Source organism: Nerophis ophidion, linkage group LG07, assembly GCF_033978795.1.
Source record: "Nerophis ophidion isolate RoL-2023_Sa linkage group LG07, RoL_Noph_v1.0, whole genome shotgun sequence".
Taxonomy (NCBI): Eukaryota; Metazoa; Chordata; class Actinopteri; order Syngnathiformes; family Syngnathidae; genus Nerophis; species Nerophis ophidion.
The window spans coordinates 20,427,933-20,500,021 of NC_084617.1; the positions used below are offsets into that span (position 1 = coordinate 20,427,933).

The 72,089-nt window shown below is 39.3% G+C and overlaps 1 protein-coding gene, 1 long non-coding RNA gene and 1 other non-coding gene across 3 annotated transcripts in view; 1 reads left to right on the forward strand and 2 right to left on the reverse strand.

Annotated features, from left to right (window-relative positions):
• LOC133556022 (uncharacterized) overlaps positions 1 to 532 on the reverse strand; it is a 2,419-nt gene extending 1,887 nt beyond the window's left edge. The window contains exon 1 of the long non-coding RNA XR_009807434.1: positions 418 to 532. This is a non-coding gene — a long non-coding RNA (uncharacterized LOC133556022). The remainder of the gene's footprint in view (positions 1 to 417) is intronic.
• An 8,553-nt stretch (positions 533 to 9,085) lies between these two features.
• On the forward strand, positions 9,086 to 43,949 carry si:ch211-51c14.1 (protein kinase C and casein kinase substrate in neurons protein 3). The gene is made up of 10 exons (XM_061905602.1): positions 9,086 to 9,256; positions 24,376 to 24,459; positions 32,970 to 33,126; positions 33,191 to 33,426; positions 37,009 to 37,164; positions 38,320 to 38,495; positions 39,021 to 39,141; positions 43,056 to 43,126; positions 43,194 to 43,279; positions 43,340 to 43,949. The coding sequence occupies exons 2-10, from the start codon at positions 24,397 to 24,399 to the stop codon at positions 43,447 to 43,449; spliced, it is 1,176 nt and encodes a 391-aa protein (XP_061761586.1). The 5' UTR covers positions 9,086 to 9,256; positions 24,376 to 24,396; the 3' UTR covers positions 43,450 to 43,949.
• On the reverse strand, positions 27,240 to 27,312 carry trnaf-gaa (transfer RNA phenylalanine (anticodon GAA)). The gene has a single exon. It is a non-coding gene; the product is annotated as a tRNA-Phe (tRNA).
• Positions 43,950 to 72,089: the final 28,140 nt, after the last annotated feature.

The window sequence follows — 72,089 nt, forward strand, 5'->3', positions numbered from 1 at the left end:
TGTTGAAGTTTGTAAGTTAGTAGTCAAACTGTGCTTTCCAGTTGGCAGGGAGAGGAAGCATGCCCATATAAGGCAAATGTGTGGCATGCAGGTGGAGCAAGCTAGCAAGCTAACCACGTGCGCAAAAGGACCTGCTAAACTTCACCAGACCGCCTGTGGAAAGAGGGCAATTTAGCGTTGCCTTGTAGTAAGAATACCAACAAGAACATATTAGAATAGTCTACATTGAATCAGCATCAACGGAAATGTGCGTTTATTACGGCTGGTCGATTAAGTAAAAATAAATAAAAACAATTGTTTTTTGTTTTTTTTAAGATTTACATATTAAATATAAACTGATTCTGATATTTTAAATGACAAGTCTTTATTCTTAATCTGAAACACAACAACGCTGATTCATTTAAACATAGTTCTTACCTCTCCTTGCTGATCCCCATGAGCGAAATGAACGAGGGGCTGCCTGCTGCTTCTTTTTAAAGACGTAGCCAACTTCCTGTTGGTGTTTCTACGCTATACTGCCACCGTGTGGTGCGGAGGCCGTATCACCCTATATTGTTTTTGTTGTTCGACTTGGACTTCCTATTATTGCCATTCAAATTTGAACATTACAGTACAGGTAAGAGCCGACATTTCGTTGCATTAGCTCGTTGTAGTGCAGGATAAAAGAGCAATAAGGTGCAGAAATAAATACATAGATTGGTGTACAGATAAACATATTACTATGAATTGATCAATCAATCAATCAATGTTTATTTATATAGCCCCAAATCACAAATGTCTCAAAGGACTGCACAAATCATTACGACTACAACATCCTCCGAAGAACCCACAAAAGGGCAAGGAAAACTCACACCCAGTGGGCAGGGAGAATTCACATCCAGTGGGACGCCAGTGACAATGCTGACTATGAGAAACCTTGGAGAGGACCTCAGATGTGGGCAACCCACCCCCCCCCCCTCTAGGGGACCGAAAGCAATGGATATCGAGCGGGTCAAACATGATACTGTGAAAGTTCAATCCATAGTGGCTCCAACACAGCCGCCAGAGTTCAGTTCAAAGCGGATCCAAGACAGCAGCGAGAGTCCCGTCCACAGGAGACCATCTCAAGCGGAGGCGGATCAGCAGCGTGGAGATGTCCCCAATCGATACAGGCGAGCGGTCCATCCTGTGTCCCGACGAGCGGTCCATCCTGGGTCTCGACTCTGGACATCCATGGTCATCGGACCGGACCCCCTCCAAAAGGGAGGGGGGGACATAGGAGAAAGAAAAGAAGCGGCAGATCAACTGGTCTAAAAAGGAGGTCTATTTAAAGGCTAGAGTATACAGATGAGTTTTAAGGTGAGACTTAAATGCTTCTACTGAGGTAGCATCTCGAACTGTTACCGGGAGGGCATTCCAGAGTACTGGAGCCCGAACGGAAAACGCTCTATAGCCCGCAGACTTTTTTTGGGCTCTAGGAATCACTAATAAGCCGGATTCCGACTTAAACAAGTTGAAAAACTTATTGGGATGTTACCATTTAGTGGTCAATTGTACGGAATATGTACTGCACTGTGAAATCTACTAATAAAAGTTTCAATCAATCAATCAATTGGATATTAAACATTAAATATGTATGTTGTACAGTTACCGGTATTTCAATTTGACAAATTATACGTCCCAGCCTAAGTTCTCGTTATACCCTCTTGGGCAGTGGTCCCCAACCACCGGGCTGCGGCTCGATTGGTTCCGGGCTGCAGAATAATTTTTTATTAATTTAGATTTAAAAAAAATGTATACAGCATGTATATTTTTTATATAATCAATATAAAAAACACAAGATACACTTACAATTAGTGCACCAACCCAGAAAAACTCCCTTTTTCATGACAAATGATCAAGCGTTGACCGGTCCGCAGCTACAAAAAGGTTGAGGACCACTGCTCTTGGGAACCCCTGCAGTGGAGATGTGTTTTTCTTCTAATAATATAATATAAGACATAATAATAATCAGAGGTGGGTAATCATGTGCTAAATGTACTGTTACATTTATTTAAGACCTATTCAGTGGCCTAGTGGTTAGAGTGTCCGCCCTGAGATCGGTAGGTAGTTCAAAACCTGGCCGAGTCATGCCAAAGACTATAAAAAAAATGGGACCCATTACCTCCCTGCTTGGCACTCAGCATCAAGGGTTATAATTGGGGGTTAAATCACCATAAATGATTCCCGGGCGCGGCACCGCTGCTGCTGACTGCTCCCCTCACTTCCCAGGGGGTGATCAAGGGTGATGGGTCGAATGCAGAGGACAAATTTCACCACACCTAGTGTGTGTGTGTGTGACAATCATTGGTACTTTTTTATTTTTTAACTTGAACTTTTTGTATACATTTAACTTGACAAAATTGTTTTAATGCAACATATGTTTTACTTTTAGTTGTGTATTTAAAGAGACAGTGTACATGGATGAACACAATAACATAAAATGTGTAAATATGCCGGATTGTAGCAAGGATGCTAATTTGCATCTGCACTTGATTTGAGTATTTTTTTGAAGAAAGAGACTGTACTTTTACTTTGTTGTATTGAGCGTCATTGCGATCGCTACATTTATTGGTACCATCATTATGTTTCTTTTGCTTGCAAATATGTATTCATTGGCTGGTTAGACTTTTTCCAGTGGGCACTGTCACATGACTCCATTTCACCATTCAAACAGAGCCAGGCAGTCACATGACTACACTCTGTAAAAAGTGACATGACGTCATAACTCTTCGACGTTTACTTACAGCAGGGGTGTCCAAAGTGCGGCCCGCAGGTAATTTTTTAACGGCCCCACGGCACATTTTAAAAATACGATTGAAATATTTTTAAAACGTAAAAAGTGATATATTGGAGCAAACGGGTGAAATGTAACAAGAAAATTTTGCAATGTTTACTCTAATAACACAACGCTGCCATGCAGGCTGTTTCTTTCTTTAAAAAACAATAATGAATCAAAATCAATGTCATTATGAGTTATTGACCTATTCAATGCTCCAATTACATCACGTTAAATTTTCCACTTCGGAATATTTTTTGCATATTTTGTGTTTGCCATATAAAAAAACTGAGCTGTTTTTTTTTTAAAGAAGGGCCTAAAATGAACAAACAAAAAACATAAACAACAATAAAACTTATTAATTGACAGATAGATCTCAAGTTGATCATGAGATTATTGTGTTAAAAGTAAACAGTAAAAAAAAATGTATAATTCATTTTCTAACGCTTTAATGAGTAGGACCCTTTTGGATTCCAAATAATTTTAGTGTGATTTGTTTTTAAGTGTCATTGCTCAAAAAATAATAGTTAATTAAAATCAATGGTGTTATGAGTTATTTACCTTTTTAATGCTCCAATTATTATATAATCTCAAATATTCCACTTAAAAAAATTATTGGGTGAAAATATTGCATATTTTGTGATTTTTCCATTAAAAAAACCTTTTTTTTCGTGACAAAAAGAGCATACAACTTAAATATTTAAAATCATTATATTGACGGATAGACCTAATGTGGATCTAGAGATTTAAAACTTGAATAATAATAAAAAAATTATAATGAATAATGACACATATTTAATATTTTTTTGACCAAAACCCCTTGGGGTCCCTGAGATCAAGCCTGCGTGGAGGCCGAAATGTATATTTGTTATACATATATTGTATTGTTTTTTAAAATAAAAAATATCAAAATGGCCCCCACTTGCTTTAATTTTTCAGTGTGCGGCCCTCAGTGGATAAAGTTTGGACACCCCTGACTTACAGTGTGAAAAATAACATTTATATAATCATGTGTGTTAGTAGAAATCTTCACAATTCAGCCTTCAATAATTCAACTTACCATGCAAGAAAACATGTTGCGGGAAATTGTAGATTTTTAAAAAATGTTTTAGCTAGCATATGCTAACATTAGCCCTGTTATGATGTCATATGTGATTTTAAAATGTGCATTTTTGTAGTACATCCTGTAGTTGTGTCACACACACACACACACACACACACACACACACACACACACACACACACACACACACACACACACACACACACACACAAACACCTACTACAGTACAATTATAAAATATCTACTAAATAAATCACCGGTTACTCAGAACTTAAGTAGTTTTCACACTGAATACTAATTTTATGACTATTTTTTACCAAGTTCTATACTACTCTAATGCACAGGTGTCAAACTCAAGGCCCATACCAGGCCCGGCACATCGTTTGCTGTGGCCCGTAAAAGCCTTGAATTAAAGGCCTACTGAAACCCACTACTACCGACCACGCAGTCTGATAGTTTATATATCAATGATGAAATATTAACATTGCAACACATGCCAATACGGCCTTTTTAGTTTACTAAATTACAATTTTATATTTCCCGCGGAGTTTCTTGTTGAAAACGTTTCGGAATGATGACGCGTATGATGACGCGAGGGGACATATTGGCCCAGCACCACAAACGGCTAAAAGTAGTCTCTTTTCATCGCATAGTTACACAGTAATTTGGACATCTGTGTTGCTGAATCTTTTGCAATTTGTTCAATTAATAATGGAGACTATAAAGAAGAATGCTGTTGGTGGAAAGCGGTGGATTGCAGCTGTCTTTAGCACCGAAACACAGCCGGTGTTTCTTTGTTGGGAAGCTTTAACACAGAGCAGTCAAGCGAACATGTTCTCTACATCAACCAGCAAGTTTTCGGAAGGAAAATTGTGATATTAAGTCGGCTCTTACCGGAGACTTCAGTGGATTATGCGACCTCATCCTGCAGCTCAAAAAGGCAGCGGTGATCTTGGCTCCTCCATTGGCTTCTCTGAGAGACACTGGCGTTCACCGCAGCCCTCCGACTTTCAAGTATGACTTTACAATCTCTCTAAAACACTATTAAAACAAGAAGCAGATAAGGGATCTTCCAGAATTATCCTAGTAAATGTGTCTAATTACATCTGAAACGGTCCCACTACCGCCGCCTGGAGCCGTCGCCTTTTCTTTTTCTTTTTTTTGTGCTTCACTCTCACTTTCCTCATCCACGAATATTTCATCCTCGCTCAAATTAATTGGGAAATTGTCGCTTTCTCGACCCGAATAGCTCTTGCTGCTGGAGGCTATGATTATAAACAATGTGAGGATGTGAGGAGCCCAACAGCCCGTGACGTCACGCGCACATCGTCTGCTACTTCCGGTAAAGGCAAGGCTTTTTTATTAGCGACCAAAAGTTGCGAACTTTATCATCGATGTTCTCTACTAAATCCTTTCAGCAAAAATATGGCAATATCGCAAAATGATCAAGTATGACACGTAGAATGGACCTGCTGTCTCCGTTCGAATAAGAAAATGTCATTTCAGTAAGCCTTTAATATGCGTGTTTTCTTACTAAATATATTCAACGCTCCATTTTAACAACAACAAAAAAAGAAATAATAAATACATGAACTGCAAATGATTTTTATATATTTTAAACTATCTAAAATTGCAACAAATAATACATTATAATGCATTACAAACAATGTTTTTGTTAAATTAAGAATAAATACTTAAATGTTGGCTGGGCTCATGATTTTTAAGAAATGCATCCATTCAAAATGTGCACTGTAAAAAAACAACAACTTCTAGCTCAGTCGCAAAATTAAGAAATAAAGCAACAGTGGTACTGTTTTTACATCTACAGTAACACACCGTAAGAACAACAAATATAGATTTTACAATAAAAAAACAAACAGTGTTACTGTTTTTTTTTTTTTTTTCATTTTCATTAAATAAAATTTTGGTAATTGAGCTGTCAGTTTTTATAACTGTAAATACAGATTTTTTTATACAGTGCAAGCAAAATATATATATGATTAATACATTATTTTTCTAATATCATATATGTATATATATATATATATATATATATATATATGTATATATACATATGTTTGAATATTTAGTATTTACTTCTGATAACAATGACATTATAGCCTGCAAAATGACATCATAATACGCCTTTTGTGGCTGGGTGTGTTTGTGTGTAATACTCAGTATTGGCCAACAGATGACGCCATTGCTCACTAAGCATCAGTACCCGCTCCTCCCTCTGCAAGTTGCTCACATCACAGAAGTTTCCAGTTGCACAACCCTGCTAACCCTGAAAATGTGCAGCTCAGAGAGGGGGGGGTTCACAAACATCCACGAAGGTGTTCTGAAATGTTTTACACACATGTTACTATTAATGAAAAGGATGATTGACAGGAACTTTAAGTTTCTGTTTATGTTGAAATCTAACCCTATTCACAGTTCGCCTTGGTGCATCCAATTGTCATGCTTGTCCTCCATTTTCTATTCCCAGTATGACTAACGTGGGATTACCGTAATAGCAGCTTCCCGCCAGCATTGCAACACAACAAGACGGGACACAACAGGACGGGGCAGCTGTGTGCTTTCTTCATGGCAAGTTGTGGCAGGACCAGACTGCACATGTTCAACATAGCATGACTTAATGAGGTACATGCATGTCTACACACACACACACACACCCATTCTTGTATTTGTTCCGTCGTGAGACCTCTGAAAAATGTCTACCTCGTTAGGACCACCCTTTTTAGATACATAAAGGTGTGTATTTACAACATTAATACTATATACATACTATGCAAATATAAACAAGCCGTTGTGAAAAATTAGTTGGAATTTCACAAGAAAAGGGTCACAATTTCACTAGAAAAACTTTGAATTTTTGCAGTATCATAATAAAAGTTGTCATTTTACTCAACGCAAGTCAAAATGTTACATGAAAAACTGAACATCTGTGCAATGTTATGATAAAAGTGGGAATTTTACTCAATAACAGTCGCAATTTTACAAGAAAAACTTGACATTTTTGCAGTTTTATGAAAAGAGTCGTAATTTATTCGACAAAAGTCACAATTTTATAAGAAGACTTTAAAATGTTGGCAATATTATAATAATAATAATCGGAATTTTTATTTGGCAAAATGATGACAAAATTCATAATTTTACTCAAAAAACATCACTATTTCACATTGGCAATACTGTGATAAAAGTCTGAATTTTATGTGACAAATGTCCCCATTTTGCATTAAAAAGTATTTATTAAAAAAAAAAAGAAAATATTGCAATATGAGAAATTGTTCCCAATTGTATAAGAAAGAAGTCGACGCATTGTGAGAAAAACCCTGCTTTTAGTAAAAAAATAAAAATTAAAAATAAAATTTTTGTTTGTAATTGGTTTTTAATCTTCATTATTTACTTTGTTATCACAATATGTATACTCCAGCCTTTAAATAGACTCCCTTTTTAGACCAGTTGATCTGCCGTTTCTTTTCTTCTTTTCCTCTGTCCCACTAGAGGGGGTCCGGTCCGATGGCCATGGATGGAGTACTGGCTGTCCTGAGTCGGGACCCAGGATGGACCGCTCGTCCAGAGCCGGGACCCAGGATGGACCGCTCGCCTGTGTATCCGTTGGGGACATCCCTGCGCTGCTGATCCGCCTCCGCTTGGGGTGGTTTCCTGCTGTCTCCACTGTGGACGGGACTCTCTCTGTTGTGTTGGATCCACTTTGGACTGGACTCTCACGGTTGTGTTGGATTCACTATGGATTGAACTTTCACAATATCATCGCTTTCGGTTCCCCTAGGGGGGCGGAGGGGTTGGCCCCATATGTGGTCCTCTCCAAGGCTTCTCATAGTTATCATTGTCACCGACGTCCCACTGGGTGTGAGTTTTCCTTGCCCTTATGTGGGCTCTACTGAGGATGTTGTTGTGGTTTGTGCAGCCCTTTGAGACATTAGTGATTTAGGGCTATATAAATAATATTTGATTGATTGATTGATTGAGAATGTCTATATATACATATGTATTTTATGAATTTTGGCCAAAGGGGGAGCATTTCAGTTTCTTACATGCACTTGTTATTTCATATGTTGACCTGAGGGGGAGCACTTTTAAAACCAACACACAGTCAATTTGACAAATCCCTCCTTTTTGGGACCATCCTAATTTACATAGATTTAACCACCAGGTGTGCAAATGAGACATTCTCTATTAGATGCAATGGTTTTCCGTATTGGGACCATGATTTATGTCCTAACTTGTTCACACCTCCTCATATGGAAGGTACTTTTCTTTGTTGATGTCTCAAGAAGGGTGGAAATACAAGAACACACACACACTCACACACAGACACACACACAGACACACACACTCACACACACACACACACACACACACACACACACACACACATGCCGGATGTGTCCTCCAGCTGTGCAGGTTGAGCAAGCAGGGGATAAAAGAGGGGTTTTGTGGGATTGTAAAGTTGTTAATGATTGACACAGACACATGCAGACCAGGGCTTCATGGTGTCAGAGGGGTTAGTGCGTCTGCCTCACAATACGAAGGTCCTGCAGTCCTGGGTTCAAATCCATGGCTCGGGATCTTTCTGTGTGGAGTTTGCATATTCTCCCCGTGAATGCGTGGGTTCCCTCCGGGTACTCCGGCTTCCTCCCACTTCCAAAAACATGCACCTGGGGATAGGTTGATTGGCAACACTAAATTGGCCCTAGTGTGTTGTTTGTCTGTCTGAGTTGGCCCTGCGATGAGGTGGCGACTTGTCCAGGGTGTACACCGCCTTCTGCCCGATTGTAGCTGAGATAGGCGCCAGCGCCCCCCGCGACGTCGAAGTGAAGTGAAGTGAATTATATTAATATAGCGCTTTTTCTCTAGTGACTCAAAGCGCTTTACATAGTAAAACCCAACATCTAAGTTACATTTAAACCAGTGTGGGTGGCACTGGGAGCAGGCGAGTAAAGTGTCTTGCCCAAGGACACAACGGCAGTGACAAGGATGGCGGAAATGGGTTTCGAACCTGCAACCCTCAAGTTGCTGGCACGGCCGCTCTACCAACCGAGCTATACCGTCGGAAGGGATAAGCGGTAGGAAATGGATGGATGGACATGCAGGCCAAGTGTGGACAGTAAAGACGAGGCACAAAAAAGTTTCAAAGATCAAGACACTCCTGCAGCTGTTTCAGGGAGGCGGGAAAGAGGGAGAAAAGGAGGAGCGCTGGAGGCCGGGAGGGAGGAGGAAGAGGAGGCCAACTCATCTGACACAGGCAGAGGACCACAAGAAGGCAGAAGACGAGCAGTGCTGGGGGAAAAAAGACAGACGAGGATTTAAAAGAAGACAAAAGTCGCATGGAACGTCTTTAAGGTGTTAAAGAAGAAGAAAGTTTGAAAGTAAGTTTTGTTACACGTTAATCCTTGGCCTTTTTTCTGCACAGTGTGTGTGTACGTGTGTGTGTGTGGTGAGTTATGCCTGACAGATGAAAATGGGGGCAGAGGGAGGAGCTAATGTGCGCCTGGTTGCAGGATTCGTGCTCGCTCCGTTGCCTGGAAGCTCGACATGAGCTCTTTTTTATTGGAGACTGGGAGCCGATGACTGTACACCAGTGTGTGTGAGTGTGTGTGTGTGTGTGTGTGTGTGTGTGTGTGTGTGTTGGGGGGGGGGGATCTGGCCTTTAGTTTAAGGCTGTTGCTGATGTTAACTTTTTTATTGACTGTAAGACTAGAAAGTAACTTTAATCCAGGGGCAACCAAACTTTTTCCACTGAGGCCGCACACTGAGAAATTGAAGATTTTAAATATTTTTCATTTTAAAAACCAAAACAATTTGTAGATTTTTTAAACTTTTAGAGCAGGGGTATCAAACGTACTTTTTTTGTTGTTATTTTTCAACGCTTATATCGCTAAATCAACTTCATGTCTATCTGTCGATGTAAAAAATTTTTTAAAAATTATGTTTTTTGTCCTTTTTTTTTAAATCAAAAGAAAACCCTTTTTTGACATAAGTATAATCATTTAGTTAATTAAGTATTTGGATCCTTAAATACAGTAGGTCAATAATTCATAACAATATTGTTTTTCAATTAATTATTATTTTTTTCAGCAGTGACAGTTTAAAAACAATCCCACTATAATTCTTGGGTATCCAAAACGATCGCACTCATAAAAGTGTTGAAAAAAAAAAAAAAAAAGCCAAAATATTTTACTTTCAACCCTTAACTCTCTGGATTGGCAATGTTTTTTGTTGTTTCTTTTTTGGGGGAGAAAACAATTGCTTATGAAAAACACACAATATATGCCATATTTTCCTTGAAAAAACTGTTTAAAGGCGGAATATTTAACGTAAAGTCATTAGAGTCTTGAATAGGTTAACAAGTCATAAAAATATTGCTTTTAATTCATTATTATTTTTTTAGCAATGGCAGTTTAAAAACAATCCCACTACAATTCTTGGGGATCCAAAACGGTCCCACTCATAAAAGTGTAAAAAAAAAAAGCCAAAATGTTTTACTTTCAACCTTAATTCTTTAGATCAACTTCAGATCTATTCATCTTTTTTTTATATAGTTTGTTTTACGCCATGTATCAAAAAGAAAACAATTGTTTATGGAAAAAACACACAAATTATGCAATATTTTCCTTGAAAAAATGGTAGAAAGCGGAATATTTCATGTAAAGTCATTAGAGCCTTGAATAGGTTAATAATTTATAAGAACATTGATTTTGATTCTTTTTTTTTTTTTTTTTGACAATGACAGCTTTAAAGGAAAAAAAACAGCCTGCATGGCAGATTTGTGTTATTACAGTCAACATTGCAGGTTTTTCTTGTTACATTTCAACTTTTTGCTCTTTTATTCCACTTTAATTTTTATCTTATTAAATTTTTTAATATTTTTGGAATGTCCTAATATTAAAAACAATGTTTAAAAAATTGTTGCGGACAGCAAATGGCCACATTCTGAACACCCCGACAATAAATACTACTAAATAACACTATACTATATTAAATACCATTACGTACCACTTTGATACTAAATAATACAAAACATTACCATACTTCTGTAAAAAAATACTTTTTTCCTAAGTTTTCCTGCAAACGTACTCGTCAAAGGAGTTTGATTTGATCTGACGATAATGATTAAGATGCAGATTGTGCCGTAGCAAGCACTTCCTGTCGCCAACGCCATCGCCATCACATGACACCCTCCCGTAAAGCGCACTCATATTTGAGATGCCACAAATTGTGTTTAACTTGACAAGATTTCATCCCAGAGTGCCTCCATCCCCCGTGTTCCTCAAACCAGGGGACAGGAAGTTTGGGGTCGGAGGTCAAACGGATGGCGCTCGTTATCCCCGCGACCTCCTCCAGGGTTGCTTCTCTCCCAGAGAGAGAGAGAGAGAGGACGGGGCGAGACAGGGAACATGTGATGCGCCGCCAGCTTGTCAGGGAAAATGGTTGCGTGTGATCGCGGGTCAGGGGTGCCGGGAAAAGAGGCGGAGTGTGGGCGGAGCTTAACTCAGTGTCCCTGAGGCCTGACCGCTTGTTGCTGAACGGCAAAAGTTTGGTTTAGGGGGGGAAATGGAAAGTAAAAGTATGAATGTGACGCTGCTCTGGTTATGTGTGACCTTTGACCTTGTTTATTCGAGTATAGCTCCCATTTCAAAGCTTGATGCGACAGTTGATATCTCATCCCAAAACGTTAACCTTTAACCCAGGGGTCACCAACGCGGTGCCCGCGGGCACCAGGTAGCCCGTAAGGACCAGATGAGTCGCCCACTGGCCTGTTCTAAAAATAGCTCTAATAGTAGCACTTACCGGTGAGCTGTCTCTATTTTTTTAATTGTATTTATTTACTAGCAAGCTGGTCTCGCTTTGCTCGACATTTTTAATTTCTAAGAGAGAAAAAAACTCAAAAGAATTTGAAAATCCCAGAAAATATTTTAAAGACTTGGTCTTCACTTGTTTAAATAAATTCATTTTTTTTTTTTACATTGCTTCTTATAACTTTCAGAAAGACAATTTCAGAGAAAAAAAATACAACCTTAAAAATGATTTTACGATTTTTCTACACATAAACCTTTTAACCTTTTAAATTCCTTCCTCTTCTTTCCAGACAATTTAAATCAATGTTCAAGTAATTTTTTTATTTTTTATTGCAAAGAACAATAAATACATTTTAATTTAATTCTTCATTTTAGCTTCTGTTTTTTTGACGAAGAATATTTGTGAAATATTTCTTCAAACTTATTATGATTAAAAATCTAAATAATTATTCTGGCAAATCTAGAAAACGTGTAGAATCAAATTTAAATCTTATTTCAAAGTCTTTTGAATTTCTTTTCAAAGTTTTGTTCTGGAAAATCTAGAAGAAATAATGATTTGTCTTTGTTAGAAATATAGCTTGGTTCAATTTGTTATATATTGTAACAAAGTACAGATTGGATTTTAACCTGAAGGACCGTGCCACACTCCTCCCCTCCAACTACCCTTTCCCCGACCCTACCACTAAACCAAACCCTAACCCTAACCCTAACCCTAACCCTAATGTCATCAAAATTCTAAAATTAATCTTAATCAGGAAAAATTACTAATGATATTCCATAAATATTTTTTTTAATTTTTAAAAAAAGATTCTAATTAGCTAGTTCTTCTTTTAATATTTTTCGGTTGAATTTTTAATTTTAAAGAGTCGTAATTCAAGATAAACAATGTTTCAAAATTTAATTTTCTTTTTTTGTGTGTTTTTTCCTCTTTTAAACCGTTCAATTAAGTGTTTTTTTCATCATTTATTCTCTACAAAAAAAACTTCCGTAAAAGGAAAAAAAAAGTACGACGCAATGACAGACAGAAATACCCATTTTTTTAAATATATATAGATTCATTTATTAAAGGTAAATTGAGAAAATTGGCTATTTCTGGCAATTTATTTAAGTGTGTATCAAACTGGTAGCTCTTCACATTAATCAGTACCCAAGAAGTAGCTCTTGGTTTCAAAAAGGTTGGTGACCCCTGCTTTAACCCCAGTCATGTGAGTAAGGATGTGCCAGTACAATGCTTTCATTTCCGATACGACGCCGATATCTATCCGATATCAGCTGCAATCATTCATGCTTATTATTTTGCAGTGTGGAATGTTAATAAATGAGTCAAACAGACAACAAAGGTGTAGGTATGGAAAACACCGACCTCTTTATTATTAACTGTCTGAAATGAACTTATGCTGTCTTCAAGTTGAAGTGGATTGGAATTTGTATTTTTTTTTTGATGAAAAATTAATGTAGTTAAGCTAATGACGCAATAAGTTGTATTATGCGCACACTTTTGTTACTTGATACTTTCTAATATGGAGACTTTATATGTGTAAGTATTATGCAACTAGTTATTTGATGCGTGTTTATATTGACTAATGTGTTGTTTTACACTGCAATATTCTTTATGATTATTATGCATGCTTACCTTGTATGCTATTGTGTGCTTAGCTGTTGTGTAGCTGCTAGTAGCCTCCAGCCTACAATGTTTACCTTTTAAAAATGACTTGACTAAGATAAAAGAAAATACCTTATCGGAGAATGTTCGCGTTAACATTTAAACTGCTTGTAATTGACAATTCAGATGCAAGCCAATATCATTCGGTACTGTTTTTTTGTGTGTGTGTGTGCTGATATCGGCTCTAAACACCCCTACATGTGATCGATGGACAGGAAATGATTGATATTATTTGCTGATGACAGGAAATCACGGTTCCACGAACGAGAACCTGCTTATGTCGACCAATAATCAAGTTTATGTTGTGGTTAGTACTAAAATATTTGCTTCTGTGTTTCCTGTTATGGGACAACATATGTAATGGAGCAACTATGCTATAATCTGGCGCATAATCTGTTTTATTTGGACTTTTAGTCACCAGAGGAAAAAATTGTACGAAAGCTTTATAGTCGTCAGCGTTGCCAGATACACAATAAAAATTGTATTTTTAGGTTCATTTCACCCTCTGTATGATCAATAATTCCAAAATTGCCATCATGTAGGACCCTTCAATGCATGGGTGTCAAACTCTGGCCCGCGGGCCAAATCTGGCCCGCCGTGTAATTTAATTTGGCCCTTGAGGCAATATCAATTTAGCATTAGAGCTGGCCCGCCGGTGTTATACAGCGTCGGTGCCGCTGTAACACCGCATTCACCGCTAATACTCATACTTGCCAACCCTCCTAATTTTCCCGGTGGACTCCCAAAGTTCAGTGCCCCTCCCGAAAATCTCCCAGGGCAACCATTCTCCCGAATTTCTACCGATTTCCACCTGGACAACTATATTGGGGACGTGCATTTAAGGTACTGCCTTTAGCGTTCTCTAAAACCTGTCGTCACGTCCGCTTTTCCTCCATACTAACAGCGTGTCACATAATATTTGTGGCTTCTACACACACACACACACACACACACACACACACACACACACACACACACACACACACACACGCACAAGTGAATGCAAAGCATACTTCGTCAACGGTCATACAGGTCACACTGAGGGTGGCCGTATAAACAACTTTAGCACTGTAACAAATATGCGCCACAGTGTGAATCCACACCAAACAAGAATGAAAAACACATTTCGGGTGAACATCCGCACCGCAACACAACAGAATAAATACCCAGAACCCCTTGCAGCACTAACTCTTCCGGGAAACTTCCAGCAAACTGACCAATAATTAACGTTTTATTCATGCATTTTCTCTTGCTACTTCAAGGCTTGAATGTTTGGTTCATTCATTACTGTTATTTTATTTTCAAATTTATTATTAGACTGTGGAAAAAATTTGATATTTACCTCAGAAGATTGCAAATAGAAAAAAAGGCATAACATTTTTATTTAAATTTTATTTGATATGCCATTGATATTTTTTAAATTATTATTATTATTATTTGAAACTGGATTTTGCATGTCACTAAAGTTATATAAGCCTTACTTGTTCAATATTTCATGCAAAACTTGTTTGGGTCCCTATTAAAAGGTTAATTTGTTCAACTTTGGCCCGCGGCTTTGTTCCGTTCAAAAATTTTGGCCCACTCTGTATTTGAGTTTGACACCCCTGCTTTAATACATCAATATTAGCAAACACAAAGAGGATACATGCTCTTGTGTATTGTAACCAGGTGGGGGCGCTGTTCTGTAAGCGTCAACTTTTCCCCAACAATGTTGTTAGTTTATGTAAAGGTAAACATCCATTATAAACTATATTGTACATGCTTTGTTGTAACGTTTTATTGTAGCATATCATACTGGGTAACATTAATTTTATCACTTTAAATAATTATAATTTTATAATAATAAATAAATAAATATGATAATTAAGATATAAATAATAATAATATTACATAAATATACATTCATAGAACATATTTAATAGTATTACATATTTATTATTTTATGCATATTATATATAATATGCGTATTATAATATATAATTATTATTATAAATATGACAAAAGTTCATTAAAAATAAACATTTTCCCCAAAAAACAGTAACGTATTTTTCGGATTATAAATCGCTCCGGAGTATACGTCGGACCGGCCGAAAATGCATAATAAAGAAGGAAAAAAACATATATACGTCGCACTGGAGTATAAGTCGCAGTTTGGGGGGAAATGAATTTGATAAAATCCAACACCAAGAATAGACATTTGAAAGGCAATTTAAAATAAATAAAGAATAGTGAACAACAGGCTGAATAAGTGTACGTTATATGACGCATAAATAACCAACTGAGAAGGTGCCTGGTATGTTAACGTAACATATTATGGTAAGAGTCATTCAAATAACTATAACATATAGAACATACATTTACCAAACAATCCGTCACTCCTAATCAATAAATCCCATCAAATCTTCTTCTTCGATGTCGCTTCTAAACAACTCTGCCAACTCCAAAGGTATGCGCCGCTTCCTCTTGTCGTTTTCTGCTGCATATTTCACTACGTCCAGCTTGTAATCTGCAGTACATGATTTCCTTTTCTGTCCCATTTTTTGTTCAGCCCTTCTCAGTTTTTATAAGTTACCGCCAACGATGAAATGATCCTTTTTAATAGCTACGGCAGTAGCATATAGCAGTGGTCCCCAACCTTTTTGTATCCGCAGACCGGTCAACGCTTAATAATTAGTCCCGCGGCCCGGCGGGGGTGGTGTCATGAAAAAGGGACGTTTTTGTCATGACAAAGGGAGGTTTTTGTGGTTGGTGCACTAATTGTTAGTGTATATTGTGTTTTTTATGTTGATTAAATAAAAAATAAAACAATTATAAAAAATTGTTTGTTTTTTTGTTTGTTTTTTTAAAATAAAAATTAATAAAAAATTATTCTGCGGCCCGGTACCAATCGGGCCACGGCCCGGTACCAGGCCGCGGCCCGGTGGTTGGTGACCACTGGCATATAGCATATAGTAGTTAGCATTCCATTACCCACAATGCACTTCTGCCATGACCCTCCCCCGCCAAATTCTTATTGGTTGACGTGTTTGTGACGATTGCTGACATTTTCTTCGTCTCTTCCGCGAATGAGATGAATAATATTATTTGATATTTTACAGTAATGTGTTAATAATTTCACACATAAGTCGCTCCGGAGTATATGTCGCACCCCCGGCCAAACTATGAAAAAAACTGTGACTTATAGTCCGAAAAATACGGTAATCATTTGTCAAATAGTGTCATAGTAGTGAAAATATACAAGGAAATGATCAGACCAGCTCTGTTCGATAAGAGTATACAATATTGTCATGTCAGCAGAATGACTGTTGGCATTTGAGTCTTTAATTGGTGTATACAAAGCAACACTGTTGTTGTGACCTTTCAGCAGGTCACACTGACTCGAGATGTGATGTTCACCAATGAATCAATTATTTTGAACATTTTTTTTTTGACTGAACGATGAGCACTGTTTCACGGTTGTGTGGAAGACGTTTTTATGTACATGCAGATACCATGTCACCCGACTGGCAACTAAACAAAAAAAAAATAAAAAAAGGATTTTCATTTTAAATAGATTTTTGTTTATTTATTAAAATTGTATTGGGTTACTTTTTTTGTTTTTGTTTGTTTAGATTAACTTGTATGGTTCATTGGTCGGATGTAGAGATGTCCGATAATATCAGACTGCCGATATTATCGGCCGTTAAATGCTTTAAAATGTATTATCGGAAATCATCGGTATCGGTTTCAAAAAGGAAAATTTACGACTTTTTAAAACTCCGCTGTACAGAGGGATACACGGTCGTAGGGAGAAGTACGGAGCAGTTGCGTCTCCCAATCCTGCTTGCCAACCCTCCCGGTTTTCTCGGAGACTCACGAATTTCAGTGCTCCTCTCGAAAATCTCCCGAGGCAACCTTTCTCCTGGATTTCTCCCGATTTCCACCCAGACAACAATATTGGGGGCGTGCCTTAAAGGCCCCGCCTTTGCGTGTCGGCCCAATTATATAATATCTACGGCTTTTCACACATACAAGTGAATGCCACGCATACTTGGTCATGAGCCATTCAGGTCACACTGAGGGTGGCCGTATAAACAACTTTAACACTGTTACAAATATGCGCCACACTGTGAACCCACACCAAACAAGAATGACAAACACATTTCGGGAGAACATCCGCACCGTAACACAACATAAACACAACAGAACAAACACCCAGAACCCCTTGCAGCACTAACCCTTCCGGGACGCTACAATATACACCCCCGCTAATACCGCCCCCAACTCAACCCACCCAACTCCGCCCCACCTCAACCTCCTCATGCTCTCTCAAGGAGATCATATCCCAAATTCCAAGCTGCTGTTTTGAGGCATGTTAAAAAAAATTGATCTTTGTGACTTCAATAATGAATATAGCTTGAGTGGATTTATTTTGAAAAACCTTGTTACATTGTTTAAGGCCTCCAGCCTTGCATTACAACAAAATTAGGCATAATAATGTGTTAATTCCACGACTGTATATATCGGCATCGGTTGATATCGGAGTCGGTAATTAAGAGTTGGATAATATCGGAATATCGGATATCGGCAAAAAAGCCATTATCGGACATCTCTACTCAGATGTACGTCAAACATACACACACTCAGTAGTACAGTTTTGATTTACATTTAATTATTTATACATATATCAGGGGTGCACAAAAAATAGTTCCACATCTGAAATGTAATTCTTATCTATCCTGATTGTAATCTGATTCAAAATGTTCAAAAACTGCTAAGAAAAAAAAAAAATACATTCTAATAAAAAATTGTTTAAAAAAAATACTTCAAATCCAACTACAATTTTTTTCATGCATATTTAGTTTTTAAAGTAATTGTTTTGTGCAAAATAATACTATTCAACATAAACATTGGCTACAATAATTACAAATATGCACATCTTTCTAACACACATCAGGCTCGGATTTTACTATTTATAAACCCAGCACTCATGTTGTGCGCTACGGAGGCCATTTGCCATTATATTCTTATCATTGGCAGAACAGGAAGGGGCTAGGAACATTTAATATGAAGCGCCCAGTCATTCATTGATTGTACTTTACATGAAAACTTGGATGACAGAGTCGTGCATGAGCTTCGTAAAAAGGAGGGTCTGCCCTATTTTGTCATCTAAAATTTCACACCACAAGCAATCAAATGTGTGATTTATCGGGTTATGGTTTTTTAATGGCTTGCATCATTTGATTCTTGACATCTTCACATAAATTAAAACCCCATAACTCATACATTAGATCGTTTGATCATTTGTAGTTGGAAACATGAAATATCTCTCACATATTTTAGTAAATGACAAAACACAAAAAAATAGCGTTTAGTGAAACGATTGGACCCACATGAAAGAGTCCCACAGTTAGCAACTGGAAAATTCCCGTTAAAATTTGGATGAGCCTGCTATCAGTGCCCTGGACCTCTGGCCGGGGGGTTGCTGGAAGCCGGCATACTTTTAAGATGGTGGCTCGTGATCAAATCTGTGAGTTTTAGTGTGTAACCGTACAAAATGAGCTACAGAGCTAGTTGAAAACATTAGCATCCTAACATTAAAATGCTAACATGTTGCATGTGTGCTAATGTTGGCATGCTAGCAGTTAGCATGTTTCATATCCCAAGTTATATAACTCAGAGGCAAGGGTGTCAAACTCATTTTAGATTTTAAAGGCCCACTGAAATGAGATTTTCTTATTCAAATGGGGATAGCAGGTCCATTCTATGTGTCATACTTGATCATTTCGCGATATTGCCATATTTTTCCTGAAAGGATTTAGTAGAGAACATCGACGATAAAGTTCGCAACTTTTGGTCGCTAATAAAAAAGCCTTGCCTTTACCGGAAGTAGCAGACGATGTGCGCGGGACGTCACGGGTTGTCGGGCTCCTCACATCTGAACATTGTTTATAATCATAGCCACCAGCAGCAACAGCGATTCGGACTGAGAAAGCGACGATTTCCCCATTAATTTGAGCAAGGATGTAAGATTCGTGGATGAGGAAAGTTAGAGTGAAGCAATTCAGATGTTATTAGACACATTTACTAGGATGATTCTGGAAAATCCCTTATCTGCTTATTGTGTTACTAGTGTTTTAGTGAGATTATAAAGTCATACCTGAAAGTCGGATGGCTGCGGTGAACGCCAGTGTCTCTGAGAGAAGCAGAGGAGCCAATATCACAGCTGCCTTTTTGAGCTGCAGGAGGAGGTCCTATATTCCACTCAAGTCTCCAGGAAGAGCTGACTTAATATCACAATTTTCCCATCCAAAAACTTGCTGGTTGACGTAGAGAAACATGTTCGCTTGACCGCTCTGTGTTAAAGCTTCACAACAAACGAAGAAACACCGGCTGTGTTTTGGTTGCTAAAGGCAGCTGCAATCCACCGCTTTCAACCAACAGCATTATTCTTTATAGTCTCCATTATTAATTGAACAAATTGCAAAAGATTCAGCAACACAGATGTCCAAAATACTGTGTAATTATGCGATTAAATCGGATGACTTTTAGCCGTGAGTGGTGCTGGGCTAAAATGTCCACTCCAACCAATAACGTCACAAGCACGTTCCGCGACGTTTTCAACAGGATACCTCGCGGGAAATTTAAAATTGCAATTAGGTAAACTAAAAATGCCGTATTGGCATGTGTTGCAATGTTAATATTTCATCATTGATATATAAACTATCAAACTGGATGGTTGGTAGTAGTGGGTTTCAGTAGGCCTTTAAGTCTACTCCCAAGTGGGCCATAGGGGTTGAATTATGGCACGATAACTTAAAAATAAAGACAACTTCCGATTGTTTTTCTTTATTTAAAAAAGGAACAAGTACATTCTGAAAATGTACAAACCATTATGTTTTTGTTGTTCTTTACCCTTTACCCTTACATGTTATGGTTACTATTCTATCTTTATTTGTCATTATTTATACTCTCTGAATAAATTATGTTCATTCGTCCACTCATTGGTGTTCATTTTCAATCTACCAAGATAAAAAAAAAAATAACATCAAAATCAAATTAAAGGATGTTATTAATGTAGTTTGCACATTTTCCTCGACTGGTGCACTACGTGAACTCAGACTCAGGCCTAGTGGTTAGAGTGTCCGCCCTGAGATCAGTAGGTTGTGAATTCAAACCCCCGGCCGAGTCAAAGACTATAAAAATGGGACCCATTACCTCCCTGCTTGGCCCTCAGTATCAAGGGTTGGAAATGGGGATTAAATCACCAGAAATGATTCTGGGCGTGGCCACCACTGCTGCTCACTGCTCCCCTCACCTCCCAGGGGGTGATCAAGGGTGATGGGTCAAATGCAGAGAATAATTTCGCGACACCTAGTGTGTGTGTGTGTGACAATCATTGGTACTTTACTTTAACATCATGTGGTTAATTTGATTTTTTTTTACATATGTAGCATCATCTACAAAGATACAAAGAATTGCTATTGCGACATCTAGTGGACACATTTAGAACAGCCGTTTCTTTCATTCAAATATTTCAGCTCATTTTTATACTTAGCAAACTCATCCCGCGGGCCATACATATGACACCCCTGCTCTAAGATGTATGGTTGCGGAAGTAGAGAAAAAAGTGTAAAATCAGCTGAAAATGTTAACAAATGTCACAAACCAAGCTATATGACTCTGGGGCAAACCGTTTAAAAAGTAGCTAAAAAAGTTAGCATGCTAGCAAGCTAATGTTAGCATGCATCATACTTTACTGAGCCAGGAACAAAGCCTTTTTTGGGCACCTTCTTTTTAAAAAGTTATGAAGTGTTCAATGGGATTTTACGATTTTGTTTACATTGCTTGAGTGTTTTCCAAGCTTTTGTTGGCATTTCCCTGATAGCTGAGGGGATTATGGTCAGAAGAATAAACATCTTTACATTTATATTTTTCTAATGCTCCTTACTTTAAATAGGTCACAAAAATATCAATAATTATCGATATGGATCGATGTAAAACACTGATACTGTGATACAGTTTTCAGCCTTAGATGGCATCATGCCTCCTGTCTACAGTAACTCTTTTACATGGTATGTTTACATGATAAATGGACGTGTAATACTTAATAATCCCTCAGGAGAATAAAGTTGACGGGACAGGAAGTTCCCACTAAATGTATTTTTATCACAGAGAGCACACATAAATCATGAAGTCATCAAGTAAAGAAATTAAAATTCTTCCGCAGAGCAAATGCTACAACTTGAAAAATGTGCCAATATTAGTTTTTATTACCGTATTTCCTTGAATTGCCGCCGGGACGCTAATTAATATAAAACCTCTTCTCACTCCTGCGCTTACCAAAGGCATGCGGTAAAAGTAAGCATACGCTAATTATTTTAAAACCTCTTGTCACTCCGGCACTTACCAAAGGCATGCAGTAAAAATTTGAGTGTGATGTAAGGATACCATCATGAAAAGCACATTTAATAAAAAAAAAAAGTTATTATGGTCTTACCTTTACTTATAAACTAAATCCATGCCAGCTCCTTCTGATCAAAAGCATCGATAACTTGTTTATAGAAGTCTTCCTTATCTTTCTTCAGTTTTAAAAGTCTCTTGGTCTCGATGGAGATCTTCCTTTATTACCTCCTGTTTCGATTGAAAGTCCAGTTCAGAAAACTGCTATCAGACCGCTGCTATCAGTTAGCTCGGCTCCTCAAGTGCGGTGGCGACGACAGAATTATCCTTGGACTACTCCCACCCCCCAGAATTATCCTTGGACCCACCCCCCCGCCCGTTCTGCTCCGTGGGTGATCTCTTTATCCCACCGCTGCCACCAGGAAGTGTTATTGTAGAAATAATATACTGGGTATTTAGGACTGGAACATGCTTTATTTCAGCCTGGTTGTTTACATAGCCAGCATAGGTGTTACATCCTAAAAGGTCCGTCGTGCACCTGCCGCGTCATATCCATCCCAGCACAATTTACGTCACCCATTGTCACTTCTTCTGCAGCCAAGTAGTCGCAAGAAGGATCACTAGCGCCCTCTACCACTAGGAGGCGGGAGTCATTTAATGACTCATATTTAACACACGCAGCTACGGTATTGTGACGGTCTCAAGTCTTCGTCTTGCGGGTTCCAAGGACCACCAAGTTAGGACATGGCTTGAGCAGTTTGACTTTGTTTATTTTTCAATAAAACCTCAGTCCAGTTCGCTCTTCCGCTCCTCCTCTACACTCGCTCGCCAACGCAGCCTCCTCGCTGCCATTTTGGGCCAGGCTCCAGCGTGCCCTGCCTGTCTGTCGGACTGTCGGTTGTATTTGTATAGCGCTTTTCTACCTTCAAGGTACTCAAAGCGCTTTGACACTACTTCCACATTTATCCATTCACACACACATTCACACACTGATGGAGGAAGCTGCCATGCAGGGCGCTAACCAGCACCCTTCAGGAGCAAGGGTGAAGTGTCTTGGTCAGGACACAACGGACGTGACGAGGTTGGTACTAGGTGGGGATTGAACCAGGGACCCTCGGGTTGCGCACGGTCACTCTCACACCGCACCACGCTGTGATAATAAAACGTAGATGCTTACTGTTCTGTTTAGCATACAGGTATTCAATAGCTTGGACCTTAAATTCTACTGAATAGCTCTTAATCTTCTTCACTTTATGCGATTTCAAATTACCGGTATTGAAATCAGCCTCCTCAATTTTGCAAATTATGACAGGAGAAGTGTCACTCGTGACGTCACGAGTTTGACCAGGCGGTAATACTAAGCATGTGCTAATTATTTTGCTAAGCGAGTTTGACCCGGCAGTAATTCAATGCAGGTGCATACTATATGCCCTGCGGCAATTAAATGAAATACGGTACCTTGAATTATGAGGTGACACATAACTATCGTCATATTTCACCTTTTTCAAGTAGATATATCCCTTTTTTTTTTTTAAATATTAATGTGATGATTAAACGTGTAAAGCAGGGGTCTCAAACTCACTTTACCTGTGGGCCCCTCGATGCAGAGTGTGGGTGAGGCTGGGCTGCAAGAAAAGATTTCCTAAAACTTTTTTTGCATACTCTTCAGCATGGAATTTATTTGTATTTAGCCGACTCATGGAGAATAATGTTATTTCCGCAATGTGTGTCGTTCCGCTTTCCCTTTCTACAGCAACACGGCGGTCGGCGGATAATAGCCGGGATAGCGAGCGCAAAAAAGTGACGGCTCCCGGAGTGTTATCCGGCGTCATATAGAAATATATGTAGTGTTCATCGTGTGAGGCAATGCAAATTAAACAAAACAACAACAAAAACATAACAATTTGAATTGGTCCAGGTTATCGGGAACTGTTATTACTGACGGACAGGTGTCGCAGTGTGACTGCAGCCGGGCACGTAAGAAAACCCTCGTCTCCGTGGCAACGTCTCTGTCGCGTTTACTCACTTCCCGCTTTTCCACTAACGCAGGGGTAGGCAACCCAGAACGTTGAAAGAGCCATTTTGGACCCAAATAACAATGCTATTAAGCGCCATTCATATAAAACTCGCGGGGCGGACTAACATTAAACTTTCATATTAAGGTGGGGGCCGCAAAATAACGTTAAAGTTTAAGTACCAATGATTGTCACCCACACTAGGTGTGGTGAAATTTCTCCTCTGCATTTGACCCATCCCTTTGATCACCCCCTGGAATTTGAGGGGAGCACCGGGCAGCAGCGGTGCCGCGCCCGGGAATCATTTTTGGTGATTTAACCCCCAATTCCAACCCTAGATGCTGAGTGCCAAACAGTTACTCATACTTTTATGAAGTGTTTGCACGGTGAGTTATTGATCCATCCATCCATTTTGCTACCGCTTGTCCCTTCCACTGATGACCATAATCGCAGCATAATCTGGATAATGTGCAAATATGACCCCCTTGTGGATGAGAGTAGCATACATGATGATGTCATAGCTTCATTTTTGTGCATGTTTGTCATTTCGGTTATGCTGAAAAAAAAATATTTGTAAAATAGTAATAATTTTATGATAAATCTTGTCCTTATTGTTCATCGGACGTTAGGTTCTTCTCGTAGACGACAAAATGTCCACGCCGCCGCCAGCAGACAACAACCGCGAAGACGCCAACAATCGCAGCTTCTGGATGGTAAGCGTGTGTGTGTGTGTGTGTGTGTGTGTGTGTGTGTGTGTGTGTGTGTGCATGCGTGCGTGCGTAGGGGTGAGGGGTGTTTTAAGAAACACATGACAAAGTGGCCTGGTCCTCACCAACAAGCCTTTCTTTGTCCACATGAATAGAAGTGATTGTAAATGTGAGACCTGATTGAATGTGGAGTCACTTCTGGATTGAGTTCACATGACCGATATTTACTATTATTATTATAATGATTATTCCCTGTGCTGGACATCTTTCCAGCAATAAGAGCGACTTTCTTGACACCCCTCGTGCTGTGTGTGCTACTGTACTGTACTGTACTGTACTGTACTGTACTGTACTGTACTGTACGTTACACTCATTGGATGCAGCTTACATTTGAATAGTTTCTCAGACTGTTCCTTCTGGAAGGTTTTTTTTCATAAAATATTCTTATTTGCATGTGTGATGTAGTTGAGAAAGTTTGACTTCTGGCAACTTTCAGAAAAAGTTTGGAAAAAAACTTGTTTTAAAGCCTCGACTCCCCCAGTGGACATCAAAACATCAAAGTCCAAAACAAAGTGGAGTCTCTTGCTTGAAAAAATACTAACATTCCAAATAAAGATCTGTAATTTACTAATTTTCTGAACTGCTTTGTCCTGCTTAAAGAAAGTCATCATCATCATCATCATCTCAGGAGAGCAAATGACACAAGTAAGCAATAAACTACAATGTAATAAACTACAATAACAACAAAATACCGACAGTAAATAATAACTATATTAATTAATAAACCTTAGTCAGTAATAAGCAACAGTAAGTAATACAAATACATTTTAATAACACCAGTAAGTAATAAACTACATGTAATAAGCTACAGTAATAATCAATCAATGTTAATTTATATAGCCCTAAATCACAAGTGTCTCAAAGGGCTGCACAAACCACAACGACATCCTCGGTAGAGCCCACATAAGGGCAAGGAAAAACTCACCCCAGTGGGGCGTCGACAATGATGACTATGAGAAATACAAACCTTGGAGAGGACCGCCCCCCTTAGCGGACCGAAAGCAATGGATGTTGGGCGGTTTTAACATTTTATTGTGAAAGTCCAATCCATAGTGGATCTAACATAACCGGGAGAATCCAGTCCAAAGTGGATCCAATATAGTAGCAAGAGTCCCGTCCAAAGTGGACCCAACAGGAAACCATCCCAAGCGGAGGCGGATCAGCAGCGTAAAAAACTATAATGTAATAACTACAGTAAGTAATAGACTACAATGTCAAAAAATACAATATAGCAAGTAAGAAACTACCATGTCATTAACTACAATGTAATACGTAATAACCACAGTAAGTAATGAACTACAACATTAGAAACTACAGTAAGTAATAAATGATAAATCGGTTGTACTTGTATAGCGCTTTTCTACCTTCAAGGTACTCAAAGCGCTTAGACACTACTTCCACATTTACCCATTCACACACACATTCACACACTGATGGAGGGAGCTGCCATGCAAGGCGCCAACCAGCACCCATCAGGAGCAAGGGTGAAGTGTCTTGCTCAGGACACAACGGACGTGATGAGGTTGGCACTAGGTGGGAATTGAACCAGGGACGCTCGGGTTGTGCACGGCCACTCTCCCACTGCGCCACGCCTTCCCAAGTAATAAACTACAATGTATTAACTACATTAAGTAACAAACTACAATGTAATAAGCAATAAACTACATTAAGTAATACACTACAATAAACTAATACTACGTAAGAAACTATAAGGTAAGCAATAAACGATAAGGTAAGTAATAGACTACAATGTCAAAAATACAATATAATAAGTAATAAACTACAATGTAATAAACTGCAGTAAGTAATATAGACTAATATAGGCAGTGTTATTAGTATGGACTATTATTAGTTGTGTGGAATATCATTAGTAGTATGGAGTATTATTAGTGTGGGGTGTTATTATTACTATGGAGTATTATTTGTTATCTGGATTATTATAGTATGCAGTATTATTAGTAGTATGGAGTAGTATTATTAGTATGGAGTATTGTTTGTTGTGTGGAGTATTAGTATTAGTGTGGTGTATTAGTCGTATGGAGTATTATTTTTAGTATGGAGTATTATTATTATTACTATGGGGTATTAATTTTATTGTGGAATACTATCATTAGTATGGAATATTATAATGTGCATACAAATATTTTGAATAAAATTTTCCTCCAAGGTTATATTTCTCCTCTATTGTTGAGAACAATTGTTGTACATTCTTAGATAGCAGGTTATAGTTCGCTCTGTACATTGCAAATGCAACAAATTGTTGAATTTCAATAACTGTGATTTAATAGAAAAAATGTTTTGTTTTGTATAATTAACATTATCCATCCATTCATCCCATCCATTTCTACCGCTTATTCCCTTTTGGGTCGCGGGGGGCGCTGGCGCCTATCTCAGCTACAATCGGGCGGAAGGCGGGGTACACCCTGGACAAGTCGCCACCTCATCGCAGTAATTAACATTATGTATTATTCTAATTGATCTTTTTTGTGACATATAGTGAATGAAGTGTACTGTTGTAGTTATTTCCCCATATTTCCACACAATAACTCAGATATGTAACACGAGTGAGCAGTAAAGAAACATTGTTGCCATTTTATATTATATATTTTTTTATGAGATTTCCAGTTGATTCTATCATCAAATATTACACATTTGATCAATGAGCAAAAGTGTGGCTGTGTTTAGTTCAATGCTGAGCTCAGCAAAATAGCACCACCTGTGTCATGTGCCGAAACCCGGGATCGAACCAGGGACCTTTAGATCTTCAGTCTAACGCTCTCCCAACTGAGCTATTTCGGCTTATGTTTCACCAGAGGGGGAGTTCACAGATCAAAGGTCACATGTTGCCCGTCAGACCAAGAGAATATGTTGTGTTGTTGTTAATGAACGTTTAAAAGTTTCTTTAGGCCAAACTTGCTGTTTTAGTTGGAAGATGCCTGGTGGGGCACGTCACATCTTTGTTTATCCTGACGCGCGCCGTGCTTTTGATTGATTGATTGATTGAGACTTTTATTAGTAGATTGCACAGTACAGTACATATTCCGTACAATTGACCACTAAATGGTAACACCCCAATAAGTTTTTCAACTTGTTTAAGTCGGGGTCCACGTTAATCAATTCATGGTAATCATTCTTGCTTGGACACCAAGTGGACATTTTGAGGCTACGTGGCTACGAGCGGATTAGCATCTGCCTCATGCGACATGGCCAAATGGTTCTGTGCTTTGTTTCCGTTGGCCCGCGGTTAGATTCCTCATCTGGTTCTGTTTAAAGCGTCAGACAAGTGAGGAGTCAGTGCAAACCACCACACACACACACACACACACACACACACACACACACACACACACACTTTACACATCATGTAATCTCATAGTTGTGATCTCTAAACCCAGAAATTCGACTTTATTTTCAATGTATTAATTTATTCAAGTTATATCCATGTAGGAATGGAATAAGAACACGACTAAAAGGCTCCATGAAAAGTGTTTCCGACTTCCTCAGAAAAATCAAAGCCCCAAAATCCTGGAGTACAATCCATTTCTACTTCGACTTTTTAAATAAATAACTAGTATATACAAAGAAATGTAAGTTTCCTGGCTTCCATCCATCCATCCATTTTCTACCGCTTATTCCCTTTTGGGGTCGCGGGGGGCGCTGGCGCCTATCTCAGCTACAATCGGGCGGAATGCGGCGTACGCCCTGGACAAGTCACCATCTTATCGCAGGGCCAACATAGATAGACAGACAACAGTCACACTCACATTCACACACCAGGGCCAATTTATTTATTTGCCAACTTGAATGTGAGCAGTACTGCAACCATCCACCAAAGGGCGACAAAGATATTTGGGCTGCAAATTTATCTTGTGAGGTTTTCATTACAAAATTAACATGACAATGTAGTAAACCACAATGTAAAAAAATATATACAATATGTAATAAATGGCAGTGTAATAAACTACAGTTTGTAATAAACTACAATGTAACAAGCTACAATAAGTAATAAAAATAAAACTAAGTAATAACGACAGTAAGTAATAAACTACAAGTCCCGTGACACTGACTGGGACAAGCAGTAGAAAATGGATGGATGGTAATAAACTGCAGTAAGTAATAATTGGCATTGAGTAAACACTCTAATAATCTACATTAAGTAATAAACTACATTGTATTAAACTACAGTGAGTAACACATGATAATATAATAAACTACAAAGTAATAAACTGAAGGAAGTAATAAACTACAATGTAATAAGCTACAGTAAGTAATACATGACAATGTAATCAACCTCTGTAAGTAATACAAGACAAAATAATAATTACAGAAAGTAATAAGAGACAATGTAATAAACTACAATGTAATAATTACAGACAGTAATAAACTACATACGCTACGGTAAGTAATACATGACAATGTAATAAGTTGCAGAAAGTAATGAGCTACAATGTAATAAACAACAAAAAATAAACTAAGAAGTATTAAACTACAGAAAGTAGTAGATGTAAATGTAATAAACTACATTAATTAATAAGATACAATGTAATAAAACACATTAACACACTAGGATGTAATAAACTACAGTAAGTAAGAAGTTATAATGTAATAACCTACAGTAAGTAATAATCTACAATAAACTACAGTGTAATAAACTACAGTCAGTAACTAATGACAATGTGATAAACTACAGAAAGTAATAAACTACAATGTAATAAACTACAGTAAGTAGTATCAATGTAATAAACTACACTGCATTAAACTACAGTGAGTAATAAATGACAATATAATAAACTACAATGTAATAAACTAAAGAAAGTAATAAACTACAATGTAATAAACTAAAGAAAGTAATAAACTACAATGTAATAAGCTTCAGTGAGTATTTCAAGACAATATAATAACTACAGAAAGTTATAAGCGACAATGTAATAAACTACAATGTAATAACTACAGAAAGTAATAAACTACATACGCTACAGTAAGTAATAAATGACAATGTAATAAATTACAGAAAGTAATAATCTACAATAGACTACAATGTAATAAACTACAGTAAGTAACAAACTAAGATGTAAAAAAATACAGAAAGTAATATATATACATGTAATAAACTACAGAAAGTAATAAGCTACAATGTAATAAAACACAGTAAGTAACACACTAGGTTGTCACAAACTACAGTAAGCAATAATCTACAACAAACTACAGTGTAATAAACTACAGCAAGTAATACATGACAATGTAATAAACAACAGCAATAAATAAAACACAGTAGGTAGTAAACTACGATGTAACAAACTACCTTACGAAATAAAAAAAACACAAAAAATTGAATTCCAATTCATTTGTTTTTAGCACAAAACAGCCATCAGAATTAAATTGAAGTTGGATTAAAAGAGTGTGAAAATGGTTTCACATAATCCAACAAGTGTAAAAACATGTAATGGGGGTGTGAAAATAAAATTGTGCTGAGGGCCCAGGCATAACAATCCTCTTACACCTTGCAAATAGGCTCAGTGCTTTTCATTACCTAAATATTGCATTATTGTAATATCCATGCATTTTCTACCGCTTGTCCCACCCTATTGAATTTCGAACAATGTCTGTTAGATATGGTTAGATTAATACAATTTTTAATATACTTTTCAGGCAATCCTGTTTATTTTTCCATGACGGTTTAAGAAGTCTATTGATTTTAAAGGACATCTAACACAGGATGTTTGACATAACAGAGGTCAAAGGTCATATCAGTACATGCCCCTTATCGCTGCTTCACAGGTGGATTTTTTTCAGACCATCCTTTGTCTTGTATGTTTTTCCATACCCATAAAATAACCCTATTGGTTTTTGGAATGCAATCTGAAACAAAACCGCTGATGGACCAATTTCCTCGTGACAACTTAGTTGGCTAACCAGTTGTGTTATTTCTCCACATGTGAAGGAAAGAACACTATTGATTTTCACCGAAATCTCACACAAGTTGCTTGTTTTGACAAAGGGTCGAAGGTTATATATTAGTACAGAATCCATATGAGTGACTCATATGGACAGTAGCAGTTAAATAGCATATTTTATGAAAATCAACTCAAAAAATGTAAATACAAACATTTAAGCTTATTGCCACTGCCAGGGTATTTAAGTTATCCTGTTTGTTATGGAAAATAAATATAATCTACATACAAATCTCTGAGCCCTGCGATGAGGTGGCGACTTGTCCAGGGTGTACCCTGCCTTCCGCCCGATTGTAGCTGAGATAGGCGCCAGCGCCCCCCGCGACCCCGAAAGGGAATAAGTGGTAGAAAATGGATGGATGGGATACAAATCTCTGAGCCATAATCAAAACATCTGAACAGGCAATTTCTGAGGTTATAGCAGAAATTTTTTTTTTTATCAGGGATCTTATGTTTGAAAAACCTATATTATAGGTAGTGGGCTGATTTAGGGAATTTTTGATCAAATTATCCGTAGTAGCAATATTAATAATGTTGTGTTTATTCTGCGTAGTGCACTTAAAATAATTATGACCATATCTAGGAATTGATATGATGACCACGCTGTAAGCCAGCCATGAAATTTGCAGAATTGTCCGGTATTTTTGCCAAATGTTCCATCTTTACCAAGAGCCCCTCGACCCCGAAGTCCATCCGGGCGACGCCATCTTTTTAAGAAAAGGCGTTAACAAAATAAAAGTATGTAAACAACATACGCAAATGTGCGATAAAATAATTGTCCGTGTTAATAGATTGATGAGTTAAATCGTAATTAACGCATTAATTTGCCCACTCCTAGTAAATATATATATATTAGTAAAGATGGAACATTTGGCAAAAATACCGGACAATTCTGCAAATTTCATGGCTGGCTTTCAGCGTGGTCACTCTGGGATCACTTACGACCGCCAGACAATTCTGGATGTGGATATATCGGGCCGTTTTGGACTGAATGACGCGTGCTTGCTAGACCGGCTAGCTAGCATGGGAATACTTTGCCGGCTACATCCAGCGGCCTGTGAAGCAGCGGAGTATATGTGTTGTCTGTCTATTTATGAATAATGCAGACGAGGCGTGTTGGCTGAGTTCTTAACGTTTACTTTCAGAGCGTGCATATCACAACATACAAGATGCCGTTATGGCGACACAACCTATACCTGGCTACCGCGCATGCTCGTCACTCCAGTTGCATGCTGGGTAGGGTAGTTCTTTTTTTCCCTGGCTCATAACATCACAATATAGTACCATGTATATGCGTTCAGTTTATCAAAGCACTAAGCAAACAATCGGAAAATTCCCATCATATCAATTCCTAGATATGGTCATAATTATTTTAAGTGCACTACGCAGAATAAACACAACATTATTAATATTGCTACTACAGATAATTTGATCAAAAATTCCCTAAAACAGCCCACTACCTATAATATAGGTTTTTCAAACATAAGATCCCTGATAAAAAATGTTTTTCTGCTGTTACCTCAGAAATTGCCTGTTCAGATATTATGATTGTGGCTCAGAGATTTGTATGTAGATTATATTTATTTTCCATAACAAACAGGATAACTTAAATACCCTGGCAGTGGCAATAAGCTTAAATGTTTGTATTTACATTTTTTGAGTTGATTTTCATAAAATATGCTATTTAACTGCTACTGTTTAACAAGGACTGATTTAAATTGTGTTTGCACAACAAATGTTTTGGCGCTTTTGTTCATGTGAGAGAATATTCCAATAAAGGTGCACTACACACTACTTTTGAATTCATTATTGGGCTTTGCGTATACAATGCAGTTAATAGCGATTAATCGGAGAAATAGTGCGATTAACTTCGATTACAATTTTTAATCGTTGCCCAGCCCTAATATATATATATATATATATATATATATATATATATATATATATATATATATATATATATATATATATATATATATGTGTGTGTGTGTGTGTGTGTGTGTGTGTGTGTGTGTGTATGTGTTTAAATATGTATGTTACAGTATACGCACACATATATGTATGTACATACATATATATGTATAAATATGTATGCACATACAGTATGTATAAATATTTATGTTACAGTACACACACACACACACACATGTTTATATACAGTGACAAACTATATGTGTATATATCTTATATTCACAATAATAGAAGTATTTTCAAAATAAAGCTTTTGAACTCATCTACCGCACTAAAATCAATTTTATATATATAAGTATATATAATTACTATTATGTTTTATATAAATATGTATCTATATATGTGTCTATATATACATATATACTGTATATACATCCATATACATATGAATAAATATCAATCCATATATGTGTGTATACGTATATATTATTTTGTGAGGTAGCTACGTTCAAAAGCTTTATTCTTTCAACAAGAAGTAATGTCCATTGTCCTATGTGGGCGTTTCCTGACCTTAGCTCCTCCCCCTCCTTGCAGCCCGGCAACTACCAGCGCACGGTGAAGCGCACCGAGGACGCCTTCCAAGCGTGCAACGAAATCGTGACGTGCTTCCAGGAGAGGGCGCGTGTGGAGCGTCAGTACGCGCAGCAGCTCAGCGAGTGGAGCGCCAAGTGGACGCCCGTGGTGGAATCCAGTGAGTGTCGTCACCGCGGCGCCACCTGCCGTCCGTTCAGCGGCTAACGCCTCCTCTTCCCCAGCGCCTCTGTACGGATCCCTGCTGAAGGCCTGGCAGTCTTTCCTGTCCTCCGCCGACCGCCTGGCCTCGCTGCACGCCTCCATCTGCCGCTCGCTGGTGGTGGAGGACGGCGAGCGGGTCCGAACCTGGCAGAAGGACGCCTTCCACAAGAAGCTGTTCGGAGGCTTCAAGGAGGCCCAGGACGCCGAGGCGGGCTTTGCTCGGGCTCAGAAACCGTGGGCCAAACGACTAAAGAAGGTTTGCGTCTACGAGAAGTACTCACATCAGAGGTCTTCATCCATTTATATTCCACCCGTAATTTTCCACAAATGTAAAAACATTTAAACACACAAACATTGTAGTGTAGTTTAGGAAAGGTGACAGTTCCTTCACTATGGTGCACTTTCATGAAAATGCTCAAGTTCGCAGAAACTTTTTCAGAAAGTTGCATTAAAAGGTTTATTTTTTGCAATAAATTTAAGTTAAGTTAAAATACCAATGATTGTAACAAACACACTCAGTGTGGTGAAACTTGTCCTCTGCATTTGACCCCTCCCCTTGATCACCCCCTGGGTGGTGAGGGGAGCAGTGGGCAGCAGCGGTGTTGCGCCCAGGAATCATTTATGGTGATTTAACCCCCAATTCCAACCCTTGATATTGAGTGCCAAGCAGTTACTCATACGGTATGACAAGGCCGGGATTTGAACTCCCAACCCACCGATCACAGGGCGGACACTCTAACCACTAGGCCAGTGGTTCTCAACCATTTTTCTGTGATGTACCCCCTGTGAACATTTTTTTAATTCAAGTACCCCCTAATCAGAGCAAAGCATTTTTGGTTGAAAAAAAAGAGATAAAGAAGTAAAATACAGCACTATGTCGTCAGTTTCTGATTTATTAAATTGTATAACAGTGCAAAATATTGTTAATTTGCAGTGGTCTTTCTTGAACTATTTGGAAAAAAAGTTTAAAAATAACTAAAAAACTTGTTGAAAAATAAACATGTGACTCAATTCTAAATAAAGATTTCTACACATAGAAGTAATCATCAACTTAAAGTGCCCTCTTTGGGGATTGTAATAGAGATCCATCTGGATTAATGAACTTAATTCTAAACATTTCTTCACAAAAAAATAAATATTTGACATCAATATTTATGGAACATGTCCACAAAAAAATTTAGCTGTCAACACTGAATATTGTATTGTTGTATTTTTTTTTCCAGTTTATGAACTTACATTCATATTTTATTGAAGTATTATTCAATAAATATATTCATAAAGGATTTTTGAATTGCTATTTTTTTAGAATATTTTAAAAGAATCACACGTACCCCTGGGCATACCTTCAAGTACCCCCAGGGGTACGCGTACCCCATTTGAGAACCACTGCACTAGGCCACTGAGTAGGTTATCGATGTTTTAAGCGTAACCTCTAAAACACAGGATTCCAATAAAAACTATTGATGTTTTACTCCTTTTATAGCACACAAACTCAAAAGTAGACACTAGATGGCAGTAAAAGCACATTGTCAAATTGCTGTGCTGTTTTAATTCGTTAGAAGTAATGATAGTGATCTTTAGGGGTTTGAATCTTTCGCCACCCAACGATTTGATTCAGAATCGAATCAAACCATTTTTCATAATGTATTATTTGGCATAATAAACATAATGAAACTTTTCCAAACAAGTTACAGGTTAGAAAAGCTCTTTCTGGTTGCATGGAGATGGCCTAAAAAAAACATTTTATGTAATTCTTTAAAAAAAATTAAAAAAAAAGTTTTGTTTTTTTTAAAATACATTTTTGAAAATTATGAATCTATTTAGAATCGGGTTAATAAGAATTGCAATTCAAATGTGAATCGATGTTTTGTGCAGCCCTAATAATAATTGTAATTACAGAAAAACATACCACCAAATGCTTCCTTATTGTCGTCAACAAGTTGCTTTCACTAGCGAGTTAGCGTGTTTTCCCGTCTTAAACTTTCACTTATGTTCCAACACATTCACCCTCACACGTTAAGCGGGTTTGGGAACAGCTGATAATGATCTATAGCACTCATTTTTCTTTGTATATAAAAAAATTATTATCATCACACTTCAACATCTCTAACATGCTAGGTCAGCATTGCATATGAAAACAGGTTTGTCGTCTTATCCTTTACATAAATATTCCGACTAGGAAGTAAATGTTGCCCAGAAGCCTTAGCGCTTTAGACAGGGACAGGAAGTAGGTCTGAGCTACACGGGAGGACAATTGTGCCGTTTGATCAATGAAGAGATGATGTTACAAGTTGTTGTTTCTGCTTTGTCAACACAAGAAACAAAAATATGTTTTGTTTAGACAGTTGACGTGTGCGTTTAAATGTCGCTCAAAGACTAATTAGGGGCGGTATCGCTCGGTTGGTAGAGTGGCCGTGCCATCAACTTGAGGGTTCCAGGTTCGATCCCCGCTTCCGCCATCCTAGTCACTGCCGTTGTGTCCTTGGGCAAGTCACTTTACCCACCAATTCCCAGTGCCACCCACACTGGTTTAAATGTAATTTAGATATTGGGTTTCATTATGTAAAACTGGCTTCAAGGTGGCAGAGGGGTTAGTGTGTCTGCCTCCCAATACGAAGGTCCTGAGTAGTCAGGGTTCAATCCCGGGCTCTGGATCTTTCTGTGTGGCGTTTGCATGTCCTCCCCGTGAATGCGTGGGTTCCCTCCGGGTACTGCGGCTTCCTCCCACTTCCAAAGACATGCACCTGGGGATAGGTTGATTGGCAACACTAAATTGGCCCTAGTGTGTGAATGTGAGTGTGAATGTTGTCTATCTATGTGTGTTGGCCCTGCGATGAGGTGGCGACTTGTCCAGGGTGTACACCACCTTCCGCCCGATTGTAGCTGAGATAGGCACCAGCGCCCCCCGCGACCCCAAAATGGAATAAGCGGTAGAAAATTGGATGGATGGACTATGTAAAACCGCTTTGATTCACTTGAGAAAAGCGCTATATAAATATAATTCACAATTCATTAATTAGATTTGGCTAAAATATGTAAGGAATTTTCAGGCAATGGACAAAGGCCGCCCATAATTTGTGTGAATTGGCTGAATCAAATGATATATGTCAGTTGTATGGCTTCCCTACTCACTGGACCTTGCAGGTTTAACACAAAAACATGACTAAATAGTGATATTATTGTATTCATGTTAGTATTTAAAATAGCAGTATAAAAGTATAGCGCTGCTAATCGCTAGCTAGCAATTAGAGCGCTATACTGGTTCATTCTAATCTTAGTATTGCACAATAATAATGTATAGATACATTTAAAAAAACAAAAACGAGGACCGCATACTGAAATGTCAAAGCATGCAGCAGTCATTTTGATATTTTTGTACTACATATGTTTATATTTATATAAAGACAATATAACACACATCCATAAACGTGGATACATATGCAAAAGTGCAATGTATTTATCTATACAGTAATCTTTTTATTTATATCTGCACCTTATTGCTTTTTTTTTTTATCATGCACTTCCATGAGCTCATGCAACAAAATGTCCTTATCTGTACTGTAATGTTCAAATTTGAATGACAATAAAAAGGAAGCCTAAGTTTTAGTCTAATCACCAAATCACCAAAAATTATTCCCGGGCGCGGCCACCGCTGCTGCTCACTGCTCCCCTCATCTACCAGGGGGTGATCAAGGGTGATAGGTCAAATGCAGAGAATAATTTCGCCACACCTCATGTGTGTGTGACAATCATTGGTAATTTAACTTTAAGTTCATTTTGCATATTGTATGGAGTACCAACTGACCTGTACCTCCTTGAATCCTCGTGTGTGTGGCAGCTGGACAAGGCCAGGCGGGCGTACCACAAGGCCAGTCGCAAAGAGCACGCTGCTAGGGAGCGCGAGACCAACGTTTTGGGAAACTCGGACGTGGCCGCCGACAAGCAGAAGAAGATCCGGGAGGACAGAGAGGTGGTCCAACAGGAGGCTGAGAAAGTAAGCCATTAATATATCAAATATTTGCGGTCATATTTAAAGGCCTACTGAAATGAGATTTTCTTATTTAAACGGGGATAGCAGGTCCATTCTATGTGTCATACTTGATCATTTCGAGATATTTCCATATTTTTGCTGAAAGGATTTAGTAGAGAACATCGACGATAAAGTTCGTAACTTTTGGTCGCTAACAGAAATGCACTGCCTTTACCGGAAGTCGCAGACGATGACGTCACCCGTTGATGGCTCCTCACATCCTCACATTGTTTTTAATGGGAGCCTCCAACAAAAAGAGCTATTTGGGCCGAGAAAACGACAATTTCCCCATTCATTTGAGCGAAGATGAAAGATTTGTGTTTGAGGATATTGATAGCGACGGACAAAAAAATAAAATAAAATAAAAAATCAAGTAAAAAAAAAACCGCGATTGCATTGGGACAGATTCAGATGTTTTTAGACACATTTACTAGGATCATTCTGGGAAATCCATTATCTTTCTATTGAGTTGCTAGTGTTTTAGTGAGTTTAATAGTACCTGATAGTCAGAAGGGTGTATCCACGGGTGTATTGAGGCCAGTGTCTGATGGAAGTCGAAGGCAGCTGTACGGACACGGCACAAGCTCAGCTGATCTCCGGTAAGTGGCGACTTTTTACCATAATTTTCTCACCAAAAACTGCTGGTTGACATTTGGTCGGGATCCATGTTCACTTGACCACTCTGATGCATAGTAAATGGAATTTTAAACAAAGAATCACCCTGTATTTGTGTGGCTAAAGGCTAAAGCTTCCCAGCTCCATCTTTCTACTTTGACTTCTCCATTATTAATTGAACAAACTGCAAAAGAATCAGCAACACAGATATCCAAAATACTGTGTAATTATGCGGTTAATGCAGACGACTTTTAGCTGTGTGTGTGCGCAGCGCTAATATTTCCTAACAGTCCGTGACGTCATGCGTACACGTCATCATTCCGCAACGTTTTCAACAGGACACTTCGAAGGAAATTTAAAATTGCAATTTAGTAAACTAAAAAGGGCCGTATTGGCATGTGTTGCAATGTTAATATTTCATCATTGATAAATAAACTATCAGACTGCCTGGTCGGTAGTAGTGAGTTTCAGTAGGCCTTTAATATACGCACCGTATGATCACAGGTCAGAGCCCGCTACGAGAAGGTTCTGGAGGAGGCCAACCGCTACGCTCCTCGCTACATGGAAGAGATGGAGGCCATCTTTGACCAGTCGCAGGATGAAGAGCGCAAGAGAATCGTCTTCCTCAAACAAGCCTTCCTCTCCTTTGACAAGCATCTTGATGTCACCACTAATGAGAGGTCAGGGAAAAAAAATAAGAACAATATTTCTGAAGCTTAGACATCATTGTGTTCAAACTCAAGCAAAAATGGCCTGACGTAGTACATTGACTGACCAGTGGAGAGCAGCAGTGTACTGCAGGTCGCCATTGCTGCCAGTGAATAACACATCCATAAGCGAGGCTAACCGTTAGCTTATCTGGTAACTTCTTTATGGTGCTAATTTATCCTCATTATTTACACCATGACCCCACTTTAACGATTTCATAAATAATGGTACACACAGTTGGTTATTTTATGAAGTTGGTTTCACTTAGGGCGTGTTATTGTTGGCGGGAGTTATGTTTGCTCTGCTTCCGGCTTCTTCAATGCACTCGCTACCTGATTGGCTATTGTTTGCCCCACGTGACAATAACAGTCCGAGACCCTCAACAGAAAAGTAGTTGATGGAAATATTATTTGCCAGCATTTAATGACACTAATGATGCATCATCACAGTCTGCAACGTGTGCTAAACAACACAAATAACTTTGGTGTGTTGTGTAGCGTGAGAGAAGTGTACAGCGAGCTGCACAACACGGTGACTGCCATCGACGAGCAGGAGGACCTACGATGGTGGAAAAACACCCATGGACCTGGCATGCCCACCGACTGGCCACACTTCCAGGTCTGTAACCTGCCAGTAATATATACATACATATATATATATATATACATACATATATATATATATATATAGATATATATATATATATATATATATATATTTTTTTTTTTATATATATATATGTATGTACACACACTATATATGTGTGTGTATAGGTATGTGTATTATGTATAGGTATGTCTATGTGTAAATATATTAGTGTATGTATATATGTATATATATATATATATATATATATATATATATATATATATATATATATATATATATATATATATATATATATATATATACATATATATATATGCATATGTATATATATATATATATATATATATATATATATATATACATATGTATATATATATATATATATCATACTTGCCAACCCTCCCGGATTTTCCGGGAGACTCCCAAAATTCAGCGCCTCTCCCAAAAACCTCCCGGGACAAATCATCTCCCGAAAATCTCCCGAAATTCAGGCGTAGCTGGAGGCCACGCCCCCCTCCAGCTCCATACAGACCTGAGTGACGTGTATAAAGAGCGTGTCTGCCCAATGACGTTATAACTGTAGAATGATCGAGGGCGAGTTCTTGGTTTCTTATGTGGGTTTATTGTTAGGCAGTTTCATTAACGTCCTCCCAGCGCAGTAACAACACACAACAACAGCAGTCATGTTTACATCTACCTTAAGGCAGTTCGTCTGCCGTAAACACCATGTGACACTCTTAAACATGACAAACATTTATTTGCCATCTACCGCCTTGCATGGCAGCTCCCTCCATCAGTGTGTGAATGTGTGTGTGAATGGGTAAATGTGGAAATAGTGTCAAAGCGCTTTGAGTACCTTGAAGGTAGAAAAGCGCTATACAAGTACAACCCATTTACCCATTTTACTGTACATGCACCACAACACCTCCAGGCAACTTCAACCCATTAGTAATCCTCCTTTATTCACATCCTGTCTACCCGGATTGTAAATAACCTAATGTAAATAATCGAATGTATTTCTAATGTATTTACTTGTTCTTATGCTATCTGAACTCACTATGTTCTCTGCTGGCTGTACATATCCTACTAAGTAAGACCTACACTGTTTCAATGTCCATTTCTCTGTTGATGCAATTGTTGATGACTGAAGTACTGATGTCAACCAAAGCTCCTCATCCCACCCCCCGATTGTAGAGTAATTCAATGTATATACTATGATGATTAACTTGTGATGACTGTATTATGCAGATAGTATATATTTTTACCATGAATTGATTAACGTGGACCCCAACTTAAACAATTTGAAAAACTTATTGCGGTGTTACCATTTAGTTGTCAATTGTACGTAATATGTACTGTACTGTGCAATCTACTAATAAAAGTTTCAATCAATCATGCATATGTGACAATACCATCTACAGCTTTTAGAAAGTGCAGTGCACAACTGCCACACAACAGCTGAAAATATACTCCTCCCCTCTTAACCACGCCCCCAACTACGTCCCACGCCCCACCCCCGACCCCGCCCCCACCTCCCGAAATCCGAGGTCTCAAGGTTGGCAAGTATGATACATATATATATATATATATATATGCATGCTTAAGAAATTACCCCAATATTTGGAGGAAACTGCAATTTCATAGTCAGAATGTCATACAAGAACTTTTTTTTAAATGTTTTGCTGATTTTTTTTCCCAGTAAAACAGTAAGTATAGTAAGAACTAAGGGTATATTTGAAAGTATTTGCTGTAATGTTGCAAACAAGGTACAGTTACTAATTAATAATGTAGCAAACACACTAATAAACGACTTAACCTAGTGCAACATTTAAATCTGCGTTTACTCTTCTTTAGTTAAAAAAAAAACAAGCTCATTTACTGTAATTGTGCCTCTCCAAGGTTGGGTATCATTTCAGGTATAGTAAAAGCGCCATATAAATACAGACTATTTACCATTCGACTGTCAATTTCGATGAAATATTCACTAACAGAACTAGATAATGCTAACCCTAAAACCATACCCTAAAGCAGGATCACCCAGCAAAGGTCGCATACAGAAAAATTTAAAAAGGTATATGCAATAATATTGCAAACAAGGTACAGTTACTAATTAATAATGTAGTAAACACACTCATAAACAACTTAACCTGGTGCACCATTTCAATCTGGATTTACCCTTTTAGTTAAAAAACAACCTCATTTACCTTTTCAGATAACAATGCTCATCTCTATTTTTGGTACAATGCGACGTGCTCGTTGTGATCACTTACAGTTGTCCTATGCTCTCCTGTGAGCAAAACAAATGAACATTCAGCCGGTAATTACCACTTGATGCTCCTGTCTGTGTAGTTCAGTGGGTTTATCCTCACTGTAATTGTGCCTCTCCAAGGTTCGGTATCCTTTCAGGTATAGGAAAAGCGCCATGTAAATACAGACCATTAACCATTTGACAGTCAATTTAAATGAAATATTCACTAACAAAACTAGCTAATGCTAACGCTAAAAGCAGACATTAAAGGCCTACTGAAATGAGATTTTCTTATTCAAACGGGAATAGCAGGTCCATTCTATATGTCATACTTGGTCATTTCGCGTTATTGCCATATTTTTGCTGAAAGGATTTAGTAGAGAACATAGACGATAAAGTTCGCAACTTTTGGTCGCTAATAGAAAAGCCCTGCCTTTACCGGAAGTATGTGCGCGTGACGTCACGAGTTGCAGGGCTCCACACATATTCACATTGTTTATAATGGGAGCCACCAGTAGTAAGAGCAATTCGGACCGAGAAAGCGACAATTTCCCCATTAAATTGAGCGAGGATGAAAGATTTGTGAATCAGGATAGTGATAGTGAAGGACTAGAAAAGGAAAAAAAAAGCGACACCTCCGGGCGGCGGCAGTGTGAGCGTTTCAGATGTAATTAGACACATTTATTAGGATAATTCTGGAAGATCCCTTATCTGCTTATTGTTTTAATAGTGTTTTAGTGAGATTTTAAAGATTGTAAAGACATACCTCGAGGTCGGATGGCTGCGGTGAACACGAAGTGTCTCAGAGAGAAGCCGAGGAGCCAAGCTCACAGCTGCCTTTTTTGACAGCTGCTGCAGGACGACGAATAATCCACTGATGTCTCCGGTAAGATATACATCACAATTTCCCCATCCAAAAACATGCTAGTTGACGTAAAGAAAACATGTTCGCTTGACCGCTCCGCTTCACAACAAACAAAGAAACACCGGCTGTGTCTCGGTGCTAAAGACAGCTGCAATCCACCGCTTTCCACCTACAGCATTGTTCTTTATGGTCTCCATTATTAAATGAACAAATTGCAAAAGATTCAGCAACACAGATGTCCAAAATACTGTGTAATTATGCGGTTAAAGCAGACGACTTTTAGCCGCTAGTGGTGCCGTGACGTCACGCGTACGCGTCATCATTCCGCGGCGTTTTCATTAAAAAACTCGCAGGAATTTCAAAATTGCAATTTAGTAAACTAAAAAGGCCATATTGGCATGTGTTGCAATGTTAATATTTCATCATTGATATATAAAATATCAGACTGCGTGGTCGGTAGTAGTGGGTTTCAGTAGGCCTTTAAAGCAGGATCACCCAGCAAAGGTGACATACAGAAAAATGTAAAAAGCATCCACATTTTAGCTTTGTGTTATTGCTGACAAAGCTATTTACTTTAATATGTATGAACAGTGCTTTATAAATAAAGTTAGATTTGATTTGACTTAGCCACAATGCTACATGTTTTGCTGCTGTAATGCTATTAGAAAGCTAAACATGCTAACTAGCTAGTTAAAACCAATACAACCTTGACTATGTTTTGCTGAGGATTAATCTGTCATCTTATGAAGGATTCCTATTGTGTTATTATTATGAAATATTCATTGTTTTATTTCTTGGATTGATGTTCAGGAATGGAAGCCCGAGAAGAAAAGCAAAAAAGGTAAGATGGAAGTCGAGCAGAAAGGAACGTTAGAGAAGAGGTGAGTGCTTCCAAAAGACGAGGTGTAGCATAGCGACGCTTTCGCTGACCTCGTCTCGTCACGTTAGCGAGGTGATGAAGCCCGGCGGCGTGAGGGTGAGGGCGCTGTACGACTACGTGGGCCAGGAGACGGACGAGCTGTCCTTCGAAGCAGGTGTGTGAAAACCTTCGACCGACATCAAGGACCAGCGATCGACTGTCTTCTTTCTTGTAGGCGAAGAGTTTGTGAAGACGGAGGAAGAGGACGACCAGGGCTGGTGTCGGGGGGTGAAGGACAGCGGCTGCGAGGGGCTTTACCCCGCTAATTACGTAGAGCTGGTTTAGGAACATCTGATTCCGTCCCTGTGGAAGTCTGCTCAAAAACATGCTGTAAAAAATGTAGCTGTTAGCCAAAGATCTGTGAAGGTTTTTAACGTGCGGAGATTTGAATGAAGACGTTTATTTTCACGAAAAGTCCGACCGCCAGTGTGCTAACTTCAAGATGTTTGTCGTTACATTCCTCGTCTAACGCAACCTGTTTAAAGAGTCGCTTTTCTGTTTTGTAATCTCACTAAGAAAACGCATCCCTGTGTACATTTATGTTGTATTTAGTTATATTTCTCTATTTTTGCAAGCACATTTAGCAATGTTTTGATGTGACGCTAATCAAACACACGCTGGTTCGTTTTTTTGAGACAAATTAAGATATATAATATCGGTGCTATTTTAAAAGTCTTATGTTATTATTAATGTGCTTTGATAAGAATATAACAGGCTAACGCAGGGGTGTCCTAACTTTTTCCACTGAGGACCACACACTGAAAAATTAAAACATGCGGAGAACATTTTGATATTTTTTATAATATATGTTTTTTTTTGTTTTTTTTTATCTTTAGGGCTCCCCTTAAGTTTGGTCTAAGCTCTCAGTCATACAGTTGCCCAAATAAGTCATATATTATTTTTTTCATTTATTATTATTTATTACTTAAATCTCAACTTCAGGTCTATCTGTTAATACAAAATAATAGATTTGTTTTATGTTTTTGTCAAACAAAACCCTGTTTTTTTTTATGGCAAATATGCAATATTTTCCCCGAAAATTATTTCCAAGTGAAATATCTAGAGCCTTGAATAGGTCAATAATTCACAACAACATTGAGTTTGATGAATTATTATGTTTTGAGCAAAAACCGTTTTTATAGGAAAAAAAACAAAACAACCTCCATGTTTTTATACAATAATTTCCCCCCGAAATTTTTTTTCAAAGTGGACTATTTGATGTGAAGTAGTTGGAGCCTTTAATAGGTCAATAATAAAAAAAAACATTGATTTTGATTCATTATTATTTTTTGAGCAATGACAGTTTTACAGACAAAACATCCTCCATGGCAGCTTTGTGTTATTATAGTCAACATTGAAACTTAGTCTCGTTACATTTGACCTGTTTGTTTTGTTCCACTTTTTAATATTTTTGATAGTATTTTTAGAATGGACCCCGGGCCGCACTTTGGACACCCCTGGGTTAAAGGTAGCATCCGTCCAAACTGAAGTAAACACATTCCTAAAACCACTTTTTTTCCCTTTAAATAATGTTTTTGTTTATTTCTATTGGTAAAACATGCTTATTATCTCTATGAATATATATATATATATATATATATATATATATATATATATATATATATATATATATATATATATATATAAATATGTGTAACTTTTCTGTCAAGATTCTCTTGTTAGCTCCTTTTTCTTAGGAAATAAACTATTGAAAGTTGAAATGTGCGACGCACACATTTTGTGTGTGTGTGTGTGTGTGTGTGTGTGATGTGAGTCATCACGCCGTCACCCTGAGGGGAGTCTCGGCCCGGGTCAGATGTCCAGTGTCTGCACTCAAACGCACACAGAGTGACGCTCCAGACTCGGGGTGCTGGGGGTCAAACGCTGGCTCTTTATCCAGACATCACTAGTCGAGTCAGAAATCATCAACTTGGCCGCCAGCTTCTCCGAGCGTGATCATGAATCATGCTGGTGAGTTGATCCACACACTTATATACACTGTATTGCCAAAAGTTTTTGGCCACCCATCCCAATGATGAGAATCAGGTGTCCTAATCACTTGGCCCGGCACTTAGGCATGGAGACTATTTCTACAAATATTTGTGAAAGAATGGGCCGCTGTCAGTGATTTCCAGCATGGAACTATCATAGGAGGCCACCTGTGCAACAAATCCAGTCGGAAAATGTTCTCGCTCCTTAATATTCCACAGTCAACTATTGGCTTTTTTATAAAAAAAATTAAGAGTTTGGGAACAACAGCAACTCAGCCACAAAGTTTTAGGCCACGTAAACTGACAGAGAGGGGTCAGCGGTTGCTGAAGAGGTCGCCGACTTGGCTACAGAGCTCTAAAATTCATGGGACCTTCTAATTAGCCCACGTACAGTACGCAGAGAGCTTCATGGAATGGGTTTCCATGGCCAGTCAGCTGCATCTAAGCCATACATCACCAAGTCTAATGCAAAGCGTCGGATGCAGTGGTGTAAAGCACGTCGCCACTGGACGCGTTCTCTGGAGCAGTGGTTCTCAAATGGGGGTACGCGTACCCCTGGGGGTTCTTGAAGGTATGCAAAGGGGTACGTGAGATTTTTTTTAAATATTCTAAAAATAGCAACAATTCAAAAATCCTTTATAAATATATTTATTGAATTATACTTCAACAAAATATGAATGTAAGTTCATAAACTGTGAAAAGAAATGCAACAATGCAATATTCAGTGTTGACAACTATATTTTTTGTGAACGTGTTCCATAAATATTGATGTTAAAGATTTCTTTTTTGTGAAGAAATTTTTAGAATTAGGTTCATGAATCCAGATGGATCTTTATTACAATCCCCAAAGAAGTCACTTAAAGATTACTTCTTTATGTAGAAATCTTTATAAATGAATCACTTGTTTATATTGAAGTTTTTAGTTATTTTTATATATATTTTTCCAAATAGTTCAAGAAAGACCACTACAAATGAGCAATATTTTGCACTGTTATACAATTTAATAAATCAGAAACTGATGACACAGTGCTGTATTTTACTTCTTTATCTCTTTTTTTCAACCAAAAATGCTTTGCCTTGATTAGGGGGTACTTGAATTAAAAAAAATGTTCACAGGGGGTACATCACTGAAAAAAGGTTGAGAACCACTGCTCTGGAGTGACGAATCATGCTTTTCCATCTGGCAATCTGATGGACCAGTCTTGGTTTGGAGGTTGCCAGGAGAACGGTACATTGTGCCGAGTGGGAAATTTGGTGTAGGAAGAATTATGGTGTGGGGTTGTTTTTCAGGAGTTGAGGTAGGCCCTTTAGTTCCAGTGAAAGGAACTTTGAATGCTCCAGGTTTACCAAAACATGTTGGACAATTCCATGCTCCCAACCTTGTGGGAACAGTTTGGAGCGGACCACTTCCTCTTCCAACATGACTGCACCAGTTCACAAAGCAAGTGTGGTGGAACATTTCTGTCCTGGGGTTACCTCCAAACTAAACACATTGGGAGGGACACAACATGAGAGGTCAAGTCACCCTGAACATTGGACCGTTACATAAGTTGTTATGCTACAAATCAGGCCATCATGGAGCATATAAATAAGAAGGGAAGACCAAGCCTGATGTGCGCTCTTTCTTAATTCCTTCACGAGGGTTCACCATCTTTCGTCTTCAAAGACATTGTCTGTGTGAACATATTGATTCAATCCAACTTTGTACTATCTAATTGTGAGTAATTAAAACTGTTGTAATAAACACTCTATTGTTCCTGTTTAAGATTCGGACTTTTCGACCACATAAAATTGGCGTCACGAACAGGATGAGGCCCCGGGTTAAATCCCCGACATTTCTACCACACAAGGTCTATAAAGACATGGATGACAGAGTCTGTTGTGGATGAACTTGACTGACCTGCACAGAGTCCTGACCTGAACCCGATAGAAGTGAAGTGAATTATATTTATATAGCGCTTTTTCTCTAGTGACTCAAAGTGCTTTACATAGTGAACCCCAATATCTAAGTTACATTTAAACCAGTGTGGGTAGCACTGGAAGCAGGTGGGTAAAGTGTCTTGCCCAAGGACACAACGGCAGTGACCTGAATGGCGGAAGCGGGGATCGAACCTGGAACCCTCAAGTTGCTAGCACGGCCACTCTACCAACCAAGCTATACCGCCCGATAGAACACCTTTAGGATGAATTAGAACAGAAACTTAGAGCCAGGCCTTTTCGACCAACATCAGTGTGTGACCTCACTAATGCGCCTTTGGAAGAAAGGTCGAAAATCCCTTTAAACACACTCCGCAACCTTGTGGACAGCCTTCCCAGAAGAGTTCAAGCTGTAATAGCTGCGAAAGGTGGACCAACATCATATTGAACCCTGTGGGTTAGGAATGGGATGGCACTTCAAGTTCATATGTGAGTCAAGGCAAATATCCATCCATCCGTCCATTTTCTACCGCTTATTCCCTTTTGGGGTCACGGGGGGCGCTGGCGCCTATCTCAGCTTCAATCGGGCGGGAGGCGGGGTACACCCTGGACAAGTCACCACACTTTTGGCAATATAGTGCATGTTTTGTATATACTTTTCAATTTACTTCGAGTCAGATGATATTGTTGGTACAATGGATGGACTTTTCAAAAGTATGATCCCTCTAATGTTCGGAGCAATCTCTAAAATGGTTGCCCGTCTCTTATGCTTTTGTCCATCTTGCCCGCCAACGTGCCTTAGCGTCGTTATGCCTATTAAAATATTTTTAAACCCCCCTAAATAATTTGTGGTGTGAGTTGTTTTTTATTTTTCAACAAAAAATACAGAAACAAACCAATATAAATATGCAGGAATTTCTGTTTAAATAAATAATAATATGGGTAGGCTACCATTATTCATTATGATTATTATGGGCCTGCTGCAATGCCAGCGCTAATTCACATGCTGTGAATTATTATTGCTCCTACTTCAACTTTCATTATTATTCTTTTTCCGCACGTTTCTCTTACGCTCAATACGAGACTAACCATATTAACGAACCCCCACATATGTTATACCGTCGGAAAGGTCACGTTCGCGCCTACGGCGGTACTTAAAGTTGGGAATATTTCTTTTCACCATGGCAACGCTAGTCCGAAAACTAATCGCTATGAGCCTATCGAATAGGTACAGACCTTTACAATGGCAAATATTTCCAGCAGAATTACCTCCTCTTGTAGCTCGGCCATACTTTCACGTAATTCGGTGCTTAACGTCTCATTTTGTTTACACACTTGTCTACTTTAAACCTACTTAAAAAAATGTACGTCCAATGTTTGGTTTTGGCTGGATGGCCTTTGGAGTGAGGTGAGTGCCATCGGCCCTCTTTATATTAAAGCGGATGGCGCACACTTTAATTTTAGAGCATAGAAGCCACGAAAATGTGCTTTTTCTTTGGTGAACAACCTGTCCTCACGGCCACATCTTTTATCAATCCAATCCAATCCACTTTATTTATATAGCACATTTAAACAACAATAAAGTTTCCAAAGTGCTGCACAGCCATGTTAAAAACAATATTATGCTCCACCAATGACTGAATAAAACAAAAAATGAATAAAAATAAAAACAATATAAAACAAATACGATTAAAAACTATTTTAAATGGTAAAATCAATTAAAACAGTAAAATAAAAATCAAAGTGTATAAAAAACACAGAGGACAACAGAGAACAGAGGACCACACAACTCACGTAAGGTTAAAAGCCAAAGAATAAAAGTGGGTCTTAAGACGAGACTTAAAACACTCCACTGTGGAAGTAGTTTGAACATGGAGCGTCAGAGTGTTCCAGAGCTTAGGGCCGACCACAGAGAAGGCCCTGTCTCCCCTGGTCTTAAGTCTGGTCTTGGGCACCACGAGCTGGAACTGGCTCTCGGACCTCAGAGCGCGCGCAGGAATGTAAATTTGGATGAGGTCCGAGATATATTGAGGTGCCAGTCCATGTAAAGATTTAAAAACAAACAGCAATGTTTTAAAATCAAATCTAAAATGAACATGGAGCCAGTGCAAACTCTGAAGAATTGGGGTTATATGCTGGCGTTTCCTGGCCCCTGTTAAAAGTCGTGCTGCCGCGTTCTGGACTAACTGCAACCGGGAGAGAGCTTTTTGGCTAATGCCAGCATAAAGTGCTTTGCAGTAGTCCAGGCGACTTGAAATAAAAGCATGCACGACTTGTTCAAAAAGGTTAAAAGATAAAAACGGTTTAACCTTTACTAAAAGACGAAGGTGATAAAAACACAATTTTAAAACGCCATTGACTTGTTTGTCTAGTTTAAAATCGCTGTCTCTATTGACGCCAAGGCTGGTGACTTTGGGACGCACATCATTTTGCAATGGTCCCAAGTCAGTAAGGGCCGGACCAAAAACTAAAATTTCCGTTTTTCCCTCATTCATTATTAAAAAATGCTGGGCTAACCAAGCCTTGACGTCACATAGACAGTTAAGAAGGGGTGTAAGGGGGCCGTGGCTTTTTGAAATCGGCATATAAATTTGACAGTCATCTGCATAAAAGTTATAAAACACTCCATGTTTCTTAAAAATATCTCCAAGAGGGAGGAGATAAAGAGCGAACAGGATGGGGCCTAAAATAGATCCTTGGGGGACACCACAGTAAAGCGGGGCAGAAGAGGAGGTGGCGTCCCCCAGCCTGACAGAGAAGGACCTCTCAGACAGGTAAGATCTGAACCACTCTAACGCAGTCCCCCTGACACCCACACAGTCTCTCAGGCGGTCTAAAAGAATTGTGTGGTCGACTGTGTCAAAGGCAGCTGTACGATCTAAAAGCACTAAAATGGCAGAGCTGCCAGAATCAGACATTAAAAGCAAGTCATTAAAAACCTTTAAAAGTGCAGATTCAGTACTGTGCAAAGCTTTGTATCCAGACTGAAATGGATCTAAAGTGCTATTTTCATCTAAAAAAGGCTGCAGTTGTGCCAGAACACATTTCTCCAAAATCTTTGACACAAAAGGTAATTTGGAAATGGGCCGATAATTTGACAAATTTGTCGGATCAAGACCTGTTTTTTTAATCAAAGGCTCAACAACAGCTCTTTTACAAAAGGAGGGGACACAGCCAGAAATCAAGCTGCTGTTGATAATGTTCCTAACAGACGAATCAATAGTGTCCCAGATTTCTTTAAAAAAGCGAGGGGGGACTGGGTCTGTGGAACATGATGAGGGTTTTAGCTTGCCGACTATTCCTGTAAGTTCAGGCATGGACACAGGCTCAAAGTGACAGAACACAGTCGAGCACTGAGTGGCCACATTAAAACTTAATGGAAAACGAGAAAGATTTGCCCGAATAGAAGCAACCTTATCATTAAAAAAGGAGAGAAATTTTTCAGAAGTTTCACTTGTCATCTCCAGTGAAGTGGCTGGATTCGGTTTAAGAACATTACTAATAGTATTAAAAAGAACACGTGGCTTACTGATGCTATTTAAAATTAAGTCTGACAAATATTTAGTTTTCTCAGCTTTAACCACACTTTGATAATTTTGACAGTTTTCTTTTAAAATTTGATAGGAGACTTCCAAGTGATCCCCTTTCCACTTGCGCTCCGCCCTTCGCCACTCACGCCGAGCTGTGCGTGTGGTTTCATTGAGCCAAGGTTCCTGTTTTGGTTTGGGACGTATAGCTCTGAAGGGCGCTATACTATCCAGAATCTTAGAACATGTCGAAAGAAAAGAGTACATCAATTGTTCAGTGTCTGCAGGGTGTGATATACTCTGCATGTACTCAGTAAACAAAGGAGAAAAGGCGGCTGCGGTGTCAGACCTAATAACACGCGCATGACTGTCGTATGTTTCGCTGAAAACGTTGACACATATGTCCTCTCTCATAAAATGTCACTTTTAAGGAGCTCATGTGTCCCATTTGGCTCCTGTTGGCTCTCAAAGCCAAAAAAGTCAGCTAAACCTCTCATTGACTCCAATGTTAAATGTCGGCGCCAAAAAAGACACAAATACTAAAATTCTTATTTTCCTACTCGCTCTAGCTCGGCCATTTCTCCACTTATCGCAAATCTGAAAACACTGTAACGTTCCTCAAAGCCTATAGGCGCTCACGGTTTTCACAAAAAGTCCATATCTTGTCATGATCTGTGGTCCGGATCATGTTTTTGTTATGTTTGGTTAGTTTTGGACTCCCTTACTTCCTGTTTTTGTGCACCCTTGTTTGTTACCATGATTACTCATTGTTTTCACCTGCCTCTGGTGTTCGGGACGCTCACCTGTCTCTAATCAGAGGCATTATTTAAGCCTGCCTTTGCCAGTCAGTCGGGCCTGGCGTCATTGTTCGCTTCATGTCTGGTCCACGTAAGTCGTGTTTATTCATGCCACATCTAGTAAGTTTCGTAGTTCATGATTCCAGTGCTAAATTGTGGTTCTTTAGCTTCTCGTGCGAACGGCACGCTTTCCTTTTGCTTGTTTCCTGTTTTTGGTTTAAGCTATGATTTATGACAATAAATCATTGATTGATTGATTGATTGAAACTTTTTTTAGTAGATTGCATAGTACAGTGCATATTCCGTACAATTGACCACTAAATGGTAACACCCGAGTAAGTTTTTCAACTTGTTTAAGTTGGGGTCCACGTTAATCAATTTATGGTACAAATATATGCTCTCAGCATAATACAGTCATCATACAAGTTAATCATCAGAGTATATACATTGAATTATTTACATTATTTACAACCCGCGGGGTTAGGTTTGGTTGAAATCAGTACTTCAGTCATTGACAATTGCATGATCATAGTCCTACCTTCACGCCTTGTCCAGAGTTGTCCATTCTTCATTCCGTGAGAACGACCCCGCACTGATCTGCGACCCCCCTCGTGACATACCTCCAAGCGTTTGCCACAATCCGATATTGTTCGGCATGAAGTTTTTCTACAAATGCTCTGTAGCTCATTTTGTACAGTTAGACCTAAAAGTGCCGGATTCGGACACTCGGCACCATCTTCACAGTACGGCGGCTTCCCGGCCAGAGGTCCATGGCACAGATAGCAGGCCCATCAAAATTTCCAAGGGAATTTTGCAGTTAAACATTTGAAGACCCTTTGTCAGCGTTTTACTATCCAATCCAATCCGTTCCATCAGGAACGCGCCCCGCATTACTATAAAGATAATCCAGTCCACGTTTTCACTGTTGCCTTAGCGTGGTCTCACAACAAACTTGAAAAGTTCAACAGATTACTCTTCATTTACAATTGAAGTTAAAAATTGGCTTTGGAGCAATCAAAGCTGCTCACACGGTCACTAAGGTGGGCACTATGTTGGGCAGATCAACTTAATGTGTATTATATTTATCAATGACAGCATTTTTGTTTTAAATTGTGAAGTGTGTCTGTTAAAATCATGGTTGTTTTTACAAATGATGACAGATGTGAGCAAGAGCATGTATTGTCTTTGTGTGATGATGTAAATTAGATGTGGTTGTATTGGATATTAAGTATGTGGGCATTTTAGGACTTTTATTAATTTCATTACGTGATATGGTATGATTTTATTGTCATAATTTTATTGCGTGATTTTTGTATTCCTTTAAGTTAGGTAGCCAGGGACTGCAGATGGAAATGAGCTATTTAGCTATAATCTGGTACAGAACATATCGGTCTTTGAGCTTAATGTTTCTGTGCATTGTCCCTTCAAATAAAGACTAAGCTACAGACAGCAGCACCTGTTGCAGTGTTTACAGAAGTAGACATGCTTCAATTCCAGTCGTCTCAGCACTGGCACATTGGTGGCAATTTGAAGGATTCTGCGCAATCAAAGTCAACATTTTCTCAACCGTGGAGATATGAAAATAGATGTCTGCCGCAGTTTTGGGGACATATGCCTCGATGTCTGCTCTGAAGAGGGTGTTGGCGATCAGTGGTGGAACATTGATTGTTGTGAGTTCCTAAAAAATGTTCACCTATTCAAGTATTTAGTTTGTAGCCCTCTGTTCGTCATTATTATTTGTCGCATCATAACACTATCTGATTGATTTGTAATACACAAAAGAGTCAGTTAACTCGGCACTTGACATATGCCTACTGTTAGCATGCTAAAATGTTTGCCTTTTTTATACCCGACACCTCAGTCATGTAACTTGGAAGATGCTAACATCACCATGTTAACATTCTTTACCTATTTTGATACCATGGACCTCAGACTTGGTACGTGACATATGCTGATAACATGCTAATGCTAACATTAGCGTGCATTTTTAAAATTTTTTTTGCGTATTTTGCCGCTGTACACTTTAGAGTCATATAACATTGCTTTCGGTCTCCCCTAGAGAGACAGGGGGGGTCGGTTGCCCACATATGCGGTCCTCTCCAAGGTTTCTCATAGCCATTGTCATTGACGTCCCACTGGGGTGAGTTTTTCCTTGCCTTTATGTGGGTTCTGTACCGCGGATGTTTTTGTGGCTTGTGCAGCCCTTTGAGACACTTGGGATTTAGTGCTATATAAATATACATTGATTGATTGTTAACTTGGTACTTGACAAGTGGTGGAAAAGTGTATTACAACTGATGTTTTTTGTTGTTTTGTTTCTGCCGAGGCCCTACAGTTATGAAACACTGCACCAAAAGACAGGTAAACATGTATAAATAAATACTTGAAGGGTATTTAGTCAGAGATTGTGAAGGGCAGGGGTCGTGTGAGTTTTCCAATGTCTACAAGTGTTGTTTCAGGTGTGTAAATTTCATGTACATTTGTGTGTGTTTACTGTTAAAGGCCTACTGAAACCCACTACTACCCACCACGCAGTCTGATAGTTTATATATCAATGATGAAATATTAACATTGCAACACATGCCAATATGGCCTTTTTAGTTGACTAAATTACAATTTTAAATTTCCCGCGGAGTTTCTTCATGAAAATGTCGCAGAATGATGACGCGTGTTTGTGACGTTATTGGTTGAGGGGATATTTTAGCCCGGCACCACTTACGGCTAAAAGTCGTCTCTTTTCATCGCATAATTACACAGTAATTTGGACATCTGTGTCGCTGAATCTTTTGCAATTTGTTCAATTAATAATGGAGACTATAAAGAAGAATGCTGTTGGTGGAAAGCGGTGGATTGCAGCTGCCTTTGGCAACCGAAACACAGCCGGTGTTTTTTTGTTTGTTGTGAAGCTTTAGCGAACAAGTTTCTCTACCACATGTCAACCAGCAAGTTTTTGGATGAGAAAATTGTGATATTAAGTCGGCTCTTACCGAAGACTTGTGCAGAGTTAGCGTCCTGCAGCAGCTGTCATCTTGGCTCCTCCATTGGCTTCTCTCAGAGACACTGGCGGTCACCGCAGCCCTCCGACTTTCAGGTATGACTTTATAATCTCACTAAAACACTATTTTTAATCAATCAATCAATGTTTACTTATATAGCCCTAAATCACTAGTGTTTCAAAGGACTGCACAAACCACAACACAAACCACTATGACATCCTCGGTAGGCCCACATAAGGGCAAGGAAAACTCACACCCAGTGGGACGTCGGTAACAATGATGACCCAGTGGGACAATTTACACGATAAGCATGTAAGGGATTATCCAGAATTATCCCAGTAAATGTGTCTAATAACATCTGGATCACTCCCACTGCAGTCGCCTTTTTTTTCCCCTAGTGCTTCACTCTAACTTTCCTCATCCACGAATCTTTAACCCTCGCTCAAATTAATGGGGAAATTGTCGCTTTCTCGGTCCGAATTGCTCTTGCTGCTGGTGGCTATGATTATAAACAATGTGAGGATGTGAGGAGCCCTACAACCCGTGACGTCACGCGCACATCGTCTGCTACTTCCAGTAAAGGCAAGGATTTTTTATTAGCGACCAAAAGTTGCAAACTTTATCGTCGATGTTCTCTACTAAATCCTTTCAGCGAAAATTCGGCAATATCGCGAAATGATCAAGTATGACACATAGAATGGACCTGCTATCCCCGTTTAAATAAGAAGAATCTCATTTCAGTAGGCCTTTAAGCATTGATGTTGGCTGCAGTGAATAATGACCCCAAAAAAATTCTGGCACGTTGGAGGAGGGGGGGTGGACTAGTTGTTCACGGAGCGCCCGCAGGCTCTGCAGCCAACTGGCAAGTAGATGAAGACGTCGTCCTTCATCTTGTTCTGCGGCGCATTTATGAAGAACGACAAGCCGGGTCGACGACCTGAGTGCTTGTTTTGTTTTGTTTTCCCCAGCGTTCTTTGCCAGCGTCCACTTTTTGTCGCGTGCTTTTGTTTGGCCCCGGTCCACAAAGAGCTTTAAAGTTATTAAAACGTGGCACACGCACGCTTGTTTCTTTGACTTTCTGCAAACCTTCACTCAGGCAGCATGTAAAATATGACAAGCTCGAAATGGAGCAGGAGGCTTGGGCGATACCAAGCATTTGGTATCACGTGGTATGAAATGAATGAATGAATGAATTAAATACATTTATTTCGGTCATATAATCAATCAACCATTTTGTGTGATCAGTTTAACAGTACAGGTTGTACATATCAACAATCATACACATACACACACAAAAGAAAAGAAAAATAATGACCGAAAAAGGAATAGGCTGAAGCCAAAGCTTATAGTTGCCTATCCCGGGGGTCGGCAACTTGCGGCTCTAGAGCCGCATCTTTAGCGCCGCCCTAGTGGCTCTCTGGAGCTTTTTCAAAAATGTATGAAAAATGGAAAAAGATGAGAGGAAAAAAATATAAAAATATATATTTTTTGTTTTAATATAGTTTCTGTAGGAGGACAAACATGACACAAACCTCCCTAATTGTTTTATAAAGCACACTGTATTAAACATGCTTCTGTCAGAGTTATTTGGTGACGAACCCCAAGATGCAGAGATGGAGGCAGCCATGGAATGAGAAAACATGATTTAATTAAATACTAAGACAAAAACAAAACCAAAAGGGTACAAACACAAAGCGCGCACGAGGCGGATAATCAAACAAAAGGAGCTAGCCTGGGAGCTAGAAAATAACGAACAGGAGCTTAGCGTGGAAGCTAGTGGGTAGCGAACAGGCAAACAGAAGTCGTACTTGTATAATGAAAAATAAAACGGAAGCAGGGAACAAAAAACAGTAAGCTACAAACATCAACTGAATATAGCTTACCGCTACGCTGCAAAGACAAGGTACGACAAGACAGGAGCGATAACACATCGTGACATCGACAAGACAATACAAGTCCGAATGATAATTCAATGATCCAGCAAGTGACCCAAGACAAAGCAGGTACAAGTAGGAGCGGGCTGATTGGCAACAGGTGTGGCCAGGTGCCAATCAGCCGTAGGGAAACACAGCACTCAGGGAACAAGACAGGAAGCTGACAAAATAAGAGCACTTGACAGGAACTAAGGACAGGAAATACTAAATACAGAGGAGAAACTAAAACACAAACAAACTGTCAGTGGCAAGCCTGACAGCTTCACTGATTCGAGTATTTGGCGAGTGCCGTTTTGTCCTACTAATTTTGGCGGTCCTTGAACTCACCATAGTTCGTTTACATGTATTACTTTCTCCGACTTTCTAAGACGTGTTTTATGCCACTTCTTTTTCCGTCTCATTTTGTCCACCAAACTTTTAACGTTGTGCATGAATGCACAAAGGTGAGTTTTGTTGATGTTATTGTCTTGTGTGGAGTGATAATCAGACATATTTGGTCACTGCATGACTGCAAGCTAATCGATGCTGACATGCTATTTAGGCTAGCTATATGTACATATTGCATCATTATGCCTCATTTGTAGCTATATTTGAGCTCATTTAGTTTTCTTTAAGTCCTCTTAATTCAATTTATATCTCGTGACACACTATCTGTTTGTATTATGGCTTTTATTTTTTTGTGGCTCCAGACATATTTGTTTTTTTATTTTTGGTCCAATATGGCTCTTTCAACATTTTAAGTTGCTTATACCTTCACTGAAAATTAGATTGCCTGGAACATGAACGTTGGAAAAAAAAAATCAATGGGATGAAAGGAATTATTACTTTATTTTATAATTTTAAATTATTTCACCTTCAAGGTTTTCTTAAACCTTAACAAAGAACTACACGTCTTAAACTTATCACTGAGCTTGTTCCACAATTTAACTCCTAAAACTGAAATACATTTTTATTTTATGTTTGTTCTTACTTTACCTATTCTAAAATTTAATATCCCCCGTAAATTATAGTTTTCTCCTTTTAATTGAAATAACCTAAGAATACAAGCTGGAAGATGTTGTTCTTTACTCGAAACCTAATTTCCATTGTTTTTAAAAAACACAATGTCTGAAAATGTTAATATATTAGAACTTCTAAATAATGGATCGGTATAGTATGTTCATAGTAGCACGCGTTGTGTATTATTCTAATGACCCTTTTTTGAATTGTTATTAGTGGGTCTATGTTTATTTTATAAACATTCCCCCAAATTTCAACACAATATGTTAAATGTGGAAAAATAAAAAAATAATATGACGTATGCAGGAATTTGTCAGTCAGCACGTGTCTTGCTTTATAAAGAATAACCCTTTATGTATTCAATATGCGGTTTCCAACATAGTTTATGATTAATTATTATTCCCAAAAATGTTGTTTCATATACTCTATCAATTTCCACTTGATTTAATTTTAATTTTGATTTACAATTTGTCCATGCATGGTATCAAATTGATACCAAGCAATTACAGCATGTTTTTCCTGCATTGGCCTGGTTTTGGTCAAAGATAAGACACTTTTATGGCCCTAGTACATTCCTGAAGTCTAATGGAGATGTCTCTAACACCCACACAATCACAACTATTTTGTTCACTACATACTTACTAATAACACGTCAATGTTTACTTACAAAGTATGAAAAATAACATTTATGTCATCCTGTGTGTCAGTTGAAATGTTCACAGAAATCCACTTCCAAACAGACAAACCATGTTGCGCTAGCTACATTGTAGATTTTTTTATTATGTTTTAGCTAGCATATGCTAACTTTAGCCCTGTTATTACATCATAAATGACTGTAAATGTGATTTTTTTTTTTTTTTACTAGTACCAGTTAAAATAACTACAAAATAAATCAGTAGTTTTTTCACTGAATACTTTCTTACTATGAACAACGTGCTAACAAACAGATATAAATATGAAAATATCATCACCAAGTATCAATCCGATACTCTAATACCATGACCATTGATACTTGTAGAGGTTACCTTCTAGTCGGTTCTTCAGACCACCACAGACTGCCAGGAATTCAAGTTATAACACTATTTTATTTTTCCAATGGTGCAAAAGTCTTTTGCTTTTTAGCGCAGTGTCTCTCCGCAGCACCTCCAACTACCAACCCCCCATTTCATCACGACTGCTCCTAATAAAAGCGACAGGTGATTAGCTAACAAGGCCCACCTGTGCCATCTACGCACCTGTCGCTGTCTTCGAGGTCGGTCCTGACACACCCCGTGCCGCGGCAGGCCCGCAGGCCACGCCCCCCTCCAAAGTACTATTTATATTTGTATTGATCTGCACTATTAAGGAGAATGTAAACATGTCAACATTGAATGCTAACATGCTAATAGCAGCCGAGCTAGCTTGGCGCTAGCTTTCCATTGCGGCGAGTTCTATTAAAGATAGAACAGATACTCAAACTTATTTCTATGTCATTTGCTTCTCTGTCACTCTATAACAGTACGTATTTGAAATAAAAATTTCACTGAGTATATTTTGCAGTGTTTTCCCATTCACGCTAGTGTTAGCATAGCCAACGCCAAAGCTAACTTCCTGTAAGCTTCCTCAGTCGGTCGTTTTAAATTCCTCTCATCTTCCCAATTAGCTGCTTTCATTACGCAGTAAAAATTAACAGCTTGTTTTGTCGGAGCAATAACGCACGCTAATGGCCTCATCATCATCATCGTTATAATAATAATAATCTATTTGGCTTGGGTGGAAAATGTTCCGCCGGCTCCCCGCATGTCCTCCTCTGCATTGTTTACCTCGTAGGACTTCATTTATGTTTGTCCTTGTTTGTTTATTCCATAATCACATGAAATAATGCGACCTGAAATGGTCTGTTCCAGGGTCAAACTGTGGCCATTGAAAAATACATCTTGAGTGTGCTAGCAAGTTACATTTCAGCATTTTTAACAGTCATACAAGTGTAAAAAGAAGTTAACTGTAAAATAATTTAACATTGCATAAGAATAATAATAATATACATCTAAAACCGAGTCATCCTGTGAGACTAGTTTTTTTGTACTGACCAGCCAGGACAGTTAGCCTCAGCAGCTAACGTTACGTTTTTTTTTCCTGACTTTATTGGCCGGCCTCACAGCAGAGTCCTCGAAATTGGGAATTGAACTTCAAAGTTTCCGATGTTTGATTCCTGGTACAGTGGCTTGCACGGTGGAGGTTAAACGATCTAGAACAGGGGTTTCCAAAGTGCGACCCGTAGCTACTATTTTAATAGCCCGAGGCAGAGTCGTTAGCATTTCAATATTACCATGCTAGACTTTTTAGAAAATTTTGTGGGTGTTCATCTCAGCATCAAATTTTTGGTAATTGAGAGAATGTTAGCATGCTAACATTAGTATGCAAGCTTGTTTTTTTAGCTAATTTCTTAAGTATACTGTTATGTTTGCAGGACGGAGTTGACGGCACAGACGCAAGGGCGCAGTAAAGCTTTGATTTATTTATATATATATGTATATATATATATATATATACACATACATATATATATAATAATCAAATAATAATATTACACAAGAGAATGGTGTGTGTGAACTAGATCCAAAAGTGTGTGTGTGAGGCTTTGTTGTGTACACCTCACCGTCAAATATTTTGGTAATTGATGAAAGACACCTGTTAGCATGCTAATGTTAGTATGCAAGCTTGTTTTTCAGCTAAATTCGTAGGTACACACCTTAGTCATATTTTGGTACTGGACGCATACTAACATGAGTGTTTTAAACACATAAGAATAACATAATTTTGTACTTGACGCCTGCGATGAGGTGGCGACTTGACCAGGGTGTACCCCGCCTTCCGCCCGATTGTAGCTGAGATAGGCGCCAGCGCCCCCCGCGACCCCAAAAGGGAATAAGCGGTAGAAATGGATGGATGGGTACTTGACGCATGTTACAGTTAGCATTTTGTCACGCTAACATTAGCATACTAAACATTTTTCAGCTAATTTTTTCGGTGTCATATATTTTGCTATTTCACCAACGCTAACTGTAAGCATGTTATTGTCAGCGTAGCACTGTTAGCATGCTGTCTTTTTTAATTCATGTCGCTCATATTTTCTTGTTACATGACGCCATCTGGCCAGCATGCCAACTGTTAGCATTTAGTAGGTTCGGCTTTGCCTCTTCAGCGTCAAATCCCCCACACCCCCACTCCCCCCCACGCCCATCGGGCCCAGCATGAAATATGCGCGGCGGGGCGGCGGCCTAATGGGAAAATGTCTTTATTCCCTCATCTCTCATGCGCTGACAGCAAGAACTTTGTGTTGCCGTGGCGACGGCTGCCGAGGCGCATGTTGTAATTAAGGGAGCCGCCAAACTCGCTGTGGAGGCTCGTTAGATTTGCACGAGTCAATGAGGAAAATCACGGTGGGCGTGTGTGCGTGTGTGTGTGTGTGTGTGCGTGTGTGTGTGTGTGTGTGTGTGTGTGTGTGTGTGTGTGTGTGTGTGTGTGTGTGTGTGTGTGTGTGTGTGCAAAACACCAACCATCTTTTAATCTTTTCCAGCCAGGTCACATGTCAGGATCCCACTGGCCCACCGTATAAGGACTCCAACCTGCACACTTTGTGCCGAGAGCTTGTCTACAAAGTCCCATTTAAATCCTGCACTTGAACGCCCCGCCAACCAAGGCCGACTCCCTGTGGAAATTCACTCGCGGCAGGAAGAGCGCAGCAGGTCACCAGGGCAGAGCACACCAACGTACCCCGGAGGACAGACAAGGTGTGTGCTCGTGTGTGTGTGTGTGGACATCATTAAAAATGGTGACTGTTGGAGCTGGTCTTTGTGATGTGTGTGTGTGTTTTTGTGTGTATGTGTGTGTGTGTGTTTGTGTTGGGACATCATTAAAAATGGTGACTGTTGTAATTCAATTAGCTTGATTAACATTGTGTATTTGCGTATGGAGGACACTTTAACCCACTAAACGTTTTCCACTGAAAAGTCAAAGCATGCAGGGGCCATTGTAGTGTCACTTTGGACTTTATTGTGATTAATTTATACCATATTTTGTGTCCGTTAAAGTCCGAAAAAGAAAGTCTATGCAAAAGCCTATTTCTGAATCACTGGGAAAGAAATTGTAAGGTAAAGTTAAGTTTATGGGCACTGTGACCATCCTCAGAAATGTTATGACTATTTGTGATGACTAGGAGATCCAGGATTATGTTGATGCCAGCAGTGGCAAAAACAACTCGACCTTGAGCCATGAGGAGTCATATAAAAAAGCGGGGGACCAAGAGAAGGGATGATGATTTGCATGTTTTCGTTTTGATTTCGGTTCCTCTGGAGGACGGTATCTGTCTATATAGGCAATTAAATCCAACCTGTACTTGTTGATATTGGGTAATTAAAACTTTTGTACTAAAACCACTTTGTTTGCAGTTAAGTTTTGGACCATTCCCCTACACCATTTTGATATTTTTTTTATATTCAAAACCAATACAATATCGTAGGTATTAAGTATGTCGTGGTCAAAAGTTTACGTACACTTGTAAAGAACATAATGTCATGGCTGTCTTGAGTTTTCAATAATTTCTACAACTCTTAATTTTTTGTGATGGAGTGATTGGAGCACATACTTGCTGGTCACAAAAAACTTTCATGAAGTTATGAATTTATTATGGGTCTACTGAAAATGTGACCAAATCTGCTGGGTCAAAAGTATACGGTATATACAGCAATGTTTGGTTACATGTCCCTTGGCAAGTTTCACTGCAATAAGGCGCTTTTGGCAGCCAACCACAAGCTTCTGGTTGAATTTTTGACCACTCCTCTTGACAAAATTGGTGCAGTTCAGCTAAATCTGTTGGTTTTTTGACATGGACTTGTTTCTTAAGCATTGTCCACACGTTTAAGTCAGGATTTTGGGAACGTCATTCTAAAACCTTAATTCTAGCTTGATTTAGCCACTCCTTTATGACTTTTTACCTGTGTTTGGGGTCATTGTCCTGTTGGAACACCCAACTGCGCCCAAGACCCAACCTCCGAGCTGATGATTTTAGGTTGTCCTGAAGAATTTGGAGGTAATCCTCCTTTTCCATTGTCCCATTTAAAGCACCAGTTCCACTGGCAGCAAAACAGGCCCAGAGCATAATGCTACCACCACCATAATCACCTTTTCTCCTCCAAACATATTTCTGGGTGTTGTGGCCAAAAAGATATATTTTTTTAATCATCTGACATCACATGGACAAAGATAAAGCCTTCTGGAGGAAAATTCTGAGGCATTTTCTCAAAACTTGACATTGCGCCTTATAACCCGGTGCGCCCAATGTATGGAGTAATTTTGGTTGTGCTTACCGACTGAAGCAATTTTATTTTGGTACGTGGTGTAATGATAAGTGTGACCAGTAGATGGCAGTCACACACGAGAGATACGTGTAGACTGCAATATGACTCAAGTAAACAACACCAAAATGTTGTATGTTCCACTGAAAATTGTGGCGATTCGCTCCCTGTACGATCAGTGCCGGAGCTTCGTCCGCATTGCCGGCAGTAAGTCGAACACATTTCCAGTGAGGGTTGGACTCTGCCAAGGCTGTCCTTTGTCACCGATTCTGTTCATAACTTTTATGGCCAGAATTTCTAGGCGCAGTCAAGGCGTTGAGGGCTTCCGGTTTGGTGACCGCAGGATTAGGTCTCTGCTTTTTGCAGATGATGTGGTCCTGATGGCTTCATCTGACCAGGATCTTCAGCTCTCACTGGATCGGTTCGCAGCCGAGTGTGAAGCGACCGGAATGAGAATCAGCACCTCCAAGTCCGAGTCCATGGTTCTCGCTCGGAAAAGGGTGGAATGCCATCTCCAGGTTGGGGAGGAGACCCTGCCCCAAGTGGAGGATTAGATTAGATAGTACTTTATTTATTCCGTCAGGAGAGTTCCTTCAGGAAAATTACAATTTTCAGCACAATCCCATTCAAGATCAGACAAACATTACAGGGAGACAGAACAGGATCGCTGACGGGTCTGCCGGCTTCCAGCGCCCCTTACAAAAAAAGATGACATACAGGTAAACGGGGGTGGGAGAAAAGAATAAAAGATTAAAATAAAATAAAAAATAAATAAATAAAAAAAATAGAAAAATCGGTCTTAGCCTGGGCCCTGGAGTGGGGGTGCAGACTGAGGCCAAGGGGGAAAAAAAAAAAAGCAGTTCAAGTACCTAGGAGTCTTGTTCACGAGTGAGGGAAGAGTGGATCGTGAGATCGACAGGCGGTGCGGCGTCTTCAGTAATGCGGATGTTGTACCGATCCGTTGTGGTGAAGAAGGAGCTGAGCCGGAAGGCAAAGCTCTCAATTTACCGGTCGATCTACGTTCCCATCCTCACCTATGGTCATGAGCTTTGGGTCATGACCGAAAGGATAAGATCACGGGTACAAGCGGCCGAAATGAGTTTCCTCCGCCGTGTGGCGGGGCTCTCCCTTAGAGATAGGGTGAGAAGCTCTGCCATCCGGGAGGAACTCAAAGTAAAGCCGCTGCTTCTTCACATCGAGAGGAGCCAGATGAGGTGGTTCGGGCATCTGGTCAGGATGCCACCCAAACGCCTCCCTAGGGAGGTGTTTAGGGCACGTCCAACCGGTAGGAAGCCACGGGGAGGACCCAGGACACGTTGGGAAGACTATGTCTCCCGGCTGGCCTGGGAACGCCTCGGGATCCCCCGGGAAGAGCTAGACGAAGTGGCTGGGGATAGGGGAGGCCGGGTTTCCCTGCTTAGGCTGTTGCCCCCGCGACCCGACCTCGGATAAGCGGAAAAAGATGGATGGATGGATAAAAATATAGAAGATTACACACGGCGCTCAAAAATCCATCAAAATGTTTTAGTACGACTTTGGTAAACTATGAAGCCGCACCGCTTGATGGATTGTACTGTGCTTCAATATACAAGTTTTATTATGGTGTGTGTGTGTGTAAAGTAAGACATATTATCTGGTGTTTTGTTTTGCAATATTATGCATTACAACTTTTTTTTACCTTCTGATATCTGCTGATCTGTTTTTGGGATCTGCATAAGTCCTGAAAAATGTGCGTACATCCGCCTTTGTAGTCGTTCTTTTTCTCTATCTTCTTGTTATGGGACATTCATCATAGTTGTTGCCATTTCTATTATAAAGTAGTGTAAAGTTCTTACTTATATTTGTCAGTAAACTCGCCATGAAAGCGCTAAAACATACCGGTGTAGTGAGTTTACATTATTCACCCAAGGAACTTTAGTTATTAGAGAGTTCGGGTCGGATGGTTTTTCACAGGACACATTGTTGTTGCACTAGTGAGCCACGAATGCACGTAAATAAAACCGCCCAAAGAACCACCATCACATGTTATGTAGACCACAAGGAAGTGTTTTACATTTAGAAAAAATTAATAATAATATGACTCCTTTAATGCGCCTTATAATCCGGTACTCCTTTTGTATGAAAATAGACCTGACTAGACCCGCTTTTAATCTGGTGCGCCCTATGGTCCGGAAAATACGGTAGTTAGTTAGCAACAGAACTCAAAAGAGTTATGATCGGATTTTCACAAACCTTTCAAGAAATAAGAAACAAGTGATTCTATTAAGGGACTGATCCGCTTCGTTTCTACTATGCTCCCGTACGTGTTCTGTACTTGTGTGTGTATGCCACTGGCCCCGTCTCCACCCACAGAGGCAAAGACAGTGGATTGCTTCATTCCACTGTAGACGGCTCAAAAAAAATTTGGCACATTTTGGATGAAACCTTTAGGAAACGTCATATACGAGATAGGAAACACAAGTGATTACATTTTTTCGGTATGGATTTAGGATTTTTTTTTTTACTATCTGGAGATCGGAAATGGCGTAGGTCTGCGCTCTCTAAATCCTTTTTTTGTTGTTATTTCCGTCATTGGGTTTTTAAAACAATACACCAACAAACACCAGAGAAATAAAGAGAAACTGTGAGATGTGTTATCATATTTTGGTGAATAATGAAAGGTTATACGATTTTTTTTTCTTCTAATTTAACCTCAAGGGGTGTCTCAATAGATAAGAATATAGTAATTTTCTCAATAATTTTTTCTTCTTTTTCTTTATTTTATATTATTCTTATTATTATATATTTTCTTAAATGTAATTATTTTATTAGTTTTTGAAAATATTTTATTTTAATATGTAATTTTATTTTTTTAATTTTAATTTTAAATATGTTAAGTTTGGTACGTATCACAGAAAATATTACTAATAACTTATTTCCCATGAATTTGTTTTTGTACAAAACATGCATCAAACCAATTTAAAAGTATAAAACTCGTGAAAAAGTCTGAATAATTAAATACAATTCAGCTTAGGACAGAGGTGTCAAACTCATTTTAGATCAGGGGCCACATGGAGTAAAATCACGGCACAATAACTTAAAAATAAAGACAACTTCATATTGTTTTTCTTAGTTTAAAAATAGAACTAGCACATTCTGAAAATTTACAAGTCATAATGTTGTTGGAGTTTTTTTGCACTTACATGTTGGGGTTAAAGGCCTACTGAAACCCACTACTACCGACCACGCTACTGATAGTTTATACATCAATGATGAAATATTAACATTGCAACACATGCCAATATGGCCGGTTTACTTTACTAAATTACAGTTCTAAATTTCCCGCGGAGTTTCTTGTTGAAAACGTGGCGGAATGATGACGCGTGTTTGTGACGTTTTTGGTTGAGTGGACATTTTAGCCCAGCACCACTTGCGGCTAAAAGTCATCTCTGTCATTGTAAATTACACAGTATTTTGGACATCTGTGTTGCTGAATCTTTTGCAATTTGTTCATTTAATAATGGAGACTATAAAGAAGAATGCTGTTGGTGGAAAGCGGTGCCTTTAGCAACCGAAACACAACCGGTGTTTCTTTGTTTGCTGTGGAAGCTATAGCGAACATGTTTCTCTACCACATGTCAACCAGCAAGTTTTTGGAAGAGAAAATTGTGATATTAGGTCGGCTCTTACCGGAAACTTGTGTGGAGTTAGCGTCCTCCTGCAGCAGCTGTCAAAAAGGCAGCTGGGATCATGGCTCCTCCATTGGTTTCACTCAGAGACACTGGCGGTCACCGCGGCCCTCCGACTTTCAGGTATGACTTTATAATCCCACTAAAACACTACTAACACAATAAGCAGATAAGGGATTTTCCAGAAATATGCTATTAAATGTGTCTAATAACATATGAATCGCTCGCTTTTTTTTTCTTTTTCTAGTGCTTCACTCTAACTTTCCTCATTCACGACTCTTTCATCCTCGCTCAAATTAATGGGGAAATCGTCGCTTTCTCGGTCCGAATCCCTATTGCTGCTGGTAGCTATGATTGTAAACAATGTAAGGATGTGAGGAGCCCTACAACCCATGACGTCACGCGCACATCGTCTGCTACTACTAAAGTATGTGGGCTCTATTGATAACCTCACTAACAACTTTAACGACACCCTGCGCGAAACCATTGATAACATAGCACCGCTGAAGTTAAAAAAGGCTCCAAAAAGGCGTACGCCATGGTTTACTGAAGAAACTAGAGCTCAGAAATTATTATGTAGAAAGCTGGAACGCAAATGGCGCACGACTAAACTTGAGGTGCACCATCAAGCATGGAGTGATAGTTTAATAACTTATAAACGCATGCTTACCTTAGCTAAAACTAATTATTACTCAAATCTCATCCGCATTAATAAAAACGATCCAAAATGTTTGTTTAGTACAGTAGCATCGCTAACCCAACAAGGGACTCCTTCCAGTAGCTCCACCCATTCGGCAGATGACTTTATGAAGTTTTTTAATAAGAAAATTGAACTTATTAGAAAGGAGATTAAAGACAATGCGTCCCAGCTACAACTGGGTTCTATTAACACAGATACGACTGTATATACGGCGGATACTGCAAATATCCAAAATAGTTTCTCTCGTTTTGATGAAATAACATTAGAAGGATTGTTACAACGTGTAAATGGAATAAAACAAACAACATGTTTACTTGACCCACTTCCTGGGAAACTTATCAAGGAGCTTTTTGTATTATTAGGTCCATCAGTGCTAAATATTATAAACTTATCACTTTGCTCGGGCACTGTTCCCCTAGCATTCAAAAAAGCGGTTATTCATCCTCTCCTTAAAAGACCTAACCTCGATCCTGACCTCATGGTAAACTACCGACCGGTGTCTCACCTTCCCTTTATTTCGAAAATCCTCGAAAAAATTGTTGCAGAGCAGCTAAATGAACACTTAGCGTTTAACAATCTATGTGAAACCTTTCTATCCGGTTTCAGGGCAAATCACTCGACTGAGACAGCCCTCGCAAAATTGACTAATGATCTATTGCTAACGATGGACTCTGATGCGTCATCTATGTTGCTGCTCCTCGATCTTAGCGCTGCTTTCGATACCGTCGATCATAATATTTTATTAGCGCGTATCAAAACACAAATTGGTATGTCGGACTCAGCCCTGTCATGGTTTAACTCTTATCTTACTGATAGGATGCAGTGCGTCTCCCATAACAGTGTGACCTCGGACTATGTTAAGGTAACGTGTGGAGTTCCCCAGGGTTCGGTCCTTGGCCCTGTACTCTTCAGCATCTACATGCTGCCGCTGGGTGACGTCATACGCAAATACGGTATTAGCTTTCACTGTTATGCTGATGACACCCAACTCTACATGCCCCTAAAGCTGACCAACACGCCGGACTGTAGTCAGTTGGAAGCGTGTCTTAATGAAATTAAACAATGGATGTCCGCTAACTTTTTGCAACTTAATGCTAAAAAAACGGAAATGCTGATTATCGGTCCTGCTAGACACCGACCTCTATTTAATAATACAACTTTAACATTTGACAACCAAATAATAAAACAAGGTGACTCTGTAAAAAGTCTGGGTATTATCTTCGACCCAACTCTCTCCTTTGAGTCACACATTAAAAGCGTTACTAAAACGGCCTTCTTTCATCTCCGTAATATCGCTAAAATTCGCTCCATTTTGTCCACTAAAGACGCCGAGATCATTATCCATGCGTTTGTTACGTCTCGTCTCGATTACTGTAACGTATTATTTTCGGGTCTCCCCATGTCTAGCATTAAAAGATTACAGTTGGTACAAAATGCGGCTGCTAGACTTTTGACAAGAACAAGAAAGTTTGATCACATTACGCCTGTACTGGCTCACCTGCACTGGCTTCCTGTGCACTTAAGATGTGACTTTAAGGTTTTACTACTTACGTATAAAATACTACACGGTCTAGCTCCAGCCTATCTTGCCGATTGTATTGTACCATATGTCCCGGCAAGAAATCTGCGTTCAAAAGACTCCGGCTTATTAGTGATTCCTAGAGCCCAAAAAAAGTCTGCGGGCTATAGAGCGTTTTCCGTTCGGGCTCCAGTACTCTGGAATGCCCTCCCGGTAACAGTTGGAGATGCCACCTCAGTAGAAGCATTTAAGTCTCACATTAAAACTAATCTGTATACTCTAGCCTTTAAATAGACCTCCTTTTTAGACCAGTTGATCTGCCGCTTCTTTTCTTTCTCCTATGTCCCCCCCTCCCTTGTGGAGGGGGTCCGGTCCGATGACCATGGATGAAGTACTGGCTGTCCAGAGTCGAGACCCAGGATGGACCGCTCGTCGGGACCCAGGATGGACCGCTCGCCTGTATCGGTTGGGGACATCTCTACGCTGCTGATCCGCCTCCGCTTGAGATGGTCTCCTGTGGACGGGACTCTCGCTGCTGTCTTGGATCCGCTTGAACTGAACTCTCGCGGCTGTGTTGGAGCCACTATGGATTGAACTTTCACAGTATCATGTTAGACCCGCTCGACATCCATTGCTTTCGGTCCCCTAGAGGGGGGGGGGGGGTTGCCCACATCTGAGGTCCTCTCCAAGGTTTCTCATAGTCAGCATTGTCACTGGCGTCCCACTGGATGTGAATTCTCCCTGCCCACTGGGTGTGAGTATTCCTTGCCCTTTTGTGGGTTCTTCCGAGGATGTTGTAGTCGTAATGATTTGTGCAGTCCTTTGAGACATTTGTGATTTGGGGCTATATAATAAACATTGATTGATTGATTGATTGATTGATACTTCCGGTAAAGGCAAGGATTTTTTATTAGCGACCAAAAGTTGCGAACTTTATCGTGGATGTTCTCTACTAAATCCTTTTAGCAAAAATATGGCAATATCGCGAATTGATCAATTATGACACATAGAATGGGCCTGCTATACCCGTTTAAATAAGAAAATCTCATTTCAGTAGGCCTTTATTAGTATTATATCTTTATTTATCATTATTTATATTTTCTGAATACGTTATGTGATGTTAAATTTCAATCCATCAACATAAAAGAATATATAGAAATCAAAATACGAGATGTAATTCATGTTGTTTGATAATTTTCCTCGACTGGTGCACTAACATCAAGTGGTTTATTTTTATTTTTTTACATATTTAACATCTTCTGCAAAGATACATATAATTGCAATTGCAAAATATAGTGGAGACATTTAGAGCAGCTCTTTCTTTCATTCAAACATTTAGGGCCTCAATTTAGCCATAAACAGCCCTGATTAAGCATATATTCCGCCTACCTTATATAGAATTTTGTGGCCTTGTTTGTAAAAATAAATGAATAAATAACATAAAAACACCAACTAAATTATTAAAGGGTATTTAAAATAAAAATCAGCCAAACATCAGTAGAGGTGCACTGGAGTGCGCATGAAAAGACGGAAGGCAATAAAATTGTTAGTTTAGCTCGTTAAACATAAGAATATTTTAAAAAAGACGCTCCGTTTTATTTCGCCGAGACCATAAAGACTCCATCAAACTCGTGTTCTAAAAGTTAACGGGCGCAGACGCACAAATGACGAACATCAAGTCTGATTTGATGTTTCCTTCTTGTTTGGGACTGAAAGGAACGGCTGATGATGATGGCGATGATGAAGGGCGTCAGGACGAGGAGAAGGAGGAGGAGGAGGAGGAGGAGGAGCTGGCAGTGAGAAGGTTAACCGAGATTGAACATCCGCTGCTAGCAAGAACCAGATGGTCATGTGGAGCACTTGGAGTGACGTACACACACACACACACACACACACACACACACACACACACACACACACACATACAAACACAAACACACACACACGTTCAGATTTCACACACCAGCCTCACGGCGTGTTAACAACATCGCTCGTGATTCCCAAGTCGTTTACATCCTTCCCCCCTTTCCTTTCCCGGTCTCAGTCTGACGCTCACACTTAATTGGCTGCCGTCTAATTGCTGCTCATTAGCCACACGAAACAACGCTTTCTTCGTCCCCCTCCTCGCCTCCTTGCCGCTTCACTTGTCTCTGAGTTGCTCCACTTCCTCCCGAGTGGACACGACGGGCCTGAGTGAGCAAACTTGCTTTAGCGGCGCTGGCGGAAGTATTATGGGATGGCAGGGAAGTCAGGTGACGCAACTCCGTAGGTAGGAAGAGGCAGCACATATAGGCAGGGGAACTCTCCTCTATACAAACACACACACACACACACACACACACACACACACACACACACACACACACACACACACACACACACACACACACACACACACACACACACACATTCTTGCATTTATGATCTTGAGACCTGAGAAAAATGCCTACCTCTTTAGGACCACCCTTTCTAGATGTCATAACAGGGTGGTTTTGCAGCTTGTTAAGGGGTTTGTTCTTCCGGGATGCAAACGGACTATTCCGGACCAGACGTGAAGGTAGGAACAGATCTATTAATCTAACTAAAAATCTCCTAACAGGGGGTTTTCGCAACTTGTTACGGGGTTTGTTCTCCCGGGATGCAAACGGACTATTCTGGACCAGACGTGAAGGTAGGAACAGATCTATTAATCTAACTAAAAATCTCCTAACAGGGGAGTTTTCGCAGCTTGTTACGGGGTTTGTTCTCCCGGGATGCAAACGGACTATTCCGGACCAGACGTGAAGGTAGGAACAGATCTATTAATCTAACTAAAAATCTCATAACAGGGGGGTTTCGCAGCTTGTTACGGGGTTTGTTCTCCCGGGATGCAAACGGACTATTCCGGACCAGACGTGAAGGTAGGAACAGATCTATTAATCTAACTAAAAATCTCCTAACAGGGGAGTTCTTGCAGCTTGTTACGGGGTTTGTTCTCCCGGGATGCAAACGGACTATTCCGGACCAGACGTGAAGGTAGGAACAGATCTATTAATCTAACTAAAAATCTCATAACAGGGGGGTTTCGCAGCTTGTTACAGGGTTTGTTCTCCCGGGATGCAAACGGACTATTCTGGACCAGACGTGAAGGTAGGAACAGATCTATTAATCTAACTAAAAATCTCATAACAGGGGGGTTTTCGCAGCTTGTTACGGGGTTTGTTCTCCCGGGATGCAAACGGACTATTCCGAACCAGACGTGAAGGTAGGAACATATCTATTAATCTAACTAAAAATCTCATAACAGGGGGGTTTCGCAGCTTGTTACGGGGTTTGTTCTCCCGGGATGCAAACAGACTATTGCGGACCAGACGTGAAGGTAGGAACAGATCTATTAATCTAACTAAAAATCTCATAACAGGGGGGTTTTCGCAGCTTGTTACTGGGTTTGTTCTCCCGGGATGCAAACGGACTATTCCGAACCAGACGTGAAGGTAGGAACATATCTATTAATCTAACTAAAAATCTCATAACAGGGGGGTTTCGCAGCTTGTTACGGGGT

What these genes read in the sequence shown, in the direction of transcription:
- si:ch211-51c14.1 (XM_061905602.1), top strand. Translation starts at nt 24,397, where the DNA reads ATGTCCACGCCGCCGCCAGCAGACAACAACCGCGAAGACGCCAACAAT. An exon ending in GACGCCCGTGGTGGAATCCA is followed by an intron (nt 33,127 to 33,190) that starts GTGAGTGTCGTC and finishes CCTCTTCCCCAG; the next exon opens with CGCCTCTGTACGGATCCCTG. An exon ending in CGAGCTGTCCTTCGAAGCAG is followed by an intron (nt 43,280 to 43,339) that starts GTGTGTGAAAAC and finishes TCTTTCTTGTAG; the next exon opens with GCGAAGAGTTTGTGAAGACG.